Raw genomic sequence first — 72,089 nt, 5'->3', positions numbered from 1 at the left:
GTTTGTCCAAAACAATGGCCTCTATGTCATGAAAGTGTCTGTTGTGGATTTGACCTGAGTGGAAGGTAATAAAAATCTAAGTTGAACAAAGAAAAGAAATAAGCTACATTCAAGTGTGCGGGCACACACATAGACACACATACAGAGAGAGAGAGATGGGGGGAGGGAGAGAGAGAGGGAGAGAGAGAGAGAGAGAGAGAGAGAGAGAGAGAGAGAGAGAGAGAGAGAGAGAGAGAGAGAGAGAGAAATAGCACCCTTATCATCCCCGTTTCATTTAGAGTTGATTGCTGTCGGATTATAATGCAATCACCACACTGTGTGAGCCGTAACTATGGGAACTGGTTTTAACTGTTTATCTTGCCAGAGATCTTAATTTAAGTTTGAACACTCTGGATCACTTAGATGTGAGAGACATGGGAAATTGACAAAAAAAAAGAAAAGGGGGAGAGGGCGGGGGGCGAGGGGGGACAAAAAAGAGAGGGGAGGGAACGGGAACTGTGGAGGAAAATGGGGAAACAGACACGTTCTTGTTCTTGCCGTTGTATTTCATATGCAATTTAATTTGTCTTTCAGAGAGAAAATCAATTTATGATGACAATCGGCGGGGTCGTAATGAAAGCAGCAGAGTTGCCTTGCCATGGGAAAGTTTCTGCTGGAGAATGCCACTAATCTTGGCAAAATGAATCATTCACACTTTATTTGGACATCTGTGTTAACCCCCCCCCCCCCCTCCCCCCATCCTCCCTTCTTCTCCCAACTTTCATTCATTTGTGACAGTTTTATTACAAGTCGTGCAGGTGGCTGGAGGCTCTGGAGCCAGAAGGAATGCTGGATGGAGATGGTCCAAAATGCTCAGGAGTTGTAGAGTGTTATGGCAGTGTTTCTTTTGTACCGTATGACTGTCACCATACTTGGGGCACTCTCAACTTATCATCATACTGTTGATAATACAAATAATACACGTGGACATGGCGAACAAAAAAATATATACTTCTGTGTTCTACTCTACATCATCCATTCTGCTGTAATGCAGTCTATTCAATAAAGATGTTTGACTTTGAGGCGTGAGCAAACCTGGATTAAGGGCCTTGAGGCTACGACTTGATGTAAACCTCCCACCCTGCCACAGTGGCCTTAACTAACCCCATCCTAAATACAGGAAATTGCACATACTGTCACAGTATTCAGTGTGCAGTATGCACATACTGTCACAGTATTCAGTGTGCAGTATGCACATACTGTCACAGTATTCAGTGTGCAGTATGCACATACTGTCACAGTATTCAGTGTGCAGTATGCACATACTGTCACAGTATACATTGTGCAGTATGCACATACTGTCACAGTATTCATATGCACATACTGTCACAGTATTCAGTGTGCAGTGTGCACATACTGTCACAGTATTCATATGCACATACTGTCACAGTATTCAGTGTGCAGTATGCACATAGTGTCACAGTATTCAGTGTGCAGTATGCACATACTGTCACAGTATTCAGTGTGCAGTATGCACATAGTGTCACAGTATTCAGTGTGCAGTATGCACATACTGTCACAGTATTCAGTGTGCAGTATGCACATAGTGTCACAGTATTCAGTGTGCAGTATGCACATACTGTCACAGTATTCAGTGTGCAGTATGCACATACTGTCACAGTATTCAGTGTGCAGTATGCACATACTGTCACAGTATTCAGTGTGCAGTGTGCACATACTGTCACAGTATTCAGTGTGCAGTATGCACATACTGTCACAGTATACATTGTGCAGTATGCACATACTGTCACAGTATTCATTGTGCAGTATGCACATACTGTCACAGTATTCAGTGTGCAGTATGCACATAGTGTCACAGTATTCAGTGTGCAGTATGCACATACTGTCACAGTATTCAGTGTGCAGTATGCGGCCCACCGCAAGCAGTTTTGTCACTTTTTTGGCATTGCAAGAAAATGTTGCCAAGCCAAGGCTCTCTCATTTCAAACCTACCAAGACAAAAATGATACGCGGCATGCATTTTATTGAGTTCAATGTTTCATTTGAGTTATTATTTGTGAGATTGCGGTCTGACAGATAACAATGGGTGTGGCCATTGTCCAAGGGCTCTTGTGCTCTTGCATACCATTGCAACGATGCAAGTAGGCTCATTGGAAAGAGGAGAGTCATATTGAAGCATTTCCTTAGAGCTTAGAAAGAAGCCTTTATTAACCATACTGTAAAGGGTAAGCTTTAATTATTTCTGATATAACAACCATTACCTGTCGTCAGTATACACACCTTAGTTGTTCTCAAAACCATCACAAAGTTGAGCCTTATATTAGCCAGCATGATAAAGAAAATAACCTTCAGCTCGTTCTGATGCTGTGAGCATTAATTATTGCTATCACTATAATCCCTACCCATTAGTTATCGTAATCATTAATAGTGTGAGTCTGCTGTGCTAGTACTGTACTGCCGTTTACTCATGAAGTTAATTTTCTCTTGCTAAATTAGGTTAGGTAGTAGGTACATAGGACTATCTGTGAATCCACAAGAGTGCAACAACATACCACCCACAATACCACATACAATGTGCACAAGCGATGTTTTGCAAAATATATGACGGAAAATCATAATAATAATCATGACGAAAGTCATAAAAGCTTATAGGTTAAATATCTTCTCATTCTCCATTTTATCAGGTGGAAGCCTAGAGGGGATCATGCGTTCGGTCGCGTGTGTGTGTGTGTGTGTGTCTGTGTGTGTGTGTGTGTGTGTGTGTGTGTGTGTGTGTGTGTGTGTGTGTGTGCGTGTGCGTGCGTGAGTGAGTACCGGTATTTGTTTGTCTGTCCGTAGCTAATCTGGCATGCTCCACCAATCAGCCAAATCTTTCCTGTGCCCATTTTTATGCCTGTATGATCAACAACCTCTCATGGTTGCGGTGATTCACACTTTTTGAAAATCCTATTTGTTCGTCTGATGATTGCTGAAATCACTCCTCCGGCAGGTAGGAGCGCTAGTGATCTGCTACAACAACATGGCGGCGAAGAAACATTGAGTTAATCATTTCGTACATTATCGTGCCTAACTTTAGTGGATCATAACATTGTGTATGGAATTAATCTGCAGCTTGAATCTGGGAAAAAATGCCAACAAAAGAACCCGCCAACACTAGCGTTACGTTGACTGTAAGGGAGCCGGTGTTAACAGGTGTTGTGTCCAAGTCTGTTCCCCCATCAGATAGAATCACTTTTTTCAGAATCAGAATTACTTTTATTGCCACAGTAGGTAATCAGATTACATATGAGGAATTTGACTTAGTGTAAGTATGCAGTGTAGCGGTCACATCAAGTGCACATCAAGTGCAGCCATTCCCAACCTGTGGGCCCAGAATCATGCATTTCTCCATTGTTCTCACTTTTACTTTCTGATTTCTGTGTGGTGCTGACGGACAGCTCCTTTTATGGTTAAAATAAAGTGCTCTGAGAACATATTATTTGACCTCTGTAACTGTTTACGGTCGAATGTGGGCCGCGAACATTTGAGAGATTTTCAATTGGGCCATGAGTCGGAAAAGGTTGGAAACCACTGAGATAGTGAGGCCATTTACACCTTTCAATAACATGCGTTTTCTGTCATCAGATTGCAATCAGATTGTGCTTGACCACTTGAAAGTACAGGTGTAAACGCTCCCAAGACACATTGAAGACGGATTGCAATCTGATCTGGTCAATTTTCCAGTTTGTGTACACATTGAACACAAGTGTAAATGCAATGTGATCCTCTCAATTTGGATACAGCAACTGTATGCAGATTGAGAGGACACCCATTTTGGGTGATCAGATTGCAATCAGATTGCAATCTGATCACCCAAAATGCATGCTAACGCCAGGTGTAAATGAAATCAGGCTAATGTGGTCAAGCACTATCTGATTGCAATTTGATGACAGAAAACGCATGTTAGTGCCGTGTAAATGGCCTCAGTGTTTCCCATATCGATGTCCTTCGCAGTTGGGTTTAGGTGAGGTCATGATCAGGCGTAGTGGAGACTGGCAAAGATTTGCACTTTGTTATGTTTTAAACTTTCAGCTATTATTTTACCTTTTTTTCTTTTTTTGGGGGGGGGGGGGGGGGGGTGCTCAGGAGGTAAAGTTGGTTGTCCACTAATCAGAAGTGTATGTCGAAGTGTCCTTGTGCAAGATACTGAACCCCAGATTACTCAATGATTGCACCAGCACCCTGCGAGTTTGCCGCCATTGGTATGGTTGAATGTGAATTTGTTGTAAAGTGCTCTGAGTGGTCGGGATGACTACAAAAGCGCTATATAAATGCAGTTCATTTAACCATGTTTGGTGATATATCAATACTGAGAAACCATTTTATAATGACAATGATACCTGATATCATTTTTTTATGTTTTAGCAACATTCTATTCAAATCTATCTACATAGCATTAGTTATAGCGCCAGCAGTAGTAATGCTCTGAAGTAAGCCAGGTGCAGAAGTACTAATGCGCCGAAGTAAACCGGTTCGAACAAGCGTTCCTCTTCCAGAGTTATGCAGCAGTAGTAATGCTCCGCAGTAAGCCGGTCAAACAGGCATTCCTCTTCCAGTGCCGCATGCGCGTAAGTCACTGGAGCCGGTCTAGGTTGTGGTGAGTCGAAAAATGTTAATACAGCGCGCCGCAGTAAACCGGTGCGGCTCCATCCAGCGCCCGCTGTATCGCTGAGGCCAAGCCGGTCTTTGGTTTCTTAAGTCGCTAAAAGCCCGGAAGCCCAGAGTTGTCTCTAAAAGTGAGTCCTTCCTTTTGGGGGATTCTCTATCCTAGTCTGAGCAGATGCCCTCCTCTCTCACCACAAGAAGAGAGGCATCACATTACCACGGAGTCATTACGCCAAAGAATCAGTTGCCATGCTGCCATGCAATTAGTTGCCATGCCATTTGTGAATAAAGCTCGCTCGTTAAATTTCACCCACTGGTCTCTCATGATTGAAATGTTGGTCTCGACCTAGTTTCAAGATGAGAACCAGTCGTAATGACTCCGTGGTAAGATGCCTCTCTTCTTGTGGTGAGAGAGGAGGGCATCTGCTCAGACTAGGATAGAGAATCCCCTCCCGTAGGGAATTCTTCAGGAGTCAAGACGTTGGTGGTGGACTGGGGAGGTGGGTTGGGTGAAACGTAGCTTCAGAGGATGGGATACAATCAGCCCAGGTACAGCGACCATGAGGTGAAGGATCAGGGAAAGAGGATGATGACACGCTGACCATGGCTATATGTACTGCCACGTCATAGCCTCAGCAGTGACGTCATTACCAACGTCATATTGACATATTGACAGGGGCTGATTGGCTATTGAGGATGGGGTGATTCGTCAGGAGACACGCATGACTGGTTCTCACCCTTGAAACTAGGTCGAGACCAACATTACTTGTATAGCATTACTGTATTCGTTTTTATTTTTGTATTTTTAATTTTTTACTCTAACCTTCAATTCTTCCTTTAGTTTCAAAAAGGAGCAAGTCATGAGGTCCATTCCATTATCAATGAGATTAACCTATTCCTTTCTTTAGTGAAAATGAACATTTGTAATCTCGACATGGGAGATCCTGTAAGACAGACTCAAGGAATTGAACTGTAAGATGTATATTATTCCAAATATAGTGACATTAAACATACTTTCACTTGCCCTCACCATGTTCTCTTATTCCCATGTCCTATACACAAATGAAGCCAGTAGAAAGCTGATGTGTGAAATGGAAATAAGTTGAAGTGGCCCTGGCAGGGTCAGCGATCAATAGGAAGTTAATTAATGAAGAGTATGCAATGTTGTGAAGTATGGATTTCCGAATGCCTATGATTGTGTTGCAATCATTGAAATGTCACCAGTATTACATCTGGAAAAAGAAAAAAAAATCACCCTACAGTACCTTTAATTTACCCCCAGTTTCTAATCTATTAAGGGGAAATAATTTGTTTTGCCCATAACCAATAACTCACGCATCAAGGGGCTCCAGATTTGATCTGGCATAGCAAGCAAGCAATGAATGAATGAATGAATGAAGTGAAAGGTTAAAAGTGTGAGCACAAATTATACTTATTTTTAAGTCTCCACATCCATCATTGGATTTCTAACTTGAAACTGAAACATGAATCTTGGTTTCAACTATGAATCCTGACTTTTTAGAATTTTCAGTTAAGTTGCCACAATGTAGCTGAAACCGAACAAGTGATGAAATTAAGTGATTAATGAAGTGATGCGTTATGTCTTTACAGTACCCCAAAAAAGTTAAGCTTTTGCAAGTAGTAATTGCGTTTATTTCCGCATCTAACTATTTTAGCAGTCATTTTCATTTTCTATGATTTTTAAACAGCTTTGGCCATGATAATTTGGAAGGGCCAAGCAGAGGGAGATGAGCCAGCACAGTGAAAGTAATTTACTTTAAACAATATGTTTAAACAACAGCGAAGAAGCAAATTAATTAATTATGTTCCATGTTTAAAATAGAGCTATATGCAAGACTGAACCTAATGAGCACTATCATCTCATTGACCTATTTCCAGATGCAAAGTAGGTTCTTCTTCACAGAAAGACCACTCTGCAAATGATGGATGATTGAATTTTCTAAGTGCAAATCATCTTGACATTAAGCACTTTATAGCTTGAGGTATTCTTTGCATAGTCATAATATCCTATTGCATTCTATCACTGAGCTTAACAATTTGCCTTCATATAAAAAGTTAGGAATGACCTACACAGACTGTTTGACATGGCCTCTAGAGGGATAAAAATGTAGATTATGTGTATTGAAAATCTATTATTGGATATAGAATAAATATGTTGTATTGCTCAAGCTCGAAAGTTTGCCTCAAAAAACGTTGTGCTGTGAAAGAGAACAAGGCCAAAAAATTAAGTTCTGATTACAATTATGGGATGTAACACTTAGCTGATTTCAAATCAGTGAGGCCACATTTCACAAAGCCTGTCAATGGTGGCAGCAAGCTCGCCAGATCCCTCCCCAATCACAAGTTTGCTCTATATAATTTTGCGCAATCAGATTTCTCCACAGTCATCCAGTGCAATCAGGTAATCAGAGGGGAGCATTAACAAGACAAATGGGGGTTAAAAAGTGGGTGCATTCTGTTTGTGGGAACTTCCTATGGAGAAGCCCCCTCCCCTCCTTGATTACTTCTATCATACAGCGCAATATCCCACTCAACAGCTTCTGCTACAGTACATCTTATTGAGGTCTGTACCACTGTATCTAATATATTTGTCTGTAAATGCTATGTGCAGTTGGAATGTTATGTGAATGTGATTAACTTTACATGTGGAATTTGACAGGTAAATTGATACTTTTAAAGCTATTATGTGTTTCAAGTGATTAACAGTTCACAGCTGACAGTTCTCTTTATGTGCTTAAAGTAACGACATTATGGCCTCTTCTGCACCTTTTGTTCAAAGTGATATTCTGCTATCCAGATTGCACAGTCAGGAGGTATTTACACAAGCATGCATTTTCATATGCTGTATGCGTTGTTTTAAGTATGTGGACTGGATTTGTGCTGATGCTATGTGCCTTCATTTCACCTTGGATCCTTTTACACCATTTTACACAAATAAGCTCTATCTGGTTACAATGAGGAAACCCAAGACATGTTAATAGCAGATAAAGCAAGTCAATAAGTCACTTTGATCGACACCAAAGGTCCTCACTTGAACTAAGCAACTCAATACAATAATAAGCAAATCAAAGCACTTTATACTTTCCATGTGCCAGTTACCAAAGCACTGGGCTTGATATCATGTGTAGAATAATCTTATTGAGGTCTGTACTACTGTACTGTATCTAATATATTTGTCTGTAAATGCTATGGTTAGATGAGGCACACTACTATGGTTCAGCCATATTTTAGCATTTTGTTGATAAAACACATTATTTACCCCTGCAGCATCTCACATGAATGCGTGTCTTTTCTCTCTCTCTCTCTCTCTCTCTCTCTCTCTCTCTCTCTCTCTCTCTCTCTCTCTCTCTCTCTCTCTCTCTCTCTCTCTCTGAGTAATAATGATACACGTCTGGGTAATCTGAGAGATGATTGACCTCTTCAGACACTCACACAATCCTTAGAGCAGATTTTCTTGACTCTGAAATAATTAGGGAAGGCGACGTGAGGATGACAAAAGACAACAGGAAAATGAAATAGGCCCTCTCTCCGGCCCTCAGGGTCTTTGCTGGGATTCTAATTAAGCCCATCCAGAAAGCGAGGAGGTGGATTGAGGCAGTTTCTCATCAGGGTCCCTCCATCCATGAGCCTCTTTTGTCAGGAACACACAGCCAATTACAAAGCTCAACAATAGAGTGGGGAAGTCATATACCCTCCACAAAGACACGAGACTATGGAGAGTTTGAAATATCTATCAGCACCGAGTGACTTTGCAAAAACACTCTTTACCCTCGTGGAAAATTAAATCAAATATGGCTTCTTTTTGTTTTGGTGTGGCCCAGTTTGGTGGACATGGCACTTTAAGGGCAAGCTTGGGGGTTCAATTCCCTGTTGGATACGTGCCAAAGTCAGACTAGTCATGTGTCTCCAAGTGAACACTACAGATCCAGCAGTAAACAGTCTCCCAAACAAGCGAGAGCGTTCCTCTAATTAAAAAGAAATCTATTTCAGTGTCAAATTAATCTGAACAGCCCCCCCCACCCCAAAACACACACACTCTATATCAAGACAAAGTCAAAGATAACCTCACACTTGTTTATCATCTTTGCATATTGGTCTTGGCAAATAATATGTGAGTGGCTGTCTAATCTCCAAGCTTGCCAGACCTTAGATTATGGAGCTATCTTTCATTTTATTCATTGTGCACTGAGGGTAATTACCCAGAGATAAGTGTTCCCTCTCCCAGGCCCAGTCAGAGCTTTCCCAAAGCAATCTCCTCAGACACGGGTCTCGTCCCCGGCTATTTGGCCGACACAGAGTGGGAAGTGGGCAGTGGAGGACATTGGCTGAGTTTTGTGGTTGCCTGCGTTCGGATGAGGCCTCCTGACAGTCACGGCCAGGTGGCCCAATCTTTCAATCAGACACCCTATTTACCATTGCAAAGCTCTACTGCCCTGCCTCATTTACAGCCGCTTAGGTTGCTGGTGATGAAAAGCAGATACGGCGTGCATTCACCGTTCCACCGCTGCTTTCCTCAGATGGAGCGAAAGCATCCTCCAGGGGCCTTCGACCATTATTTGTTCTTTGGTCACATCAAAATGCGTTGAGATTTGTAGGCACATGAGGCAAAGACACGCCAAAGTGCAATTAGTTACTGACAGATCATTTGATTTGTTTGATGGTTTCTGATCACGATATGTGATGCGAGATTGGTGTTTCCAATCCAAATTGGTCAATGGAGGAAAAATATACTCCTTGTGTTTTGAATTTGTAAGGAGCATAAGATGTGTGAGTTGAGTGATCACGTCAGTCATAGAGAAATGCTGGTGCAAGGAAACAATGAGCCTTCCTCCACACAGCTGAATGGACAGGCTTGCATAGATTTCAGGGAAGGTGTGAAGTGGCCTATCACAAAAAACAATGTGTACTTTACGAGGCAAAGAACTAAAAAGGACAAAAAGCGCACCATACACCAGATAATGGCATATCAAACTGCTCCAAAAGGTAACTGCCATTCAATTCCTGATAATGCATCACTTAAGCATTTATGCAAATCACTTACCGGTAGTATGAATTCCTCTCAACTTTCGAAGCAAATAGGTCCGACACTGTTCTGAGGCAAGCGTCCTTGTGAATTCTGGATACTTCAAGCCATGTGTGTACTGTTTACCATTTCTGCTTCTTTTTTCTCTCAATCTTAGGTAACCCTTCCATAATTGCGTAACAGACATGAGGAGACCTTATGTCTACCAGGATAATAGTCTCACAAAATGACTTCTAGTCTGAGAGTCTTCATGGACTTCTAGCCTGAGAGTCTTCATGGATTAAAGGACTTCTAGCCTGAGAGTCTTTATGGACTTCTAGTCTGAGAGACTTTATGGACTTTTAGTCTGACAGTCTTCATGGACTTCTAGTCTGAGAGTCTTCATGGACTTCTAGTCTGAGAGTCTTCATGGACTTCTAGTCTGAGAGTCTTTATGGACTTCTAGTCTGAGAGTCTTTATGGACTTCTAGTCTGACAGTCTTCATGGACTTCTAGTCTGAGAGTCTTCATGGACTTCCAGTCTGAGAATCTTCAGGGATTATAGGACTTCTAGTCAGAAAGTCTTCATGGACTTCTAGTCAGAGAGTCTTCATGGGCTTCTAGTCTGAGATCTTCATGGACTTCTAGTCTGAGTCTTCATGGACTTCTAGTCTGAGAGTCTTCATGGACTTCTAGTCTGAGAGTCTTCATGGACTTCTAGTCTGAGAGTCTTCATGGATTATAGGACTTCTATTCAGAGAGTCTTCATGGACTTCTAGTCTGAGAGTCTTCATGGATTGCATTGAGGCTGTTGATTGTAGAAAATGGAGCTCTTACACCCCAAATAGAGCCATCCCATATCAGCCCACTCCCCTCCCCATAGCTTACTGTATGATTCACTGTGGCCATGGCTTTATGTAATATCACATTTTCACATGGGCATGTCTCCCCCCCTGATTTAAAATCTTTGTTTTGCATTTGCATATTATTTTGTGGGACAGTATATTCTGCTGTAGGTAGGTAGGCTACATGCTGTAATGTAATTTCCCTTATACTTCTCATTTCTACATTCTACATGTGAAAGTGTTGGTGGGTATGGCTATAGCCCCATTTGCTTTATTCTTGTTCATATTCTATCTTTTTTATATGTGCTGCAGTAATGGCCCAATTTCCCATGTGGATCATAAAATATTGATCCTATCTTATCTCTACACCCTGGGTTGTGTAGAGGTGAGATTTGTGTCAGCAGACAAATGATGTCTAATTATCTGTTGTGACTCACTCATTGACAAATCATTGATCTTTCTGCAGATTGTTGCTAGCAGCACAAACACCAGCAGCATGTTAGTACTAGCATTCCTCATTCAAACCAATGGGGCACTGCCAGCCACAACTGCTTGGCTTGTAACCCCCTTCCTCATCATACTCTATATGGATGTGCAGGAAGAAAATGGAAACAGGTGGATTGGAAATTAAATGGCGTGTGTTGCAAGAACTTCGGAAAAGCAGAAAGAAGACCATCTTGGCCCCATTGGAAATGTGGATTCAGACGATGTGCAATATGTGACGATAAAGAGTAGAGCTGACAGTAAGTGCCATTATAAGAATACAAGAAACAGAAGATCTGAAAGTGAGACTAACAATTCACATGCAGAAGCGCACACCAGAGAGAACAAGTCAACATGTCCAGTTGTGACACAACTTGGGTTTATCTTAGGCCGTCTTACTGTTTGCTACATGGTTTGCATGCAAAAGACCTGATGATAATTTTTTTTGCTAAACTTAACCACTGCCCTTCTGTCCACCAATGCCACCTTGAGCATGGGCATTTAAACAACTGCTAAAATAATCATTGTGGGCATCAGTGAGTCTCTGCTGAGTAAGTGAGAGCTGAGTAAATAACACATATGGGAGCCTTCTGGAGCAAGTTCCCTAAGCTAACATCCAAAAGGTTTACAATTCAAAGCCTTCTGGAGCAAGTTCCCTAAGCTAACATCCAAAAGGTTTACAATTCAAAGTGTGCCTCTGTGAGAGCCACTCACATTATTATATATCCTACAGGCCCACAAGTGGCTGGGCTGGGCTGGATTGGTCTCTCCAAGTTGTCCCTATAAAGTGTGTCCTTGAGCACCTCTTCAAAAAGTAGTGAAAACTAGCTTGGCACTATTTAGATTGTGAGTGTCTTGGCAAATAATGTGACAAGTCTAAGTTTTCTTCAGTGCCACTTAAGGATACAGACAACACATCTAATCTTTTAACAACACTAACATTAAGGCTTTTAGAGTGGGAAGATGTTATGTAGTTATAAATGTGTTATAAAAGTTATTTAGAGCCTTGGTCAAATGACTTGGATGACTATTTTTATACTTGGATGACTATTTTTATAGATTAGGGTATGTGAAAATAAAGTGTTCTTGAATAGTTGTATGAGTCAATCTCCATTATAAATTGTTCATATTGGGTGAGAATACTTAAACTGACATTGCCAGATGGGGGCGGTATTGTTTGTTTTCACAAACCAAACCATTGGCGGGGATTTTAGATCTTGCAAGAGAATCCAGCTTGCTTGCAAGGTTAGAGAATACTTGATGAGTTTGTAATGTTTGGGAAGTTTGTGATTGTCTGGATTGCATAATGGTGCATACTATTATTACTTATTATTTAATTGTAATAATAATAATTATATGTATTTACATAGAGGAGAGACAGTTGGAGGACGGAAATCTATAGAGTCACCAAGGGTCGCAAGCGACTTGATGGAACATGAAGAAGAATTATTATTACTATTACACTATGCATGCGCTATTTGATTAGGGTTTTAGTTGGAATTTGGAGTATTTTTCTTTTCAACTCTACGGGTTTAATGATAAATATGTAATCTAATGTAATTATGTTGATAGTCCATTAAGCACAATTTCACAATGTGTGAACAAATTCACAATGAACAAACCATTACAACATGTCAATTGCCACATTTATTTGACGTCACTTGCATTGGTTTATTTAGTTTAATTAGCCTGATACATGACACTTTGTTGAATAAATATATATTTATTATTATATATTTATTTAGTTGAATCAGGCTTTTGATATAGGCTACATTCCTTAATGATATTTACTTTAGAGATATCCGAGCATTGCCTAGTGACGTGCTTGCATGATTGTTTGAAACAAAGGCTTGACCATAGCTTAGTAGTGAAGGCTTTGGCTCTACCTTGCAGTGGCTCTACCTTGCAGTGGCTCTACCTTGCAGTGGCTCTGCCCGTAGCGTGCGTCCTCTGCGCTGAACCACGCCGCCTCTCAGTGTCGGATCATGATTGTGTTTGGTTTGTTCCCCAACGCACTGGAGGCCCCCTCGATAAGGCCCAGACACACACATAAACACATAAACATCTACTGGGTTCAGTTAAATCAAAACAGTCAATATCGGCAGTTCATGGTTTTGGCCAACAATGTCTCTTCAAAGTCCAACATTTAACGTTAATGCACATTCCACAGTGACAAACATTTCCTCAACGCACTTACACGGATGGCGCTTGCTCGGCTTGTGCGGTAAGGGCCGCCCTGAGGCGCCCTCTCCGCCAGGTCAACCAATCAACAGCCCAAACTCCTCTGACAGGCATGAATCCTTAGCCAATCACTCAAAATGGTGGCTATAGATTGACAGCCAAATTAACCAATGACTGCTCCTGAATTGACGTGATGGATCTGACAGATCCTAACAGCGGTTTCTAATTAGCAGTTAACTAACCAATGAGTGCTTATGACTGACATTTAATATTCTGACCAATGACAGCTCCACAAAAGTATCACTCAACACTTGGAGCTCTCCATCACCATGGCTCAGTAAAAGGGCTGGTGTGGTTGTTGTGGATATCCTCACCATAAATGGGAGCTCGGGCTCTGTGTGTCTGTCCCACCGGGCTCTGTGTGTCTGTCCCACCGGGCTCTGTGTGTCTGTCAGCTGCAGGTCCAGCTTGGCGAGCTGCAGGACGGGCGAGGCCACAAAGCGGCTGAGCCTAGGAATCGAGCGAGCTACGTGCGCTCGATTCCTAGTATATCATAATTTATTATGTCCACATGTTCTCTATTTGCCATATCTATTTATATCTGTTTATGCAGCTCAAGTGCATGCTAAATATATATATATATTGCAAACACAAAATGCCGTTGTATACACAAGTATATTCTTCAGTACAACAATATACATTCCCTACAGGGCGGCCGCCATCCCCAGGCTCCCTAGAACAGGCAATACTAGCACAAGCACTTCAACCATACACAGTTCAACAAGGACCTATGAAAAGCCTACATTCTCTTAGCAACACATGTAGATGCTTGCCTTCTGGAAAGCATAAAAGCAGTAGTTGTCCCCAAATGTGGACTTTAAAGCAGAGTTGAAATGTGTAAATGACTAAACGCCCTCTAGACTGGTCCTTTGATTTCCTCTGGGCTTTTGGTTCTGATGATCCCGCCCAAAATGTTTGCTGTGTCTGACAGGAACTCATGGGCACCCAGAACAAACCTGGGCGGGGCTACTGCCACGGAGACAGTAGTGGTTGTTTTACCTTTATTTATCAAGGGAATGGTTTTGCTAAGCATGCATGTTCTTTTTCAGAGCCACTTTGCTTTATACTGATTACAGTCCATACTTCACAGCTGGGAGCTGCCCGGGCGCAGCCGGCTAGTTTGGGCCTCTGAGCAGCATCACTGGAGCAATCGGGGGTAAAGTGGTAGTTGTCGTTGGAGGGGAGAACATTACTCATTCTTTTTCCCCACCTACATTTTCCCAGCTGGTCTGGGGATTCTAATGAACGACCTTCCAGGTACAAACCCCGCTTCTCTAACCTGTAGGCTACTGCTGCCCTGGTAGTACTGATCGTCTGCAAATTCTATTTATACACCAAGGTGATGGTACAGGTACACTTACAAAAGATAGGGGGTTTTAACATGTTTTGTGGAAACAAGGCCATTGATAAGTGAAGACTTATATTTGCGCTCTGTCTTCTCTGCTGATTCCCTGCTGCCCAACCTGTTTCTGAATAGTACAATCTGAGACTTGTTCTGTATCAGTATCGTGTGAATCATCTTTCAGTTTGCTACGAGTCAAGATCAAGTCAAAAGGATCAGTGTATTCGAGGTGTGGTGGTGTATCTTAAGGATCAGTGTATTCTAGGTGTGGTGGTGTATCTTTTGCCTGTCAGGTATCATTTCTTGAAGAACAAATGCAGATTTGTGAATGACTTATTTCAGTGCTGCTGTGTCCTCCTCGCTTAGCCCTCTTGCCAAAAAAAAGAAAAAAGCGGCCCGTCTCCCAGACAAGAGAGTAACGGCACCAAACCATTTCCTGGTGTCACATGCTTCAACTCCGCGAGGCTGAAACAATTCTTTCTTTCATCATAACGAAATATGAGCTGCCAGATAATCTCGTAAATATGTGTTGTATTTCTGTTTCTGCACTCATGCCGCTTGGGGAGAGAGGCGGCCTTTGTTTTGGGCTTCCTGGCTCACAGGAAGTGATTGCAGCCAGTGGGACAGTGAGGGACACTCATCTCTTGGGAAGGGGAATGCTGGAAGACGTATCCCTTTTTGATCACGGCCTGCTGACGGATCGCCCGGAGAAAGGCAAATGGGGATCATACCAGGGCCCGATGACAAGAGGGCAATTTTGATGTCCCTTTTCTCTCATTGCGGCGCTTCCCTTTCAAGCCCAAATCTGCCTGAGCAGCCTGGGAAAATGGCCTTTTACCCACCTTGCCACACAGTTGACAGGACACCTAAGAGCACGCTGGGATTTGAACGGGGGCCGAGAACAAACCGTTTCTTAAAACTTAAAGGCTATATGTTTCCTTGGCGGCTTGATGCCAGTCGCAGTGAAAAGGCTTCTGATTGCTTTGTAGATATATTTTTCTCCTTGTTACACGAGATAAAGCTTTCATCAAGATGAGAGCGGTCCTTTTGGCCACGGTCATGAAGCAAATTTTCTTGTTTGTCTTTATCAATGGCTTTGATTAATGCTGTATTTGTTCACAATTGGACAAAGCCTTCCGAGGCAGCGGGCAGAGAGAGAGACAGAGCACACATCCTGATAACGATTCCACTGAACAGCGCTGAAATAAAAGCTGTCTGCGAGCATAACAAGGGCACTGGTTGTTTCATCCCGGATTGTTTAATTCAAAAAATGTTGATCCATGTGCGAAACATTATATCCAAGCATCATCAAGCTCCATATTCAATGTAACTATAACCTCAAAGGCCACATGTTCGCCATGTTTATAATGCATTAGTGGAACAAACTCGACACTGTACTCTCTTTACACATCCCACCTGGCCATGTATTAGTTGCAGATGTGGCCCTCTAATTCATAATGAACTAATAATGGTTTTGTTAGTGTAAGATTGTTTTCCTTCTCTGCCTCGCACACACATACTTTCGACTAATCTGTATCGGAGGTGTGGCGAGCGGTCAGGAGGACATATTGCACCCTGCATGAAGCAGACACTTTGGAATGTGTTGTTGTAAGACAGCAGCCGGTTTTATTCTGTCTTTTTTAATGCATTGTGCTTGTAAGATTTGTCTTTAAGGAAATTACCTTATTGGATCTGCCAAGTCAGTAAGGACGTATTGTAAAGAAAAGATAAAAAAAATCCAAGCATGAACTCTGCTCACTAGAACATGATGGAGGACTTTTCATGCACGCATGCACACACACACACACACACACGTGCGCGCGCGCACACACACACACATGCACACGTGCACGTGCACACACACACACACACACACAGAAATTATTTTATAGCTCATTTCTGTTTACATGTGCATAGTTTGAACTATAAGCATGAAAACGGTATAATTGCAGAGCTTTGTAAGGGTTCTCCAACATCCCACGAGGCTCAGCTTTGGCACAAACAGGTAGGCTACAGCAGCTTGTTTTATTGTGGGTGTCTGACCATATTTGCAGCAAATGAAAGCAGATGGCATTTGATGCCACATTGATATAAAGGAGAGTTCAAGGACTAGAGGCATGGAAGGCAAAGTAAAACAAAAGACAACACTTCTGTTCTAATGGAGATCTGAATTCATCACTTAGCAGCACCAGCCAGCTTTCATGTCAAAGAGACAACTAGATTGCAGTGCTGATATAATGGACAGAGAGGGCTGTGTCTACGCTGTTCAAAACATGCTCTGAAGCTTTCAGCTATGTTAATATGGAGTCTTGGGTGCATTAATGAACATACATATCACCTTTAGAGTCTTATTAGAGGACTATTGATATGTTGTTGTTTTTTTATCTCAAAAGATATCCAAAATGAATGCGTTATTAATGCATTCTTAGAATAGAATGGAATAGAATGCTTACACTTGTGTAATGGCATGCTTATACATAATGAATGAATGCATCACAAGTGTCCACTCAAAGTTTAACATTACCAGTATATCATAGATAGCGTATTCAGAATTCAGTCAGCTGGACAATATTCAACAGAAGTAACATCTCCTGCAAGAAGACACACACAATTTAGCACACCTGATAAATTCATGTCAATTTCCAGGCAGGGTCAGCTACCAAAATGGAAATCCCTCCTATGCTGCAAAATGTTCAGATCAGCATATAACTCCTCTCTCTCTCTCTCAAAAAATAAAAAAATAAAAAAAATCTGCTTGTGATTTTGAAATACGACAGAGGTTGCCAAATACTCTTCTGGCCATAATGTATTATGTATTGAGCAGCTTATTCTTGTGTGATTTATTTGTATGGATTTGGCCAATCGCCACTACTCAAATCATGCTCTAAAGAGAAAGAGGGGAACGGAGACATTTGGGGGCAAAAGGTCTGACCATGGATCATATTTTGAATTTATATGCCTCTAGATAGAATGGCTTCTAGTGTTGGAATTTCAGTATGACAAAAGGCGGGCCAAACGCTATATAATATGAGAGTAATCCAGAGGACATATTTTTATTCTACAAACCTTAATCTGCAGAATTCTCAAAGTAAAGCCACTCTGAGACACCAAATACTTTAATAAGTAAGTTAGCTTTGTGAATAGTGCAAATGAAACACTGACTTCATAACTGACTTCCTCTCCATGTCCCAAGGGCAAACGGCACACAGAGCAACTTGCGGTTGAAGAGCGCAGCGCTAGTCACAGAAGCAGAGCCTGACACTCGGAGTTTTGTAAATCACATCTACAGTAAGAGTTCAACGTTAGCGCCAGGTCCTCAGGCCAGACGACACTCAGAGTTTTGTAAATCACATCTACAGTCAAAAAGTTCAACGTTAGCGCCAGGTCCTGCAGGCCAGAACCTCGCAACTCTTCTTTTGCAGCATACACTGCATACACTTGACTTCAGGCAAAGCCTACAGCTGTTTACATAGAACAGACAAACTTTCACAAAGAGAGACTATTGTGGAGTACGTCATCCAGCGTTCACTTTACAAAGCATTGGAATGTTTTTTGATTTGTTTTTTTGATTTACAGTAGAGGTTGCTATAGGGCCCGTTCTTACTGTAACTACACCTCGCCAGCCATTAACATGCAAAGAGTAGGAAAGAACAAAGCCATAGAAATAACACATGTAGCCTATATTGTATGAAGTTAGTGATAAGACTTCCTACTTCCCTCGTGCATTTCACCTCACCACTTGTGAGTGTGACTGGTGAGGAAGAACTGAGAGAGGCTGTCCTGTGCGCCCTCTCCAACATGTGTGTGTAGAAGTGTCTCATTAGGGAATTTTGCCCCTGTGAAAGATCTCTCAATAAAGAAAACAAGGATGAGAAAGAAAGCGAAAGAGGGAGAGAAAGCAAGAGGAAATCCAGAGGAAAGGAGGACTGGGGGACATTGTAATTAGTTGCACCTGTTTCCTTTAAGCCAGCTCCAGTTTCCCTCTACAAACGCATGCAGATTACCCATCAAAGCCCCGAGTCGCCGCCTCTCCTCAATGGATTCTTTGTTGCCAGTTGTCAGGGAGGCGGCCCACGAAACTATGTAACACAAGCAGGCCACATTGCTCTGGAACTTACAGTACATGCAAGCCTCCCCTGGCCGCAGAAAGAATAATAGGCAGAGTTTGTAGACAGGGAGTCTGCATCACCCCGGTCTCCATCCCAGACACTGGTGGCACTTTTTTGGATGTGACCACAACAGTTGCAGCATCTGTCAACAGACTAAAATAGGCCTGCTATTAGGGAATGCCATCGAAACAGGCTCAACCTCCGCGTGGCTTCCCTCCCATGAAGGCCTGATGCAAACTCCTATCTTACACAGTCTAATGAGGCTGATCCCCAGGGACACACGCATACATGCAACGATGATATGCATATGTATGTCACCAGAGAATTCACAACATGACGCACTGTGTATATAATAAGAATAATAAGCAAGGGCAAAGTCACCTGTGGACTCACTGAGCTTCCATTTTATTGTCAAAAAAACATTCACCCAAATACCAAAAAAACTAAAACAAAACTTTTTTGGAAACAAAAAACACAAAATCATCTTCTGAAACATTAATGGACATTTGTTGAAATTAAATTAAATTCCATTTGGTTATGCCCCCCCCCCATGAAGGGAAAGTGTATAAATGTCTGCTCTTCTCCTCTCATCTCTCTTGCCCCATTGCTGCTCTCACACTCACACAGTGCATATCCCTTCCTTGTGCACAGAGATTTTTTTTTTTACTTCCAAAACTTTGAGTAGGTCTATTCCAGCTAATATGGATATAAAAAAGGGAAATAAAAAAAACTAACTAAAACTAATGATTTATTTTAATTGAATTGCAAAAATATGACTGAATACATATTCAATGTTTTATTCAAAGGACTGAGACCAAAACAATGTCTTCTAGATTGTTGCTAATATTAGCACTGCAATTACATGAACTGGTTGTTTTCTGCAAGGTGAAGCCAGGGGCAGTACATTGCAGAGAATAGGATGTTCTCATCTAGTGTATATGAATGTACATTATCAAAGACCTCAAAGTCATTCATTGAGCTCCTGGCTGATAGCCTCGTTCATAATCAATAACATGCATTGGCCTGTTGTTTGTGTTTGTTGATGATGTGGATTCTGAAATGTTCCAATGACACACTATTCAACCATTTCATCCGCTCATACTGTATAGTCGCCACATAGACACACTATTCAACCATTTCATCCGCTCATACTGTATAGTCTCCACATAGTGGAAATCATTGAGAGCTGTTAATGCTCCTGACATCTTTGTCACATTGTTCATAATCCCAGACTGGTCCTCTGCAAAACTATGATGAGCCAGGCATTCACTGGTGCATACAGTAGCAATGCCACTGCATTGCTACTGCAGTTGTTTGGGTCTAAGCGGGTCTAGCGTTCGTTTAAAGAAATTGTCCTTGATTAGGTTATTATAAAGACCGTTTAGCAACTCAATAAGAGAAATGGGGGTTTTTCTTGCAGAGAATAAGTGCAGGGAGGAGTGACAGTGGTGTGGCGGTACAGTGGTATATTCTTTGTCATTGAAGTGGACTCAAGATAGGTTCACATGCTCACCTCATGGAATGTATCTGACAATGAACACTATGGCGGAGGCAGGGGGTAAAGGGGGAGAGACAGTTCTGCATTCAGGCGCTAATTAGAAAAATTAGATCTATGAAAGGCAGCGAGTGATCTAGGCCTTCAACCTACGTCTGTGTACCGCTGTAGCCGCACAAAGACGAGGCAACAATGAGCGCCGAGGAGGGGGGGATAAATAATTTAATCCATTATCTACTCTGCAAAGCTCATCAGCACTGCTACACAATGGCCACGATTGAATTGCTGATTGCATTTCTCTCCTACCCTCCAGGAGAAAATGCCCATGCTCCACTATGTGCACTCAGCCTGCCAGCAGAACCCAGAGCAAGAGAGACAGACAGAGGGAGAGAGAGAGAGAGCAGTGTAGAGTGTCTTCCACCAAGGTCAAACTACAATACAGCAATCTAATTAAGAGTATCAGAGAGTTTCCTGTTCGGGGGTCAACCTTCTTGTTGTGCTCACAGGCTTGCGTTGTCCATTAGGGTTTGAGCCATGATTCTCTCCGTTTTCTTTTTAAGTTTATCTCCCCTTCCATGTTCTTTTTTAATTTCCAAGACAGTGTATCAAAAAAGCCGGGTGGCATTGTTCGTGCAGGCAATCGGCAAATCTGCATGTGTGGATTACTGCTCATTAAGTGTTTTCTGTGACTGGTGATTTGTAGTTTGTAACTGTGCCTCTCTCCCCATCGCCAAATATCAATGAATAGCAGGCTACTAGGCAACCAAGCATTAATGGATGAGTCTGGCAGTGCTTGCTGATGGCTTCCATCGTTTCTTTGCCCTATCAATTGCACTCCATCATCTGCGGCAGGCTTAAGTGTAGTAAGAATGTCAGGAACACTTGGTTTTCTTGGCCCAGTGCCTCTGACATGCTGGCTTAATTTGACCTTCCTCTTCAGTGCAGTGCATCTACATAAAACACAGAGAAAAGTAGTACACATGACGCTCCCCTTTGGCCAACCGCTTTAAGGTCCTGCCCACAGTCCCAGTGAGGGGCAGTCAAGCTGCCTCTGCTCTGCTCTGTTTGTTTTATGGAGCAGTAGTGAAATCACTCAGAGGTCAGCTAGCTTCAGAAACGGTGCTGGGTCTATTATGGTCCATTGAAAAAGGGCCCCGAAAAGAATCCAGAGGGCCATTTCTAGAAGTGCAGCCAACTTTCATTGACAAAATGAGGTCATTATTTTGTGAGCAATTTCAGCAATAACAGGATCACATTGCTCTGGATGGTTATGATGGAGTCGTACTTAATGTTGGGGTTACTGAAAATGTGGTGGTGCAGCAATATGCACATCATTAAAAAAAGCCCAAAATGTCCCCTTTCACAACAGCTGCAATATGGGCCCTCCATTTATATACCCAGCATTAATTTGAGTGGTGTCATTATGCAAGTGCAGCACAAATCGTCCAAGACCAAGTGAAACTATTTATAGCGATCACACGGCCTGAGAGCCAAGTGTGCCTAATGCTGTAATCTGTATTCTTAATGGTAATGCACTATTAGTTTGTTCCATTTGGCTTTGCACAGGTGCATTAGAGGCTTGGTGAGCAGTTTCGCTCCAAGCACACATGGAGGCATTCAGCAGGGCCAGGGCGCCCTCTAGTGGGACACGGTATGCAACAGTGGCACAGAGAACCCAAAGACAAAACGCAACTGCTACATTTCAAACGCAAGCTTGATCCAAGATTGAGATATAAGAAAGTTAGTTTTGCTAAATGATAAGACATAAACACTCTGCAAAATAAATTGAATCAATTTCTCGTATTGTGGCAGGAAGAACTGGGGAATCCTATAATAATCAAAAAGCGGCACAAAACAAAAATGTCAGTCAGAACCGTGACAAAAAAACTGCCAAATAAAGCAGGATACACTTTTGAAATATTCTGTTCCTAATTAACCTTCAAGCTCATCAGCCACAATCAATACAGAGTGTAGGCTTTTTTAATTGAGAAGAAGTAATTATCAGACTGTATTCATCTCGTTAATGAAACAATGTTCCAATATGCCTGCAGCAAAACTGTTAATTGAGTTCTACTTTGTGAGACGGGCAGGCTCTCCTTGTGTAGATGGCCACAATGCGTCAGATGGGTTGGGGCCTTTGTGCTGTCTCTGTGTAGACACAGGAACAGGCTGTGGACTGCTGGAGCGTGCTCGGCTTCTCCCTGCTGACACACTCCTCCCTCCTGTCTACTCAGCCATCAGAGAGACAGGAGCTGGTAATAATGCTGACTTCAGCAGATCAGATCATCCCAGTCTGTTATTTCACGCGTTCAGTGGTTAAGTACTCCCTGTTGAGTAAGATATAGCGAGGCAATTATTCTGTAATTATGGAGTCAGAAGGAGAGGAATGGATTCAAGTGTCTGTTACTGGGCTCATGCAAATTATGAACTCAAAAGGTTTCTCAACCAATAGTACGTAACAGATTTCTGCTGCGCACGCAACAGCGGGGAATCCTCTTTGGGCTTCAGACAAGCTTGACTGTCCTCATACTTGAGTAGGCTCTCTACCCAACATTTAACTTTAAAATCTGTCAGTAAAACACTGTCCAGCCCTGAGATAACCAAGGAGCCCACTTTCACTGGGGGAACAAAGGCTGCCAACATTTCAATATTGGACTGCAAAATTGTAAAATTCAAGGCGCTAAATACATTTTGACTTGGTGGTGACACCACTGAAAACCAAAAACAATCTAATGGGGGGATGGGGGGGGAGTAACAAGCTGCGACCACATATGCAAATTTCCAGAATGCAGGATGACGGGGGCAGCCCACCCATACTCTGCCACTCTGCATTTCAAAATTGCCCCCCCCCCCTTTAACCAAATTGCATGAACACAAACACACAAACACACACACACACGACCTCCATGCCACATTTCAGCCTCCTAAGGAGAAAACTGTGGCCGCCAAAGGTTGGTGAGCCTTTTGTGGACCAACCAACCGACCATCCAAGCGAGCGATCTATAGAGCTGCTGGTCGCAGCTAAAAATCAACAAGGCTGGTGAAATCTGTCTTGTGGTGATAAGTAAAACATTATTGTTGCCACATCCTGCTTGTTGGTCGAGGCACAAATACACAAATCAAATGGACTCAACAATTGTTGGTACTGGACAAAAAGCCAAAAATAATTATATAGATGAGCCATGTCACTTTCAGTTAAGTATTTATATTCAGACTGTTCAAGTGATTAATATGAAAACATCATCAGAAAACAAACAGGACCCGCAGTTTAAAATAATTAGCCTGGTAAAACCATCCTGTTATCAGGATGTTGTTTTTTAACCAGGCTACAAAAGAATGCACAAATAAAACAAATCTCAAACAGTAACATGAAGGTGCAATCACTTGAAATTGGATATAGAAAATGTCTTAAACGTTTCCTGTATGTTGTGATAAAGGCACTATCATCTTCCATCACCCCGTCTCTCTCAGTTGTGACCAAGAGCAGAACAAAGTCCAAACTCTGCTAAAGTGTCATGTCTGGTAAACCCTGCTTTCAAACATTCCATTTGTTTTTGCTCCCTAAACTAGTACAACATAATCCTGCTGCAACTGACTTTCTCTCACAGGATCAAAACAGTATGTAGTATGTATGTAGACAGCCTATCTGTCAGCTATATCAAAGGTGCCTGCGGAGACATGCACATCTCTATTTTTGTGTGATAAAATACTGACACGATGCATTAGATGTAAATTGAGAAGATCTCAGTGAGATATAAAATGACTATTTTACAAGTCACGCACCAAAGGATGCACTGGTCCATTTTCTTTACTACCATTTGGTCCAAAAACATAATATATTTACTGCATGTAAATACAGCAGCTTTGATGTATTTTTTTTATACATTTGGTCTTCTCTTCTGTAGCTTGTAAACAATTATTGCTGCACCTAAAATGTACACAGTGCAGAAAACAATAATACAACACGGTACACTTTACCATAAGGGTCACTAAATTAAGGGTTAGTTAATTAATAGTTATTGATGTGTCTAGTAATCACTTACTAAAGGTGTTCATGTTAAAGGGATACACCAACATTTTGGGAGATTTGCCTATTTGCCATATTCCCGACTAGAATGTAGCCCTGTGCATGCATGCATTAAAGTGTGTTTCACCCCTCCTGCTAGTGAGCTTAGCAGCTGAATGGCAATAAACGGTACAGCAGCCTACCCCCGTTCAGTCATGAAAAATATACATTCAAACAGCACCAGAAACACTCACATGTACATGTTGTGACCAGTGGCCAACCCCCCTTTCCTCTGATGACACGGAAATGAAGTGAAAAGCTGTAGTTCCTCCAATGGCCACTTGGGGATCGGGGACAGTAGGCATTCCCCCATGTTTAATGCCCGGCTTTGTAACAGGATTAAACATCTTTCCAGTCGGGGGCAAAACACGGTTTTGGTCTATATACTGTAGCTAATTTCACCTTTTCACCTTAACTGTAGGGGGCGTCATTTTTTATATAACTCACCCGTTTGGAGTAAAATAGATGATAGAAAAGGGGGTGATTGACAGATCGCCTGTCCAGTGATGGCGCAGCTTGCCAATCACGGACCAAGAGCAGGCGGAGCTGCGGCGGTCATTTTCTAAGTAAATACATACCAGGAATTACTGATGACTGCACACAGCGCATGCGCCTCAGGCAAATGCGGAAGTAGTCTCTCCCCAGACTCAAACATTACGTTGAATCACTGCGCTCTGCATACTACAGCATGCAGTAACGTAGTGTACCAGCGTAAGAACTCTCATGGGTCTGGCGTTGAGACTAACGCGGAAGTAACTTTGGTTACGCCATGTTAGTTCTGGCTATGGATTTACTTTGTTTCCCGTAACTTTGGATTATTATTCCATTGTGTGGTGAGTACACGAGTTACAACATATATTACAACATACATAAGAGTGTTTCTGGTGCTGTTGGAATGTGTATTTTTGGTGGCTGAATGGGGTAGGCAGCTGTACCATTTACTGCCATTGTAGTGCTAAGCTCACTAGCAGGAGGGGCGCGCAGGGAAGAGAAAGGCATCTACATTCTAGTTTTACTATTGAGAATATGGCAAATAGGCAAATCTCCCAAAATGTTGGCGTATCCCTTTAGCTAGGTATTGATTTATGCATTAATAGTTTAGAATTAGTGGTTAGGGTTAGAGTTAATAAACATTAACTAAGGATTAGTTAATGCTTATTAAGCATTAACTAACTGATAATTTAGTGCCCCTTATTGTGTTACCGACAACACTGACCATTTCTCCACCAGCAGAGCTTTTTTCCCTTTTAAACGTAACGGGGAACAGACATGGGTAAACGCGTTTAAATATGGTTTTAAACTATTTGAACTGGTTGAGGTTTGCCCACCTGCAAATCAAACACATTATTTGTGAGACAGGATAAATTAAAGGCTGCTTGTGTTTTGGTTTTAAGATGTATTCAACTACTATTTCAGCCTGGTCTGAGAGAGAATTCCTTCTCACGCAGGCCAGATTGGCAGTTGATCCTTGAAGTGTTCCTAGCAGCTGCACCAGCAATAAAATATCAAGATTGTAGACTCATTTCCTGTAGAAATTCCAAATGGTCTTATGCAATTTCTTTGTTGTAAAAATGCATTATCATGTCACTGTGTCTTCATAATAAACTATTTAGTGTTGAATCCAAAAGGCAACAGTGCAATTTTTCAGTACAGATCATTGTCCGGCCCGAAATGAGGCTTTTCTGCACCATAACAGCATTGTTCATCTTAGAATCCCAGCTAAAGCTGAAGTACAGGAGCAATGGACCAAGCAGAACTTTCTCCAAAATTACGGTTCCTTGGTATCCTTTCCCGCTCATGTTTCTCTCCTCTTCCCAGTGTATACGACTTCCAATGGAGATCTTCCAAGGTCCCTGTGCAGCTGGGGCCACGTCAGCGCCTGCTCTGGCTCGGCCTCTAGTTGACTTTGGGGTAGATTTTCTCATAGAAGAAGCTCTGGGCCAGGACGTAAAGTTCTCCATCCTTCTCCCTGACAGCATGGGCACGTACAAACTGAAACTGTTCCAGTGCAAACTCATAAAACTCATTTTCAATTTTCCAGATGTCGGCCTTCTGCAGCTTGGCTATAGTGTCTTTGGTGGGGGGCTTCTTTTCAGTGGTCTTCCGCAGGTGGGACTTCTTCCCTGGAAAAACACAAGACAGCACATTGTTGTCTGAACAGCAGGCAGGATTGGGAAGACTAGCCAGTTAGCAGTGAAGTCTAATAGGCATTAGGCATCATTTTATTAAGAGCAGACAGTATTAGGGAAAAGTGCGTTTAGATCAGGAGACATACCGTAAAACTTCAAATAAACGCTGAGTCCCAAATAGACACTGGTCCCTTATAGACGCCAGGTCTGGCTACATGTTTTAAATGCCGGTCCCAAATAGACGCCGGGTAGTTTTTCATGACGGTATGTTTTTGTGTTGCGCTCAGACTGAATTCACAGTCACTTACGGTAATGACGTGTGTGTTTTTGGCAGAAGTCAGTCAGTCTGGTTTGGCAAGATGAGAGATTGTACTTTCTCGACGTCAGACAGTTTTACGCTTTGTTTATACGAAAACCGACATGTTTCAAGTATGCATACCGCATTGTTTGATGCTACGGAGTGTACGGACGGAGTCAACGTGATCTTTGCAGAGCAAGAATTCTGTGCAAAAATAATTGAACACTGGACCCAAATAGACGCTGGTCCCTTACGCCGGGTCTGATTTTTTTCCCGTTAAATAAACGCCCGGGCGTTTATTTGAAGTTTTACGGTATATACGTATTTAAAATACAAACTTTGCAAACCGGAGTCAAAATTCCTTGTATGTGTACATCCTTGGCCAATAAAGCTGATTCTGATAAATATTGAGAAAATATTTATATGAATTCACTCACAAAGTAAAAATATGCTAATACTTTTGCACTGTGACCTTTTGGATCTTGTATTTTGTTTTACTTTGTAATACTTTTTTTCTTATTCTTTTTATTTCTCTATGCTCTTTTCTTTGTATCCATTTGATATAAAGTACTTTGAATTGCCTCTGTGTATGAAATGTGCTATACTAATAAACATGCCTTGCTTTGCCAGCCTAATGAGTATCAGTCTAGGCAACACAGCACAGTTTGGCAGGTTGTTGGTGATTGCGTTGTATCAAAGTGCAAAATCAAGAATGGCACAAAAACAAAAGAAGCTCAGTTACATAATGGTTGAACGTGATGGTGATTTCTGGAGTAGCATGGTGAGGTTTGTAGGAGGACTGGGTTGTGCTGGTTGGTAATGTAATGTAATGGTACCTGTTCGGTAGAGATCTGTAGCGCCCTTGAAGAAGCGTGGAAGTGCGGCCTCCAGGATCATGACAAAGTCCTCCAGCTCCTCAGTTACTCCAACCAACAGGTATTCATTCACCAGGTTATATTTGGCCTGCTCCAGAGCCCATCTACTACCCGCATTCCTTAATAATAAACAGAATTTAACAGAATACATTTTGGGAGATTCGCCTATTTGCTATATTCTCCATAGTGTGTTCTCTTCTCTGTGTGTGCAGTAAAAAAGTAATTAGGCGCCCTCTTTTTTTTAACCTTTATTTATACAGGGGGAGTCTCACTGAGAGCAATGCTCTCTTTTTCAGGAGCGCCCTGTTCACATTCATACACACACATTCATACCTGGAAGCTGACTAGTACAATGACAGTCTGATCTGCTGGCCACTGACCAGCTCCACTGGAGCAGTTGGGGTTAAGAGCCTTGCTCAAGGGCACCTCAGTGGTGGTAATGAGGGGGTGGCAAGCTAATTACAAATGACTGGTAGTCTGCAGTACCGGGCTAGCCTACCCTTGTTAACTCAACAAAAACACATTCCAACAGCCCCAAAATGCTTTCATGTACATGATGCTCTTTTTGAGACCCCTTTGACGAGAATTGATCATTTTATTTATTTATTTTATTGGGTGATAAGAAAATATATCTCCCGTCAACTACTTTCTGGGAGTAGTTGATGACTACTACAATGCAGTAGTTGTGAATTCCCTCGTGGGAGCAGGTGCAGCAAACTCACCAGCACTCTGAATGGTGGCCACAGAAGAAGGGGATCTGAAGCCAGAGTTTCTCAGGGGCGCAGTCAGAACCCCCTGATGACACACACTCATCAAAGGTCTAAAAGACAAACAAATGCCTAGTAACACATCATACATCGCTCTAAGCTAAGAGGTGAACAGACAATTAAGCAGACAAAACTTCTGAGGGTTTAAAAGTAATTAAAGATTACATCATTATATATATATATATATATATATATATATATATATATATATATATATATATATATATATATATATATATATATATATATATATTAAAAAAAGACAAGCACAGAATAAAGACCTTTTTGTCGCCTTGCTTCCTTCGTCGAAGGCCTGGCCTGTAGTCATCTCCAAAACGCAAGAAGTAGTAGTACGACACCAGGCGCTCTATAGGGTCCCGCACCACATTTATGTACATTGGCTTTCCCTTCACCCCATATCTAAACAAAGAAAAGGAAATTGCACTTGAATTTGTAATGGTGGCTATTTGCTATGGAAACAAGGCACACAAAGATGATGGCCTCATGATTTGACATCACTGTCCATTCCAAAGGTCAACACCTGCTTGATGACTTTCGCTGCATTTAACAAAGACAGTGTTGCGTTACACTGGGGGCCGGCCTGGCAGGACCGCATGAAATCAGAACAGGAGGCAGCCATCTTTATGCACCTAGTCCACTGAGTGTTTATTGTGCTAGCTAGAGAATCAGTTTTTCCATCAGCAACAGGGAAGCATCTGGGAAGAATGAGACTGCAAGTGAACAGGACATCTCTCACAGAAGAAGGAAGAACACATACACCATTAGGATAATTACCTCTGATCAGGAAATGATCATGTCAGTGGAGATAAGGACAACAATGCTATTAATCAACACTAAGGCACACATTAGCAATCAATACAACAGCTCCTCTATCTGATTTGCTGACTGTTTGTAACTAATCTGGATATTAATGGCATTACAAGAAAGTGAAGGGCCTTACTTTGAGAAGTCCAGATAAGCGACATGTCCATGGTAGAAGGCGGGCTTCATCTCTCTCCAGGAGGTGACGTTCCTGACAAAGCGCACCTGTAGCCAAAGATAATGGAAACTAATTATGGAGCAGCAGGGAAAGTCTCTCCAGTCAATGGAAAAAAACACAGAAGAGAACATTGAAGGGACAGAGAAGTAAAAATGGCTTTTTGCTGGGAACGGATACACTTGTAGTTCTGCTCAGAAGATGTACGAGATGACATTACTGACTGCCTGCTATTAATTCACCATTTAAGCCTATTTGTGCGTATGCTACAATGCATTACAAAACATCAGTTGTGGTCAGTTGCAAATCTCTGGACATTGATTACCTCCGCCACAGACTTGGGAGGGCCAAGGCCTGGCCAATAGTTGGCTGGAGGTTATTTGTCTGTCAGCAGGACATCACAAAAAGTTATGAGCGGACTTGCACGAAACTTGACAGAAAAGCAGGTCAACTTATAAGTGAATAACTGTCCACACCCAATGGCCAAAGGGGGTGTGGAAATGGCCGTGGCCAATCCCAAAAAGGCACTTAGCATCCACATGGACTCACGTAACACCACAAACTTTGTAGAGAAGCAGGTCATGGGCCAACTAAGAACCAGAGCCGTGTATATAGAAGAGTCGCTTCATCTCCATTCACTCCAATGGACAATTTTTTTACTCTCAAGAGTTCCAGGAAGTAAGGTTCTGGATTAAGCAGCACTGTCGAGTTGCAGCAAAATGGACAGTTTGTGTTGTACTTTGAAAGTGTGTGTTTTTTTTTAATCAAATTGTAAATTATCAGCTTTATTTTAGCATTCAAAAGTAGCGCGAGACCCCTTCCTGGTTGTTCATTGGCTAATGAGTCACGCATTTTGGTCCTCCGCTGATGCCACTCTCTCTCTAAATTGCTCTGCTAAGAACCAATGAACTTTCTACGCCCACTGGCCAAAAGGAGGCGTGGCAATAGGGGTAGCCAATCACAAAAAGGAGCCTAAGTTCCAAACGGATTCAGGTAACACCATGCCATGGTGGAGGTATGCACTCTACTGAGTGCCCTCTAGTTTATCCATGTATTCAACTTGTGTCAAAACACTAAGTCAGACTCCAAAGTTATTGCATCTCAAGTGTACAGGACAACATTCACAGGACTTCTAGTTAGAATAAGTTGCTGTGTTGTAATACTTTATGAAATGAAACTAGGAGACAGGTTGCAACAACTGAATGTTGACTTGCCTCACATACATGTGACTGGAAATACAAATTACAGAACCAATTTCACCCCACATGACCCTAATACTTTTGACGCTGAATAATATAGTGTTTTATACCAAAGCAGACCTCCTTTTGACAAGCATTCTACGCTTCCAGAGAGAAAAATATGATGGTACTCATACTCATACACATTCGCCAATTTGGGCTTAGGTAGACAATATAGTTGGATACAAATGTGGATTTTTCCTGTAGTGAAATGAGTTCAGCTTTGGTGTTCCAGGCTGCGGACTAATTCTCCCCCCTTGTCCAACTGCTCTATCATCTGCAAAGGAAACAGACTGTTTCCAAGATGGAGGGGGCAGCCTGTTGTGAGATGGCAGACAGGATATTACCTTGGCACTAGCAGCCAAAAATAACACCAGCATAGCTACGGGGCATTTACACTATGTGTCCTCCTAAGCTTCACTGACAGGAATACAAATGCACCCAGTATAACAGTTCAGCAATGTGTGCCAATGCCATGCATATTATTATCTGTGGCTTTAAAAAGATGCACAGGGAGTGGGCAATGAGCTACTAAGTCCAAACTCAACTGAAATTATTCTGCTTTGGTTTCCAAAATCCCCACCAAAGGTGCTGTTCCTTGTAGTCTGAAATCATTTCCATTAGTTTACCCAAAGACAAGAATGAGCTGCCAAACATTTCTCCAACACACAGATTGATTACATAGTTTTTCCACAGTGCTAAGCTAACTCACACATTAACATATAAGGGTTGTTAGAGCAACATGTGGAAAAAGCCGATGCCCTTCAGAAGGCTAGAGAATGAGAGGTCAAGGTGAGGGACTGCTCTTGCAAGTGTTGCATTGTATAGTTTTAAGTTAAAGGAACACTCCGCCAATTTTCAACCAGCTTTGTATCATTACAAAATCAGTAGTATATCAGAAAACTGTAAACAGTTTTGGAGGCATTCATTTAGTTTGACAGTTATTGAGAATTGATTTGAGTGATGTTGTGGACCAGTGATGTCATTCATGCACAAATGACATCACTGGTCCACAACTTAACTCAAATCAACTCTCAATAACTGTCAAACTAAATGAATGTGTTATACTGTAAATCTCCAGTTTGCACCACTGCATGTAAATATCATGATGGGACATGATCTCACCTGGTCTTGTAAAGAGAGGACCGGGTTGTTTTTGGTGGTATTAATGTGCAGGACATGGAAGTGATTCTTCCCACACAGGTCATAGGCAATGTTTGTGAAGGAGGTGCTGGCTGTCTTAGGCACCCTGTTGTAGATTATGACCGTATCGTCTTCTTCAGCCACTGGTGAGAACTCACTGTGACGCTGCTCTACCTCGGCCACCTCATGTCTGGCAATGGTGCGCTCTGCAAAGGGAGATAACATGACTTAGCAAAACTTGAAGTGGACATATAACATCATGAAAAAAGTGTGAATATTACTCGTGAGTGAGTCAATTCAGCAACTCTGTATGACCCAGTATGACTTGGCTGTTAATAGTGTTGTATACACTGCAGCACCTTAATGGGCCAGTAGGAGGAGGTGCAATACTACCTATTCATAGTATTCCGATGTTACAAGCCTTTTTCCTACCAATATGGCGCTACAATACACACAGCTCATTGGCTGTAAGTGTCACTTGATTGTAATCACCTGTTAATTGATCACAATCACCTTGTTTTCCTACCAAAATGGCCGTGGTGATGTAACAGAATACTATCAATAGTACAAAACTTGTTTTGTGGGTGATATTTCAAGGGGGACAACTGACAATAGTGGCACATACATTCCATCCAGATTAGTTATAGATGCCAAATGTAGCAAATGTAATTTAGGCCTAGGTACCAGTGTTGGGCAGTAGCTTGCTACAAGTAGTGAAGCTACATAGCTTAACTACATTTCTCAGTAGCTTGGTGGTAGCTTCACTACTTTTGAACCAAGTAGCTTTTTCAGTAGCTAAGCTATTTATAGACCCAAGTAGCTTGTAGCTTCCCGCAAAAGCTACAAGCTACTCGTCAGAGAAAATCCATGAGCAAAGCACGCAGTGGAGATTTCTGCTGCGGTTTGGATTAAACAGGAGACATTGCATATGTCAAGTGTGCCTGTGTAGCCAATAAAGCACTTCCAGTTCCATTATGACGGACAACAAGACAGTGTTGTTGTTTCATCCTTGCTTTTTAGCATCCTTGCCTCTCTTGCAGCAAGACCCGGCACTACTCTGCCTCTGACTGGGTTGGGTTTAGGCAATGAAGACTGACGATTGGTTAAGGGTAGGGCAAAATATGTCATGTGCTGGCGAAGTCACATCAGCAACGAACTTTGAAAGATGGCAGAGCCAGAGGGAGCCACTGGCAGTGATGAAGAAGACTTTCAGGTTTTATTGTCTGTTTTTGAATATTGTGCCAGTGAGAGTTTCAGTGTGTTTTATAATATAATAAACAATCAAAATTATATTCTTTTACCTGCCTATTTGTTTGGTTGAAAGTTGTTCCACATGAAGTTAATTCAATGTGAGAAAAAAGTAGCTTTGATGTAGCAAGCTGCTTTTGCCATGTTGCTCGTAGCTTAGCTTGCTACATTTCTCTGGGGGTAGCTTCAATGTAGTTTAGCTATATTTAATTGAGAGTAACTGATAGCTTAGCTTACTACATTTTCCAAGTAGCTTGCCCATCACTGCTAGGTACATACATTCCAATGATGAACAATTAATTCTACAAGCATGAGTAGCCCTACAGTAATGTACCCTTTTCTTTTGCTCATTCAATAGTTATTTTAGAGGTGGGTGTGGAAGGAGAAAACAGAGGATGCAGGGTTTAATGTCTGCTGGTGAAAAAGACCCATTATGTTACTTATGATTGGAATTCATAGTGGCAAATTATTACCCTTTTTGCTGGGGACCCACTGGAACCCCCTCAAGGACCCCTAGGGGTCCCCAGAGTGACCCCACTTTGTAAACCACTGGTGGCAAAATTATGACTCAGCAGACGAGCATTAATGCTCTATTATACACAATCGAATCTGTCAGACTCATAATGTCGACAAAATGCTGAACATGACTACTTAATAGACATAATGGTGAAAAGCAATGCTAGTATCTGTAGAATGTCACAGAACCAGGGAAGCTGGACTGGTTAAACAACCACTAAACAGATCGGGTGTCCTATAACTTGTCAACGTGCTCAGGTCAGGCAGGCACGCAGAGAAGAGAAGCATGCAATGATGTGGTGGTGACAACTTCTGCATCAACTTCAACGTACCGGTAATTAATTTGTTGCTAGTTAAGTAAGTTATCTCTATTTTCCTCTTACCTAGTTTGGCTCTTGACTCCTCCAATTTCTGGATTTGATTCTCAATAAAGAGCATCGCCACTCCAAATGCCAAAACAGCCAAAAGCTGAAACTTGGGCGGCATGATAATCCTTAAAAGCCCCATCAAACAACCAAACAGTAGTCTCTGGTCCACTGCTGGCTAGCAAGCGAAGTTAGCTCACGTTAACCGTGGCTAGCTAGCTAACTTAATGCTGTTAGCTAAGCAGATTCACAATTTTGATCGAGTTTGCAAATGTAACTAAAACTCGTTGGCTATTTAAACCTGCTAGTTTCCCACCAAGCTCAACATCGGACAGGGTAAACTTAGGTTAGCGCTTAGCTAGCGAGTGTTTACAAAACAGTGTTTCATGTTGCTTCCTGCTAACTAACATGAGTTGATGCTGACGTTATCTTTAAAACTCAAGACATCAATCTGCATTTTTATTCGGGCTTGTTTTGTATATCAGACACGCCGCCTACAGTCCATTAAAGTCCCATCCATTAAAACGCTAATCGAGCCTGGCAGTCCCATGGGCAGTCCCAACGAGACAAATATGTACGGTGGCCAGGAGCGTCCAGTAGCAGCGTAGCGTCTGTGAGTGTGAGCGGAGGTGTGTGACCCATAAACGATTCAGTCGTTTTGAAATAATCTTGTTGATGTGAGATCCGGAAATGACTCCTTTAAAGAGCACAAGCTATACAATCTCAGATCGTCCCTTGCTCACCATAATGCACTTTCGTTCATTTGTGCACTGATATGGAGCATTATAAACGTATTGCATTTACAATAGGCTACTTTGTTGAGGTTATATAGCCCCACATGCATGGCCAGGGGCGGACTGGGATCATAATTCAGGCCGGGCATTAGATACCAAGCAGGCCAGGCCGATACGGGCCGACGCGCGTGCCGGCGTCCGAAGGGCGCCGGCGAAAAATTTGGGGCGTTTGAAGCTCAATTTGGGCCGTTTGAAGCCCAATTTGGGCCGTTTGAAGCCAGATTTGGGTCGTTTAAAGCCAGATTTGGGCTGTTTGAAACCCGATTTGGGTCGTTTGAAGCCAGATTTGGGCTGTTTGAAGCCCGATTTGGGCCGTTTGAAGCCCAATTTGGGCCGTTTGAAGCCCAATTTGGGCCAAGTCCAATTTTACAATGAGATGCACCCACTTTAAACCTGAATAAAGTAATAAAACCACTAGTAAACCAGTAGGCGGCGCCTGGCCTGCTGTTCAGTGAGTGGCTTGGCCTGGCCTGGCCTGGCCAGGCCAGGCCAGGCCAGGCCACCGGGCATTTGCCCGACGTGCCCGATTATGCAGTCCGCCACTGTGCATGGCTCAAAGGACTTCACAGAGAATGAGCCTGCCTAACCATATTTAACTGGTGATCAACAATTGCACATTTGTTCAGGATCCACGATGAACCTCATCCTCTCTTCAGCCCAGGGTTGCTCCTCCCCGCCGCTCCAGGTCCACAGCCTGTACGGCAGCTGGGAGTGGGACCAGAGCATGGGGTTTGGAAGAGGAAGCCGCGGCCCACGGAAGTAATACTTCATAGCTGTAGTTTCTCAAATGGTCACTTGAGGCTGGACCCAAAAGGGAACTGTTCCCCTTCATCCCCAATGTTAAATACTTTCAGACTCTATTTGCCATAGTCAGTCAAACACCACCTTCCTCTGCAACACCACTCCCAAGGGTGTGCCTACTCTGAAGAGGGTGGGCTCCCTCCTCCAGTAACTGATACCTCATTTACATCTGCTATTAAATATGACCTGCCTGTGTATTTGGATAATGTACAATCTGATCACATACTTCACAATCTGATCACATCCCTCCTATTTATTAGTTATTGTTGTGACAGTTTTACAGTCTGATCCCACCAAGATGCATGAATTCTGTCACAATCATTTTACATACCATTATCAGCAAGGCCAGCCCATGAATAAAATCAGACATCCAATATTCTCTCAGTCCTTGGGTCGAGTTAACCTTTAACCTGGCAAGGCAGCTAGATTCGCGCAAGATCATGAGATCAGATCACATGACAAACAAAACCATCTAGCAGCGTCAGGTTAGGGTCGAGTGGGATTTGGCTGAGATCCTGTGCTGTTAAAACGCTGCCTGGCAGGAGGCCTTACTTTCACAAACACCTGCAGACTTTTCATTTAAACAACTGAGGGAAAATGTGCTCAGGCTGTTTGAAAGGTCAAGGTTGGCTATTGCACAGAGCAGCTCTCTTCTTGTAGGTTTATATCCAAAAGGTTTAGAAGAATATAAAGTCTCCTCCTCCCTTTGTGGATATTGTTACTCAAATTATTATTATTATTTTTTTCACACCAGGCTTTCTGATCAATTCAACTCACCCTCTCAGTCCATCTAATACCATCTGCACCAGCCCTACTGCCCCAGGCAGCTCCTGTGCATACAGCAGTTTCACCCTTAAGGCCACCATAGAGGAGAAAGTGCTGATGAGCTGCCTTAGGTCTATTAGCCTTTTTCACTTCCCCACCCAATTCACCCATGTTGTGTCTAAAAGGCAGGAAGTAACACAGGTGCAACCAAAACATTAACAAGGGCCCCGGCACTGGATCAGCAAATGGATTGGAAGTTGGAAACCCTCATTAATGTTTTGTTGCACCTGTGGCACTTACTGCCCTTTAGACACAAAATGGGTGAATTGGGTGGGAAGTGAAAAAGGCGAATGATTGTGTCTGAGCTGGGTCCATTTTATTTTAAAGTGGCAGCAGCACCTATCCCTATAGCTCCCATGTCATCCTGTATCTCTTTAACTTGTCCCTCCTTCCTGCTAAGACCAAGAGCTACAAGAGAAACACAGCTACAAGAGATTGAGGCAGTTAATGAACTGCAACAGTCTTCAGCTAATATTTAGAGGTCAGCTTCCTGAGATTTACTGTGAGAGTCTGCGCCACAAGGGGAGTGAGGCAAACGTCAGCACTAGCTACAAATGTACACCAGAGGGCATTTACAGAAGGTGACCCAATTCTCCATAACGAGCAATACAAGTCGATTGTAGAGTTGTAGTTGGTATGGAATAGAATTGAGTACTGCATGCAGAAGCTTTTTGGGGGCAGGAGCACTAAATGAAAGTTTATTTATTATTTTCTATATATTCTGCCCCCCCCCAGCATTTGCATTGGTTTGCAGTCATGATAGGCCATTTTGATGTTGAACGTAGGACGTAAATGTTGTTTTATTTGGAGACTGCTGGATGGCACAGTGCTAGGCTTAATAATGTATTCTAGGAAAATAAAGTGATGTCCGCACACTGGATATGCTTCCGCTCAATAATAAACTACTGAACTACTGACTGACCGGGAGCATATTCAGTGTGCGGACATCACTTTATTTTTCAATTTTATCGTTTATTTGTCCTGCACCTGACCCACTGAGCTGATGTGCACGCTCTACCTCCTTCTTTAATAATTTATTCTAAACATGGTTGTTGATTTATTTTTCTCTGACCACATTATTACCAGCCATGACACTGTGTGGCTGGTATTGTTTTCACCTTGAGAGTCTGTCTGTGTGTGTGTGTGTGTGTGTGTGTGTGTGTGTGTGTGTGTGTGTGTGTGTGTGTGTGTGTGTGTGTGTGTGTGTGTGTGTGTGTGTGTGTGTGTGTGTATGTGTGTGTGTATATGTCGGTGGACAGATCTTGTCAACGCGACAGCGTCTCAACTCTCAACCATGCAAGATGCAGTCACAAAACTTTACAGGTGTGTAGTTCACATCACAATGAAGGCAGAGTTAGGAGATAGGTGTGGTCCAAGCAATAGGATGAATCAGCATGACGTCATTTGCCACCCAGACATGCGGAACCCTGGGGCAGTTGAGTTGTGCCAAACAAACGTTAATATCTCAGTAACTATACATCACATTGCTTAGATTTTGACATTCTGAGTGAGAGCAGAAGTAGCTCAAGAGTTTGATGTATAATATTTGCATGTCGTGTTAAAGTTGTGTGAACTGTCGCAGTTTTTAAAATGTAAACAGAGTTAGACGGCTAGAGCAGACACACACCTCGCGCCACTTGGGCTCCATAGGGTTCCATTGCTGTTGCCACCCAGTGACGCGGTTTGTTTACAAAAATGCTGCTCGGCTGATCCCTCGTATGGGGCCGGAAGTAGAGAATATCATAAATCAGAGAATATTATCTTCCCCAGTTACAATCAAGATAATAAAATAAAACATACCAAAATAAAGTAAACATATTATATTACTTAGCAATGTCAGTCTTTTGTTATCGCATGCAAATCTCAAACAGCTGGAGAAGCAGCAGAAGGTCAAGGTCAGAACGACAGAAATGGATAAACTGGAAAAAGGAGGAAGGAGGAACGCTCCATCAAGAAACTGATCTGAAGCAGCTCTTCTTATGAGTTAAAAAAAAAAACACAAAAACAAATACATGAACAGTAAGTAACTGAATCTTAATGTCCAAAAGCCATTCATGCATGGAGCAATCTCAACCAGTAGGTGGGGCCAGAGTTTTAAGGATAAAATTGTCCATTGTAAAAAATAAAAAAATAAAAAAAAAGAAGAACAAGCTTAAAACAAGCTTACCAAGTAACAATATTTTTCAACTCAGTGCTAATGTGTGTATGAATTAATATGATCCAAAAATCAGCACCAAACTGAATTTGACAGAGACTCCCTGAGTTCCAGATCTGAGAAGTGACAAGACCAATTTTTGAACCTGTGAGATGCTGGGACCAAAATGCAAGAAGATGTCTTCAAGAGTAATCCATGGTTATCCTCAATACATGTTTATGCGTCTGACTGCAGGTATGGCTACTGTCTTTGTAGTTCTACAACTTGGAGCACGGAGTCCATACTAATTTACAGGCATTTACTTTTTCTGCCTCCGCCGGCGATAGCCAGGCCGGAGGCATTATGGATCCGGGTTGTCCGTCCGATGTTTGTTAACGCGATATCTGAGGAACGCCTTGACGGAATTTAATCAAATTTGCCTCAAACAGCGACTTAAGACTCAAGGATGATCTGATTAGATTTTGGTGGTCAAAAGTCAAGGTCACTGTGATCTCTCGAACGCCATTTTCAAGCTTGTTAACACGAGATCTCAGGAATGCCTGGACGGAATTTCATCAAATTTGCCTCAAACATTGACTTGACTCAAGGATGATCTGATTAGATTTTGGTGGTCAAAGGTCAAAGGTCAAGGTCACTGTGATCTCTTGAATGCCATTTTCAAGCTTGTTAACACGAGATCTCAGGAATGCCTGGACGGAATTTCATCAAATTTGCCTAAAACATCGACTTGGACTCAAGGATGAACTGATTACATTTTGGTGTTCAAAGGTCAAAGGCCAAGGTCACTGTGACCTCTCAAACGCCATTTTCAAGCTTGTTAACGTAATATCTCAGGAATGCCTTGACGGAATTTCATCAAATTTGCCTCAAACATGAACTTGGCCTCAAGGATGAACTGATTACATTTTGGTGGTCAAAGTTCAAGGTCACTGTCACCTCACGAACGCCATTCCCAAGTTCGTTAACGTGATATCTCAAGAACGGCTTGATGGAATTTCTTCTGATTTGGCTCAAACATCGACTTGCACTCAAGGATAAACTGATTAGACTTTGATAGTTCAAGGTCAAAGTTCAAGGTCACTGTGACCTCACACACCCAATTTCCAAGCTCTGTAACGCAACATCTCAGGAGCGCCTTGATGGAATTTCTTCCAATTTGCCTCAAATGGCGATTTGGACTCAAGAATGAACTAATGGCGGAGGCATAAATCCGCGGTGCGGTCGTTCTAGTTCACACTTTTATTTCCCAAAGCATAATTTCCAAAAAGGCCCTGACCAAGTATAAGGTTATCCTCTCATTTACAGGATCTCATCTGGACAATATATGCAAATATGCATTGATTTGTCTCTTTCTTTTTTCAGTGCTTCATAGAAATATAGCGGACACTAAGGTGATTGAAACACAGCTCTGTGTGCAACAGTGAGAATTTTACACACAAAAAACATATTTTGAGATATACAATTGAAATATTTTGAGATAACGTTTCTGATTAAGTTTATATTACGGATAGCACTCTTTGTAGGTAAAATGGTTTAACTTGAATAACATCAATCAGTAGTCTCTGTAGTTCATTTAGATCACTGGTTTAGATGCAATGGCCACCATGGAGATAGTTGTAAAAATGTAAAAATTGAAAAACATATGACCAAAATTGGAATTTTAGTTAATGTATGGCTTTCAGTGTGAACATTATTTGAGCAAATGTTTCTATTGTTACATCCATAATCTTACAACTCACCCCAGTTGCAGTGAAACCAAACTCTTTACTTTTATTTGTACAGTAGTCAAATAGGGGTGTATTGTACCCAAGTGTTACAACCATCCCCGGTTTCCCCTTCCCTAAACTCTCCTCTTGCAATGGAAGACCCCTGAGGCCGGCCAGAGGGTATTAGAGTCTGCTCACTGGAGGCCGAGTCTGGTGAGAGAACAAAGATCCATCCTGGCCGAGACCTTGGAAAAGAAGCTGGAGAAAATGGGTTTAACAAAGGTTTGTCGCCATTATCTGGATGTAGAGCCATTACTTTTATACAATGTAATTAAAGCAATTAATGAATTATACAGCGTCAGCGTGATAAATGTTCCTACCTACTCATTACTTTCATTAATTGTATTATCATCAAGAAATGTGATTTCATGGCAATCATCTAAAGCCGTTTCTGTCTTTTCTTTGTTAACTAAAGGCAGATCCCAGAGGAGTAATGTAAGCCTGGCCGATCCTTGGTATCAAAGACAGTAGAAGCCCAGATAGGTACAGAACAGCGCATCTGACCAATGAACAAGGCATGCAGTGTCTATCTAAGGGGAACCATTTGCTTTAATTAATTACCCAGAAACAATGTGGCAATTATTTGTTTTATCATAGTGCTGGAAAGCTGTAGATAACAGGTAACTACCATGGATAAATTGATGACCACTGTATTTGGCTATTGATTATAGCAATAACATAACATCGTAACAGTAGCCTATTAACACATTTTTTGAGACGTTTTGATCATCACTTGTATGATTTATACATACAAATCTGGTTAGATTTTCCAGTTAAGGGTGGACTGTAGAGTACTCAGGCACTGTTTTGGAATATATTATTACAGTATTGGATGTGTTGTTTTTGTGTGATGGGAGGAGAGAGATGAGCATAGTTCACCCTGAAAACCCATTAAGAATTATTAAAATGACCTGACTTGCTAACAACAAAGGTAAAAATAGATTTACCTTAATGATAAAATGTAGTCAACAACTATGACCTTAACACGAAAAACTTGAGCTCACGATATGAAGTCGGGCAACTTTTTGCCAATGAACCTATTTTGTTCAAATGAGATAAAAGGATCAAGACTATACACATCTTAGTATATAATCACGAAATGTCTGTCTGTCTGTCTGTCTGACGCATTTATCTCCCCAGCCGTTGCTCCGATCGCCTCCAAAATTTGCCAAAACACTTTTCAGGGGTCTAGAATGAATCTGGTGCAACAAAAAACAAAAAAATCCACCCGGGGGCACTACAGCGATATTTTACGTTTTTAGCCCTTCACACTCACAGAGCCATTGTGACATTGTATAGCATCCCATCCCTGCTTCACACTGATGATGTCACTGATGATGTCATCAGTGATGTCACTCACGCAATTGTGATGTCATTGTCTTCTGATATCACTCAATGAATTGTGTGAGTGATGTCATCAGTGATGTCACTCAAGCAAGTTCGCTGCTGAGTTTCACCTGTCTGATTTGGAGAGGCAAATGTGGCAAGGGAGGTGGGAGAGGGAGGAGAAAGGGAGGCACTTGTACCAAATTCAAAAGAATGTTAAAGTAGGCAGTGGACGCAGGAGATAGGAAGTTGTATTGACAAGAGGTTGGGACATTGTGCACTAAACAAAGTTTAGTAGGGTATGAAGTAGTTTAGGTGTGTGTGTGTGTGTGTGTGTGTGTGTGTGTGTGTGTGTGTGTGTGTGTAGGTATGTGTGTGTGTGTGTGTGTGTGTGTGTGTGTGTGTGGGTGTGTGTGTGAGAGTGTGTGTTAGGGATTTAGATTGCTTTGGTCCACATTTTTGTGCTTCCCCAGGGAGTTAGATTGTAAATACTGGGAGCAGAATGTGGCGGTAATGCACCAATAAGCTGGATGCTACTGCCATAAGACAATGAGAAGAAGAGACCCAAGAGGACCAGAGGAACAGAGTGGGGGGAAGCAGTGGATGGATGAATCCAGAGGGAGGTGGTAATGCAACATAAAGGATGCCAACTGCCATAAAACACCGAAGAAGAAGAAGAAGCATGTCTGATTTTGGGGGCAGATCTCTCTCTGCTTTGTCCAGCTCAACAGTCATGGTCAACCCAGAGACTAGTCAAGTCAAGTCAAGTTTATTTGTATAGCTTTAATTCACAAGCATGTCTCAGAGGGCTTCACAGAGAATATATCTAGCTACTGTAGATCTAGCTGACACAACAATAACAAATTACAGTGATAACTAGTCAATAGGTGAAATGCACACCTGTAGTGGTGAGGTGTCCGGTCGATGAAAAACACTTAAAAGTAGACGCACACTCCCAGCTCTGATGCAAGAGTTTAAAGGAACACTCCACCCATTTTCAACCAGCTTTGTATCATTAGAACATCAGTAGTATATCAGAAAACTGTCAACGGTTTTGAAGTCTGTCATTTAATTTGACAGTTATTGAGTGTTAAAGTGTGGACCAGTGAGATCACTGGTCCACACTAACTCAAATTAATAACTCATTAACTCAAATCAACTCTCAATAACTGTCAAACTAGATGAATGATGAATAGTTTGACAGTTATTTTGAGTTGATTTGAGTTAATGAGTTATTAATTTGAGTTAGTGTGGACCAGTGATGTCACTGGTCCACACTTTAACACTCAATAACTGTCAAATTAAATGACAGACTTCAAAACCGTTTACAGTTTTCTGATATACTACTAAGAATTTCTCTTTGACAACATCTTTGCTTTTTCCGAATATATCTCTCATGCGTGGGATAGGAGGAAAAAGATGACATATGATAGATAATTCATATATTTTACTTAATATACATTGTAGTTAAATCTGTGTTTTGCTGCTGATGCCGCGTGTGCTGTGTGTGTGTTTGTACGGTTTTGTATTGTTCATGCACCGTAATAGATATGGAAATAACTGTATGTTGATGTGTCTGATAATCCCATGTGGGATGGGTCATGTAAATTGTCCTGACACGTAAATAAAATTTTCATTCATTCATTTCATTCATTCATTCATTCATTTCATTCATTCATTCATACTACTGATGTTCTAATGATACAAAGCTGGTTGAAAATGGGCGGAGTGTTCCTTTAATGAGACACTAACAGCCAATGTTTCAGCAGCAAAACTGCCTTCATCAGGGTTGATCTGCCAGCACACAGGTTTGACTGGAGTTAAAAGTACTAGTAGGTACACACAGGTTTGACTGGAGTTAAAAGTACTAGTAGGTACACACAGGTTTGACTGGAGTTAAAAGTACTAGTAGGTACACACAGGTTTGACTGGAGTTAAAAGTACTAGTAGGTACACACAGGTTTGACTGGAGTTAAAAGTACTAGTAGGTACACACAGGTTTGACTGGAGTTAAAAGTACTAGTAGGTACACACAGGTTTGACTGGAGTTAAAAGTACTAGTAGGTACACACAGGTTTGACTGGAGTTAAAAGTACTAGTAGGTACACACAGGTTTGACTGGAGTTAAAAGTACTAGTAGGTACACACAGGTTTGACTGGAGTTAAAAGTACTAGTAGGTACACACAGGTTTGACTGGAGTTAAAAGTACTAGGTACACACAGGTGCAGGTAATCAATGTGACCTGACCAAGATGTCAACATTTACATTATCATTCCATGTTGTCACACATAAATCACAAGTCATGGTATGAACCACATGATTAGAAAATACATATTGGAGAACATATAACATAGCAAATAAATATAATATAATACATACTGTAGAATACAGAAAAAAGAAAAGTAGCACAAATAAGTCCATATATCATGGGGATGTCTTTTTCAATAGGCCCAGACATACCTGAGGCCTTCCGACTGAGGGCCTGGTATGACCAGGAGGGCTACGCTCTAAACAGCCAATCCCTGAGAGAGACGAGGGCAGCGGAGCAAGGGTCGACTGGAAAACACTGAGCGACATTAAGGATGTCATAACCACTGATGATTGAAAATGATGAAACCACACCTGGTGGCCTTTGTATAATGTCAAGTCATGTCATGACTTGACAAAGGCCACCAGGCTGAAACATTGTCCGTCTATTAAATCTTTGCATCTGAGCCAGAGTGTGCTCTTTCATCTTTTTCAATGGATTTCTGCCCGTGACCACCAGCATCTCACTGATACTTTACGGTGTGCGTTTTCTTCACTTTGATACCCACTGGATGATGTCATGTAATGCTCCACAATTGTCAAGTGATGTCATACCCACTGATGATGTGGATGACGTGGCATGAGTTTACATGAGTTTGGTCACAACCAAAAAAAAAAGTGCACCCATGGCGCATCGTCTCCAGATTCTCCACCCTAGAAATCGAGTGTGTGCAGCGCGCGGGATTTCTAGTATTTGATTGTTTTGGGAATTTCTCATAAATAAATTATCTGCATTACCCTTCCACTTGAAACTTCTCCACTCTTGAAAATGTGCAGAATGTTCAATAGCAGTAAATTAAGGGATTACTTGTTTGAATACCACTCATTTGAAACTTAATATAATGCTTACACATTCTCATGGTGCCTGCATATTTTCAGGTTTTTAATTAGCTGCAAATCTTTATTTGACACACACACACGCACACGCACACACACACACACACACACACACACACACACTAAATTAAAAAACAGTAATAACAATCATGAAACATTGTTTGACAATTAGTCTAATATGAGACACAAAAAACAAAAAATATTTGCAAATAAGAACTTAAAGTCATATCAGTCTGTCAACTTGCAGCACAGAGCATTAAAAAACAATCACTGTTCCCATGACTGTGGGCGAAAAACAAAGGTAGAATACAGATCATCAGAGTTATATAGATAAGAGTACAAAAGAGGTAATTGTAAAAAAGCAAATTAGATAGATTCTTGTATGGCTGTGTGCTATTGCTACACATTAAATTGGGTTAGATTCCCTCTGCACCTTGTAAAATTCATTGAATTGCCAGGGTCTGGAGTCAGACTTGTATTGTGTGGTGAGAGGGGTGACAGGCAGCTTTGTAGACCATCCTGTCATACCTGAGGAATATAAAAAACAACCAATATAAAGTGGTCAGAGTATACTGTAGGTGTACTTGTGAGCGCAGTATATTCATAAACAACATTATACTAAGTTAATTACATCTTAAAATAAGAAAAGACAGAAAGGCACATATGAGAGAGGTAAGAAAGAACAAAGGTATTTGGAACTATTTATTATTGGGGCTCCTAGAGTGAATTATGACATACTTTCACATATCACTTCCACACTTCTAATATAGTCTCAAGCCTGACTAAATGGCCAGTCACACAGGGATGGTTATTCTGCTAGCACAGGGAGAGACGGTTGAAGCACAGCCTTTTGCCTTTTTTGGTGTTTTGCTGGCTGACCATGGTGACGACTAGACATTACAAAATATGATAAGAAATGTATGTTTAAATGAAGATAAAATATTGATTAACCAGTAAAATAGTTAGATGCTAGGTTCAATTCTATATGTTTGTAGCAGATAACATAATACATATTATTTTCATAATACCTACCCTTACTTAGATGGCTAATTGATGAAGTAATGAGACTTATATGCCAGAAAAATGTGTTACCTGACTGTTTTGGGGCCACTTTGATGACCCGTTTCAATCGTCCCCCCGTATGTGCTTCAAGTGTCAGCTCAGTAGAGGTAATAGATTTCTGAATGCCCCTTAGGCATGGGAACGTACCGTTGCTGTTCCTTAGGAACCATTCCACGACAGGCCAGACACATCAGAACCCCTGCAATGACCAAGATCGCTGCACCTATCCAACCCACAAAAAGGGCAGGGCCAAAAGTGTACCTAAAAGAATATAGTTACACTTATAGGAGAAAAACAGTTTTGGCAAATTAAAAATTACATTATGAATCTATTAAATGTAGCTGTATGTTTAGCCTAAATTAGTAGAATTTTTCTTTAATTATAAGAAGCGTAAGAAGAAGGGTCCAGGTGTAACCTGAGGTGCCACAAGAGAGGAGACCAGGGTCGACCAGGATCAGCAACCCTCCTGAGCCCACCATCTGCATATGTGCTGAACTGAAAACTTTGCACAATCAAGTTGGCAAAGGCTGACACTCCGGCGATGCCACAGACACCTGAAAATTACGAATATTGTTGAAATTGGTGCAATGGAATAAACTTCCATACTATATACAATGTGAACAAATCATTATTGCACCTGCAAAAAGAAATGTGATCCCAGTTGTAAGAGTGATAGCAGCCTTGATGTTGTCCTCCAGGTTCCCGATTGTCACAAAGATGGCGATCAAACAGCCGATTGCTCCAAGAAAAATACCAGTGATCATCAAGCCCCTCACGGCTTGAAACACGGCTGGAAGTCAAAGTTGTACAATTTAGATGAGTTTTCTTCTCATATTCTGCTCAGGTTGATTTGTCAAATACTGTGAATAATAGATACTGACTGACTTATCTGAAACATTAAAAAAGAGGTTCAAAAGAAGCCTTTGTTCCTATAGATGAGATCCTCGTAAAAAAAAAAAGACACTGGTGAAATTATATCTGATATGAAACTAAAATTCATTATTAACAATCCTCCAATCTTCTACAGTAAGTGAGTTGGCTCTCAGGAACCTGAGTCTCTCCATCTGTATAACAGATATCATGTCCATCAGCCACACCTGAAAAGAAGGTGAAGAGGAGGACTTCAATTCCTTCAGAATGAGTCTTTTGGCGACAGTTGTCCCCTGTGTTAGATTGTTGCACGGCTGTAGGGAAGTTCAGAGAGGACTCCGAGCAGCCGAAGATGGCGAGTTCTGCCTCTGGCTGAATGGCTATTTTATGGGCCTTAGAGTACCAGTCAAAATGTATTTTGGCCCAGAATCCCATTAGTGAAGGGACCAGAAGGCATGAGATAGTCTGCCCTCTGGTCCACACCATTGTTCAAGGCTGCAGAGAACCTGTGGCGCTGTCCCACACAGCACCTCCGTTCTCTCAAGGTGCTGCATATTCCAGGCCTGGAGAACATGGGGGGCAGCTCTCATGTTGAGGGGAGGACGCATGGAGATTACTAGTGCTGTATAGTAGTTAGTGTTCAGCACCGATAAACAGTATTAGCACAAAGCTGCATTGTCTGCTAACTTTTCTGAGGGCCGTGAACATAACACCGCTTGCTCCAATTTTTCTCTGCTCAAACAGCACAGATTAAAAAAATGTCAACACATTTATACCCTTCTACAAGGAACAAGCCTTATCAGATGTTTACCTAACATTTTCATGAGTCTTTGTCCCAGTTTCAGGAAATGGTAGCGTTTCAATAAGCATTTCCACCCTTTAGAGACAAAGAGTGTGGTGGACCTTTCATCATTACTTTTCCATCATTCTCAGGAAAGGCAAAACAGAAATCAATATACTGTATTTATCACAGTCCATTATTTGTACTGTACGTACAACTAACCATCATGACTGCTCACTACTGTATAATCCAATACATAAAAATGCAGCCTGATTCATCAGTTTGACTTTATATTCCCTAATACAAGATTGGCAATATATTCACATTTTATCAATCAAACAACATTACTGCTTAACAAAATTTAGTTTTTTGTTCCATGTTGTATTTTGTTTGTGAGAAAGAAACGTACCTGGCAGTCCCAGGATGCTGAAGTATCGAAGGCACTCTGTGAAGCCTGAGCTCTGCCTGACACAGGACCTCCAGAGGCCAGAGTACGATACAATGACAGATGAACAAACGTTGCCGTCGATGTGGCCCTCTGTGGCCCACTGGTCCATCCCCGTGGCCACGATGATCCCAGCTACCCCGAGCAAACCCAGCATGAAGCCCATCACCTGACAGAGAGTCGCTGCCATGGTGCTACAGTACAGTATCTGTTCTCTGTTTGGAAAAGTAAAAGCTCTCAAAAAACCTCACCAGCTGTCTTCACCTCTGCGCCTTTGAGTCACCCTGAGTGCTGTGGTGCTCGACTGTGTTTGATTATGATACCGGCTGGCTTGAAGTCAAGTAAGGCTTTTCTTTTCCATTGGCACTTTAAGGCCACACCGAGTCAAACCACAGCGTTGATTTGCGTTTCCATTACTAGTTTAAATGCACTGAGCTGTGCTGGGCCGCACCCGAGATGGACCTTCTCTGGAGTCGGGCCAGAGCTCGCCCGCCCAGCCTCTAAGCGGGCTGCAGTGAAGAGCTGATGTCAATGCTGGAGGACCGAAATGTCCATATTTAAGATTTTCATGGAAGGAAATGTAAAATATGAACATTTCCATGGTACAATGCTGACATTTTATCCTGGTGATTGGGCTGAGTGGAGAAAACACGATACAGTGTTAAGGTGCCCTTACAATCATCATCATCATCATCATAACTAAAAGGAAGCAAGTGGGCTCTGCGATTTTTGTCCCGGAAGTGATGTCACTCAACTGGAAGTGATGTCATCAGTGATGTCCTTCCAATGGGAAATGGTGCCGTTATGAAGTGCCTTATGCTGCCCCTACATGACATGTGTCCCAAAGAATGCCCTTTCCAGTAGAGAAAATGGGATGTAGTGCTGTATAGGATAGCCTACCCCTGCAGATGAGAAAACATGATTAAGTGCCCCTCCCTCCTTAGAAGTGGCCCATATGAAAATGACACAATTCTACCACTAGGAGGTGTTGGTGGGTACAACTGCTTTCTGTGTGCTCAGATAATATCACACAATAAAAGTTGATACATCATGTTAAAGAGGAGAATGTGTACTTAGTATAAATTATATTATACTTGGACTACTTGTAGTCAATTGTTAACAGAAAACCTCTAACATGTTAATGAAAAAGAGTTTTAAAGTCAGTTCTCTCAGAAAGACCTGCTGCCTTTTCCATCATTTTCTGTTCAGAGACACTAGACTAGAGTGTATGAACTGCTCAACATGTGGGTAATACAAAACAGAAATCAGAATGTATTTCTCTTTCTCCATTCAAAAGATACAAATACATTTGTGGTGGGAAAAAAGGTTACGCTTTAATAAGAATTCTAACTTCAATGACATTTCACTAGTCACCTCTAAAGAAGGTTATGGTTAATGTTCATCTTAATCAGGCAGGAAGACTATTTTATCATACATGATGCATCATAGCTTTTTATGCCCTTCAAACTGCCACTGCTGTCTTTGGATATCTATTCTGAACGTCTTAAATCTGCCGCTGATAAATACCTCCCACATATTTGATTGTTATTGTAATTTCCTTTCCACTTGAAACCTTTAAAAAATGTGCAGAATGTTCAATATATGGGGGGGGTTTGCTGTTTTTAATTATTCACAACAAAACCCAAGTGTAACTCACACAATTTATTAGTCATAATAAACACAGAGAAATTATCCTAACATTACATTTTGTTTTACAAAGTAATAATTCTGTTAGCAATAGCTTCATATCCTAAGAAGGGTAAGTGTATAAATGTAATTTTGACCACCCCTTTGAAAACCTACTATGTAATGATCACACTTTCTCATGATGCCTGCATATTATCAGGTTTTTAATGAGCTGCCATTATCCAATTCCCACTGATTCTGTAATGCTAATATGTACACTTTATTTTTTATTTGACACAGCCTAAATAACTGTAATAATGACCGTGAACCATTATTTGTTAGTCTGAGATACAAAAAAGAACAAATATTTTCAAATAACAACTTAAAGTCCTACAGTATCAGTCTGTCAACTTACAATACAGAGCATTAGAAAACAACACTGTTCCCATGACTGTGGGCTAAAAACAAAAGCAGAACACAGATGATCAGATTTATAGAGTACAAAAGAGGTATTTGTAAAAAGGAAATTTGAGTTTGACTTAAAACTGCTTTTTAAGAGATAGATTCTTGTATGGCTCCGTGCAATTCTACACATAGTCAAATTTCTGGGTCGAATGCCTTCCATCTGCACTCTGCGCCATGTAAGATTCATTGAATTGCCGGGGTCTGGATTCAGTCTTGTAGATGGTGTTTTGGTGAGAGGCAGCTTTGTAGGCCATCCCATCATACCTGAGGGAATACCAAAAACAACCAGAGTGCACTTGTGAGCAGCACAGTAGAGTTACATTGATACAGTAAGTAACATTATGCTAAGTTTGACGTCCTAAAAAGTAACACAGGAGGGAGGAAATAATGACAGCTAAGGCAAAAAAGAACACAGGTTTGGAACTCTTTGGGGCTCTAGAGTGAATAAGGACATCATTTCACATTCCACTTCCACTCTTCTATAGTGTCAACCTCCCATTCAAGTCAAGGGGAAAGTAGACAATATAGATGGTCAAGAGAGAAGAGTAAGTAGGAAGTGTTTGTTTTGGAAGCACACTAATTATTCTACAATGTGCGTCAAGCTATTATCCAACACCGAGTTGTTTAAGACATTATTGCAAAAATGAGACAAGCACTGAGATTCTGTTGGCCCCCCAATAAATTGTGTAATACTAATATTTGTTTAGAGATTGACTTTTTTTAGATGCCGACTTTCACAAATGTAAGAAAAGTGAATTTACTATCGTAATCTGTTAGTTGAAATGCAAATCAAGTTGTAAGAAAACAACAAATTTATATTAAACTTAAGAGTAAATGTAGCCTGTCTGCTAATATATTTAACAATTTTGTGGTTGCTGCTTCTTGCCTATCATGATGCCTCCATCACTGTCTTCTTATTCTAAAAGGTGCCTGTGTACCAGCTTGTATCAACTATCAGGTAGGTCTCATCTCGTCAGTCCAAATAACTTGACTAAAGTCAGTTTTAAGGTACTTTCGAAGCTACAAGTGCTCAAAGAAAAGTGCTACAGGTGCTTTTGTTGATGTTTCTGGTGTAGTGGACGTCTTGTGCACACGTTTTGCACATTTCCAATTCTGTGCAGAATATGTGAAACTGGGTAAAGCAGCTTTGAATATAGAACTCACTGGATTTCTGTCCATTTCTCGCTTGACTGCAGCAACACCTTGTTGAGCCAGGTTCTAGTTGAAGCTTGTAAACATTGTTTTCTCTACCAGTCAAAAATGTTTGAATAATAATTTGGCACACCTAAAGTGACAGTTTTAGATGTCACCATGTGACACAAAATTAAGGGAGACTTAATGACTCTTTTCAATTGGAAACTTAATTGGGGGTGGAGAGTATAGAGACTTGTATAGAGGATATAACTTGTTGCAATCCCTGCAGCAATAGAGCTCAGTAAAGGTAATAGATGAATTCTGAATTCCCCTTTAGGCGTTGGAACGTACCGTTGCTGTTTCTCACGAGGAACCATTCCACAACAGGCCAGACACATCATAATCCCTGCAATGACCAAGATCGCTGCACCTATCCAACCCACAAAAAGGGCAGGGCCAAAAGTGTACCTAAAAGAAAACCATATAGTTACACACTTATATGATAAAAATTGCTTTGGCAAATGAAAAACCACAATATGCATCTATTAAATGTTGTGGTTACCTTGGAGTTAGACCTCCTGTGAGTCCACCGATGCCTCCTCCGAGGCCTCCTCCATATGAACTGAATCCACCTTCTGCATATGTGGTGAACCGAAAACTTTGCACAATCAAGTTGGCAAAGGCTGACACCCCGGCGATGCCACAGACACCTGGAAATTACAAAATATTGCTGAGATTGGTGCAAATGGATTTAGCTGGGATAATATACCGTCTACAATGTGAAGAAATAATCACTCACCTGCCAGAATAATCATGATCCCAGCTGCAAGAGTCATAATACCCTTGATCCTGTCCTCCATGTTCCCCATTTTCAAGCACTTCAGAGCAAAGATGGAGATCAAACAGCCGATTCCTCCAAGAAGAATACCAACAATCATCAAGGCCCTCACGGCTTGAAGCAGAGCTAGAAGTCAAAGTTGTACAATTTAGATTAGTTTTCTTCTCAAAATACTGTAACCCCTTAGAAATAAGTTTTATTCTGAAAAATGTTGAAGAAAAAAATAAAATTTTAGCAAAAATAAAGAACCCAGTCATATACCTCTGTGTGTGTGTGTGTGTGTGTGTGTGTGTGTGTGTGTGTATATATATATATATATAGTATATATATATTTATATATATATATATATATATTATATACTGTATATATACTGCCAGATTCCAAAGGCCTGAGCTATTGTAACTGTATGGAGACCTGAGCCTTTTAAGACTATATGCAAATATACTATATTGAACTAGTACAGAGTGTGAAAAAATACATCACATTGTGTCGCACCCTGGAAAAGCGTGTGCTTAGTCAGCTTTTTGTTTTTGAAGTTTCATAACATTTTAGGCTCATTCCTGAGAGACAGCATCCTGACTGCATTGTATGCAGGGGAAATGGACAGAAATTGTCCTAAAACCTTCCAAATATTAAAAAGTCCTTCAAGATCCAATAGAAAATATTTTGTCAATCAAAACTTGTCCATAAATACACAATAAATGTCTTTTGTCTATAACTGTAATTCTCTTACCTGGCAGTCCTAGTATGGTAAAATATGGCCTGCACTGTGTTGTACCATACACTGTCCCTACACATGTGTTCCATAGACCAGAATAGGTATAGATATTTGTGACAACTGAGCGAGAACGGTCTTGTAAACTCCACATATCCATCGCTGTTGCAGCTGATATCAAAAATTGCCCCAACGCCGACAGCATGAATCCTAATAGCTGAATCATTGAGGCCGCCATTTTAGTTCTCTTGGCTAAAGAGTTACCTGGAGTCATGAAATGGCAGTGTCGCTGCCTGTGCTTATCATTATGTACCCTTCTACAAGGAACAAGCCTTATCAGATGTTTACCGAAAATTTTCATCAGTCTTTGTCCCAGTTTCAGGGAATGGTAGCTTTTGAATCTGCATTTCCACCCTTTAGCAACAAAGGGTGTGGTTTGACCTTTCATCATTATCATTACTTTTCCATCATTCTCAGGCAAAGCAAAACAGAAATCATTTAATATACTATATTCATCAGTCTTTTTTTTTCTTCTTACATATACGTACAACTAACCATCATAATGACTGCTCACTAGTAACTGCATAATCCAACACATATAAATGTAGTTTTATTCATCAGTTTGACTTTATATTCTATAATTCAAGAATGGCAAGACATTTACACTTTATGAGTCAAACAACATTACTGCTAAAGCAAACAGTTGTTTTGTCCCTTGGGAGTATTTTGTTGGTGGGAAAGAAAGCATACCTGGCAGTCCCAGGATGGTGAAGTAGGGACGGCATTCTGTGAAGCCTGAGCTCTGCCTGACACAGGACCTCCAGAGGCCGGAGTACGAGTACACAGCCGTCACAGGGTTGTCGAAGAGGTCCTCTGTGGCCCACGGGTCCATCCCTGTGGCCGCGATGATCCCAGCTAGCCCGAGCAAAGCCAGCAGGAGGCCCATCACCTGACAGAGAGTTGCTGCCATGGTGCTACTACAGTATATTTTCTCTGTTCGGAAAAGCCAAATCTCTCAAAATCAAAAGCTCACCAGCCCGCGCGTCACCCTGAGTGCTGTGTTTTTTTGTCTGTTTGAATACGATACTGGCCGGTTTGAAGTCGAGGAGGACTTCACCAATGACCCTCAGTGTTTGCACACAGCCCAATCATGTACAGTAGGAGCTGGGTGGAGCATTTTAGTATCAGATATGATTAATTTTGCTTACTAATACTGGTTGGTTGAGAGTGCACTTGATTTGCTGCTCCACTTGTTTTCTTTTTGCCTAACCTTTTTTCTTAGTATGACTTATTCCATACAGCCCTATATGAAAATGTGGCTTAAATGGGGAACACCACTACATAAGCACTTGTATTTGCTTTTCATGAACTTTTGCCACTGAACCCTGTGAACAGAATAGAGAAGTTACAGTTTACCCCTTCCCCATTCCTGACTCTGTGATATTCCATCTGATGTCCAAACCCAAAGAGTGAACTGAAAAATAAGACGATTATAAGAGCATTCAATGGGGGCTTCCGATTCAGACTAGTTAACATATTGGCACATTTCGACCGCATAGTATCGTCTCTACTCTACTCGCTTTTGGTAGTACCTGTTGGTTTTCCATGGCAAATGGTAGCCCCTCAATGTGTCTTTCCCCCAACTGATGATCATCTTGTCCATACATGTACAATTAAAGCCCCTAGATCAGGGGTGGGCAAAAAAAAATCCCCAGAGGGCCATACTGACTTACATCTAAGTGAAGGGCCACACATTGGAGATCATACCTGCCAAGTGCCAACACTCCTGATTTTCATGGGAGTCTCCATATTTTTAATCCTCTTTCCCATTGTGATTGGTAATTTCTCATGAATCTCCCGATATAATACTAGTGATACAAATCCAAAGGCTGTCTGTAGCAGATGAGATTTATTAACATAATACTGCCTTTTATTGAGTTTTTGGGGGTTGTTTTGTTATTAGACGTTGGGGGCCGGATTGAGATGGTCCAGGAACCCGGGCCGGCCCTGGGGCCGCATTTTGCCCATGTGTGCCCTAGATGGAAGTTTTAACTGGTTATGAAATACTGATGCCTCTATATATAACTTACATGGGAAAATGAGACCATCAGCGAGAATATTGTCTATTTCCATATAGTTATTCTAACCGCGGACATAGCGGGAGGTGACAGCCTGGCTCAGTGAAGCCCTGCCCGGCTGGCCGCCAAGGAAATGCTGCTGCTCAACGGCCGGCCTAGCAAGAGGAGGCTCGGTGTTCAGGTCGAGCCTTTCATTTCTCTCAAGAATAACTGAAAAGTCCGTCTGTTGACGCTAAACAAGCAGACCCATTTTATTTCAGAAGAGGCTGAAGGCAGCAAGATAAAATACTTTTTATCTTCCGACATGATTTGATACTATTTATTTGTTTAATAGGATACTGAGGAATGTAAATATCTACTTTGACCATTGTTTTTTTGCAGCCTGTGTATGTTTTTATTCGATATTCAGAATGCTATGTTTATTTTATACAGGATGGAATATTCTTGGTCAGGATATAGAAGCAGCTTACCTGAAATAAGAAACTGGGATATGTGCTAGCATTCAGAATAGTTTAAGCACTTATCAACTTGTTCAGTTGGATTAGTGAAAACATTTATTATCTTTCTATTTCATGTCTTGATACTTCAAACAGAAGCAATCACAAAGTTTCTTCAGACTTTCAAGATATTTCTAGTTTTTATGTAGAAAAGTACAGCTTAAACTATAGTTAAAACATTTGGATTAAAACAGAACATTTATGGATTGAATATTGTTTTATATCTTGGCTTGGTTGTGCTAAACGATACTAGATGACATTATTGACAGAGTGGACACACTGAATCTTTGTGCCACCATCAGCCAACCAAGCAAAGGTAAATACTGATATGATTGTAGTGAACTGAAACCAATTTGGCTGTGGCTGATACGTTGGGTGCAGACACCTGTACTGAGTCAAAAGTCGGTTGAGGCCTTGTTAGCTGTAAAATACAGCCTATATATATGAACAATAGAAATAGCAATTAAACTAATTTCTCTCTACTACCGAATGAGAACCTTCTGTTGACCACTGTTGGTGACCTAGAAAGAAACTGACAGACATAAATGAACTCTCTCCAACTTTCCCATTGGACAAATAGGGTCATTTCCACAGCATGATGAGAAAGTTATTGTGACACACTTGACAGTAAAATTGTTTGTTTTATGGAATTACTAAAGTGCACCAATAAAACATCACCTAAAATGTGTACATGCATCAATTTTAAAGTTCATAGGGCAGTTTTACCAAGATTACAATACAAAATGTACTCTCAATGCAGTTGATTAATAAATAACCATTAAAAATAAATCAGTAAATGTGTTTAATGAGAGCCTGGATTGTATCATAGTTCTTTTCAGGTCTCTCTACAGTAGGTCACTGATAACAGGATTGTGAAATTAGAAAAATGTAACTAACATTTTGACAGCAAACAGTCGCACCCAGTGAAGCATACAATATCCAGTCTCTCTCTCGCTCTCTCTCTCACACACACTCACACACACACACACACACACACACACACACACACACACACACACACACACACATGCTCGCACGCACACACACACACAGTCAGACTTCCTGATTTCGTCAACAAAAATAACAGTAGCATGCTACATGCTGAGCTCGTGTTTATCGTCTAGTGTGCAGAGCTAGTCAGTCGGCCAAACCTTAAGCAAATAACTTTTCTGGCGTCTCAGGGTGCCACTGTGTGCTTATGAGTTATAGGTTACATACTTGAAAAGAGAATGGTGCTTTGCAAAGACGTTTAGCCATTTAGGCTGTTAATGTATTTGCCAAGTGACTACCATTCACCAAGGCCTGAAACATTTTTGTTTTGATTGTAGTCTTACTGCGATAAAAAAAAGGGTGAAGGATTAGGAAAAGCAAATAATAATGGACTAAAAATACACAAAAGTGTGGCAGAGTATATCTATATGTTTATAGTTGATGGTAGGGCTGGGTGGTATGGTTGAAATTAATATTATAATCGCAAAGATTTTTTTCTGTATCGATATATCACAATATGGCTGAGGTATGCAAAATCTTGTTAAATCCAGTTGACCTGAATGGTAATGTAGGTGTGATGTCAAAACAAAATAGAAATATTCTAATATTATTCCTTGAAAAACGTTTCACATTTCATTTAGCCAAGTAAAGTGAGTAAGATTTGCTCGTTCTAAGCATTTTTAAACAGCAGAATTGTGTCTTGATATCCCAAAATCACCATATCATCACGATATGATGCCAATCAAAGATGATAAACAATAATATTGAATTATCGCCCAGCCCTAGTTGGTGACCAGTCTTTCATGATGTACTCCTGGAAACGATCCGTCATGCAGTGCAGCATAATCTGCTGTTGTTTTTCACCTAAGTTTCACTGACTTTTGTAAAGATGCAGAAAAGAAAAAAAGTCCAAGGGCGATAGACCTTGAAGGTAATCTTCACACCAGCTCCTATTTTGAATTCCTGTCAAGAGTCCCATTACTCAGCCGACAATAAGAAAACACTCAAAAGAGCTGTGCTGAACTGATGAAAGGAGAAAATGGTAGAAAAATGGGCCATTTACTATCTTCAACCTTCTGGACGTCTAAATGGCTTTTATTCAGTAATCAGTGTGCTGCCACCCAATTTACACTAGAGGGCAGAGTCAGTGCAGAGAACACCACCAGCCGGCACAGCAGGGAACAAATTTGCTGAGAGTGTGATAAGGAGGCTTTTCACTGTAACAAGGCCTGGAGTGAATGTGCTATTTCTCTGAGGGCGTCCGGAACTTCTACAAAATATGAGCAGGTCAGGAGGATTTCAGCACACACTTCCTCCTCTGCACAACTACTGACCACGAAGACTGCATGTGACTATAATCACTATAAATTAACAGCATTTTGAAGGCACAATCCCTTGTGCTTCAACCGTACAAGCCCAAAGCTTCTGTGTAAATGAGTCGTATACTTCACTTTATGCGGACACAGTCTCTCAAATTCCTGCCATGCTGTTATTCTGCTTCCACTCTCACACACTTCAAACCATCAAACAATGAATATTGGCATGCTGCTACCTGGGCAGCCAGGGAGAGAGGGTATAGCCCTCACAAATCTGTTACATTTGAAGAATGAGCGAAAACTTCAAAAATCCCTGAGCAATTAACCAATCAGAGTCCAGCAGGACAGTGTGACAGAGTGCACACATCATTGGTCGACAGGCCCGCATCCGTTATGCTTTCAGTGGGGCGAGATCTAAATTAGAGAGCCAATTAACTCTGCTAATAGCCCTCTCCTATTTAATCTGGAAGACAATGGGGATTGAAGAAGAAGCTTTTACAATATCCTCTTTCTGCCACGATTCTGAGGGTCTGCGTTTGCCTCCTTGTTTTCACTTCAATTAGCCCAGTGCTTTCTATGATTAAGTACCTATAATTATTTTTCAATTAAGGCTTTGATCTGGTGTGTACTGTATACAGCTCCTTAGCGTGCCTGAAAGAATGAGGATGAAACAGTAAATTTGTTCCCTTCTGTTTTGTGTTGATGAGGGTGCAAGTGAGATTAAGCTTGCAGAACTGCTGGGAGAGCTGCTACAAACACAAAACTTGATCAAACTCTGACTAGATTTTTGTTTGTTCCTGCCTCAAAGTTTAGATGTTCTTGGGTTCATCTACAGCGGGTATTGATTTTCAGTTAAATGCTTCCATCAATAATTGATGTGGATGAGACTCTTTATTGGAACTGTTTGACCACATGTCATGAGCTGGCTTGACATCATCCATAATTTCATAAAACACTGAAGAAAAGCTGTGCATAGGGTACACTTGGTGTTCCAATTGGCAGTACCATGCCAGAAACAGTTCTCAAGCTCAAGTTGAAGTTGCTACCACATGCCGTCAGCGTTTCTGTATACACTACTAAATGCTAAATCGGTGGTTTAGTATGCAGCGTCCACTACGTTACACAGCTGCTGTAGTTTGCTTGTATCCATATTGTGACTTTTGAATTAACTCTCAAAATATGCTTTCGGTTATATAGGTCCTATAGGCAGAGGTAAAGATCAATACAAACAGCGTCAAGTAAAACAAAGTAGCAACGCATGTCGGGCAGCAACATTTTACAAAATATGCAAGAGTGCTTGATCCTTTCATGCACAACAAGGTACTTTATCACTTACAGGCTATTATAACTCTGTTATTCACTTAGCTACCTGACCTGGAAGGTAGATCAAGAGACTGGTGATGTGTTGGCTAAAATGACAGTCTAGGTTAATTATCTGCAGGGATTAGAGGAATTCACAATAAAATGCAAGCCCTCGGGGCGGTGGAGAAGTAAAACATAGAGGGAGGGCCTAGGATGTGCCTCTGCCCTATAACAATAACAACGACACTCCCAAACATAGAATAGCTGTGTTACAACTCAACACCAAATCTAGTATAAGTGTTTTTTCTGAGTCAATTCATTACTGTGAATCTAGGTGTAACAGTGATGCTGTTTGTGTCACCAAAGTATCCATTATGGCTATTATATACACATTAGTGCTGTTAGTTGCCAATGTATGTGTAGTGTCTGGAAAGTTTTCTTTAAAACTGTATATAAGAAACCATTCTTGAAAATGACAGATTGAGCCAATGAATTGTGGCCTTTTGTATAGCAGACACAGAATATACATTTATAGCAAATCAAAGTGCAAAATATCATGACAAATTTGGAACCAGCTGTGTTCATGTGTTCAGATCTTTTAAATATAATAATTATTTCGAGTTTTTGGAGTCTGTTGCTATATAAATTACATGTACAGTATAATGTATACGTAAATTAAATGTACAGTCAGATACAGATATGTGCATTCAAACAATGTAAAAGTGAAAGAATGTCAATGTCTCCTTACATTTGATTTAGGCCTACGTCATGTATTTGAAGCTTGGATTCCGCTAGCTTGCAGAGGGTGAGAAACAGAACTCCAGTGAGAGGCCAGTAATTAACTCCTTTCCTGTAATTAAAACACTGGAGTCTCTTAAGGGTGTCAGGCTCCTAATGAGTTGTGACATTTTAGAGGCTCTGTGTACCCAAAACTGTACTGTCACTGTGCTAAGACCCAGCTACCTACAGGCAGGCAATGCTGCACAGTGCAAAGAAGGGGGTGTTCATCATTGGGGAAGAAAGAAAAAAATGAAAGGAGAGGGGAAGAAAGAGGGAGATCTGACTCTTTCATTGCCTTAGAAGGGTAGAGAGAGGAGGAAATAATGAAATATAAGGGCTTTATGAAATAAATATATATAGAATGGAAAATAAAAATGGGAGGTGCAGGTAGTGGTGTGGTTGGGGGGGGGTTAGGAATTGTGTCTGAAACATTTTGTATGACCTCCTCCCTCGCCCATCCATCAGGCAGGCTGGCTCATTATTCTAACTAGCCAGTTCTTTTCTTCTGTTGCGGGACGCCATCAGCTGCAATCTGCATGCCAATTATGGGCCAGACCCCCTGATACCCCTGCATGGAAAATGATCTGTCAAGGAAAAAAAGGAAAGGAAAAAGCGAGAAGGCTTGTGCAATGTAGCCCCAATCTCTCCACCCCCCCCCCCCCACATCCCCCTTTACACTCTATTCCTCTCCGTGCTGCTTTCCTGTACAGCAGTGACAGGGCTTCCTCGAAAATTAATCTATGGAAAGAGAAGAAAAAAATTATAAATGTAGCTATTCTCCCACTCCGGCCGCTCAGCTCTCTGGGCTCCGGAGGGCAGGGGAAGTGGAGTTTGTGATAATTGCCAGGGAGAGGGGGGGCCGATAACAAAGGGACACTCTTCGCCTGAATGTTACACTAAGGGCAAGAGGAGCGGTCATGAAGCAACCATCGTGCTCCTCTGCTTGCAGGTATATGCTCGCTCCTCCTTTCACTCCCATCTATTTCATCATCAAATTACACATGAGATGAGCGGCCATTTCTGATCACTCTCTTGATCTCTTAACTGTGCCGGAGAGGCAGACCCGGGAAGAGAGAAATTTGATGTCAGTGGGCCATCTGGGAATCATTACAGCCACACGCTGAGCTGTGCCCAGTGATAAACAAAACCTGCATGCATTTAAAAATCGCAATTTAAGTTGGTATTAGTTTTATAAAGATTTCCATTTTTATCCAGCCACTCTTTGGTACATCATTTTTATGGACTCATCCTAAAATAGTGGGTCGCTACGCGGGGTCCGGGGACCACCAGGAGTCCTTGAGGGAGTTCCAGGTGGTCCCCATGCAAGCGCAAATTGATGAATTGTTAAACGTCACTGTTATTTAAGGCAGTGGTTCTCAAACCTTTTCACATCAACTCCCCTAAACTGTTGCAAATTAGACTATGGACCCCCATTTGGTGAGATTTGGTCCCAGGCTCCCTCCATATGATAAGACTTTTGCTAAATGGCCTGCATTCATATAGCACTTTCATCCAAAGCGCTTTACAGTCAGTAGGTACATTCACACATTCACACACCGATGGCGGCAGGTTACCACGCAGGGTGCTGGCACACCAACGGGAGCAATTTGGGGTTCAGTGTCTTGCCCAAGGACACTTCGACATGCAGACTGGAGGAGCCGGGAATCGAACCACCGACCTCTTTTATCCAAAGCGATTAGTGGACGACCTGCTCTACCTCCTGAGCTACAGCCGCCCCACGATGATAGATGTTATATTACAGAAAGTGTATAAAAGCCATGACCGAAATAGTCATACATTCTGTCATTGTGTTACTTATGGATGGAATTCTAGTGAAAATAAATGATCCTCCTTTTTGCTGGGGACCCCCTGGAACCCCCTCACGGACCCCTGGACCCCACTTTGAGAACCACTGATTTAAGGAGTTAAACAATTAGAGAATGTGGAACAATGTTTGGTCACAGTTTCACTGTTATCTCTCTACCTGCAAATTAATGCAGATAGTCATGGAATACTGGACACATTTTCAGATTTGGGTCTGAGACACAGAATGTCATTAAATGTGGGGTCTGTGGCCCCAATACGGACCAAATTAGGGGTCCATATGAAAAAGGTTGAGAATCACTCCTAGAATATGTGGCTGGCAAATGATGACTTCTGAGTGGATCAAGAGGTCAAACAATGGGGTATATAATCATGAGAACACAACAGAGAAACAAAGTTACACTTTCTTAAAGCAACATCCCTGTTGTCCCTTCGTAGATGTTGTCCCTTCATAGATGAGGTAGCCAATCTGCAGGAATGACAGTTGAGAGGAAAAAACAACAAAAACAAAGCCAACCTAATCCTGATTTTCAGCAAAGAGAGAAGAGCACTGCAGCCAGGAAACAAACAGTCACTCCACAGAAGCAGGCGGAGAATTGCGTTTGCTCCGTCTCCCTTTGTGGTGCATGTGTGTGAGCTTTGATTCAACACACAAGATTCTTTAAGCACATTAGGGCCATTTTCTCCAATTGTTTCATGCCCTCTTCCATATCCACCCTCACAAAAGGATATAGACTGCAGCACAAAGCAATGCTCGCCCTCTCTACTGCACTCTATCACACTGAGCAGGCCCAATGGAAGCATAAACAGGCCCCAGGAGTTATGGTCCTGCTGTGTTGTACTGGTAGCTACAGAGGACTCCGCGTATTGTCTTATCACTGCAAAGGCAGATGAAGTATTGACACATACAGTAGAGGCAAGGGAAACCAAAGGCATCCGAAGAATTATACACACATATTTTTAAGAAATAACCACTAATCATATATCAGATTAAGAATGAATTCTCACAAAGGACAACTTTAATATCTTGTTAATGCACTGGGTCATGGCTGCACTGATAGGTCAGTAATGGATAGAGGGCTGAGACCCGCTGCTATAGCCCGCAGCGTACCCGTTTCAAATCTGTACAGCATTAGACTGTAGTGTGCATGCGTTCCATTTGCAATTATTCCCCCAAATTCAAATTCTCAAGGTCTGACGCGAAAATGTGATGAACAAAAACCAGACTCCAATATTCACAGAGAAGAGGAAATGACTCAGTTAGCATACTCAGTAGCTGAGCTGAACCCAGGCCAGCCAGCCACCATACCCTAGAGTAATAATTAAGAATCCTGTCGCAGAGTTGTCAGTAGTCAATTACACCTCCCGTTCACTCGGGCACACCATCTGACTGCAAGCAATGCCAAGACAGTGAAGTTGCCATCAGAGATGGAGAAAGACGGAAAATGACTGAAATGAAGATTACTGTGGAGTGGGGATTTTGAGCAGGGTTTAACAGTCTCTGTCAGAAGGTGAGTGCTGAATGCGAGTGACCAAATGCCCCCCCAAACATGAAACCATTATTGCCGATTACACAGAACATGGACTTTGCTGGTGCGTTAATTGAAGGTTTGGCTCGCATCCATTTCCAATTACTTTTATGCTAGCCTACGGTTAGCGCTGTGACAATGGCTGCTAGGAACACATTCCACAGACAGAGGGCTGTGGGAGAGATGAGGGAGGCTCTTGTTGTCAGTGTGAGAATAGTGAGAATGTGGGAGGCAGAAAGGCTGCGGTGCTGCTCTTCTGAGCAAAGCTATGGAAATATTCGACACACAGAACTGCTTTAAAAAGGACAAATGCAGACAGTTTAAGACGTTGTCTATTTCAGAGATTGTAAACTCCAAAAGAATGACAACTTCAAAGTGCAACTCCTGTGCCACTGGCATAATTCATCATTCTTCTAGCCTATGGATTATCAATAGCATGACTAATATCAGGCTGTTCTCATCCACTGTTCGTACAAAAATATCATTACTCTCCACGTAATGTCAACCCGTTCTCAACATCTGAAATCGACGCCACACATTCAAATAAGCTGGAGCGCCACATACTGTAGGTGGTGGCGTTAAACACCTGTCTTTAAAGTTTTCCTTATTTAACCCTAACCCCAAACAACCCTAACCTTAGCCAAGTTGTTTTACTTGCCTAAAACCAAACAAGTTGTTTTACTTGCCTAAAACCAAACAAGTTGTTTTACTTGCTTAACCCCAACCAAGTTGTTTTGCTTGATTAACCCCAACCAAGTTGTTTTACTTGATCAACCCCAACCAAGTTGTTTTACTTGCTTAACCCCAACCAAGTTGTTTTACTTGATTAACCCCAACCAAGTTGTTTTACTTGATTAACCCCAACCAAGTTGTTTTACTTGATTAACCCCAACCAAGTTGTTTTACTTGATTAACCCCAACCAAGTTGTTTTACTTGATTAACCCCAACCAAGTTGTTTTACTTGATTAACCCCAACCAAGTTGTTTTACTTGCCTAAAACCAAACAAGTTGTTTTACTTGCTTAACCCCAACCAAGTTGTTTTGCTTGATTAACCCCAACCAAGTTGTTTTACTTGATCAACCCCAACCAAGTTGTTTTACTTGATCAACCCCAACCAAGTTGTTTTACTTGCTTAACCCCAACCAAGTTGTTTTACTTGCTTAACCCCAACCAAGTTGTTTTACTTGCTTAACCCCAACCAAGTTGTTTTACTTGCTTAACCCCAACCAAGTTGTTTTACTTGCTTAACCCCAACCAAGTTGTTTTACTTGATCAACCCCAACCAAGTTGTTTTACTTGATTAACTCCAACCAAGTTGTTTTACTTGATCAACCCCAACCAAGTTGTTTTACTTGATCAACCCCAACCAAGTTGTTTTACTTGATTAACCCCAACCAAGTTGTTTTACTTGCTTAACCCCAACCAAGTTGTTTTGCTTGATTAACCCCAACCAAGTTGTTTTACTTGATTAACCCCAACCAAGTTGTTTTGCTTGATTAACCCCAACCAAGTTGTTTTGCTTGATTAACCCCAACCAAGTTGTTTTACTTGATTAACCCCAACCAAGTTGTTTTACTTGATTAACCCCAACCAAGTTGTTTTACTTGATCAACCCCAACCAAGTTGTTTTACTTGATTAACCCCAACCAAGTTGTTTTGCTTGATTAACCCCAACCAAGTTGTTTTACTTGATCAACCCCAACCAAGTTGTTTTACTTGCTTAACCCCAACCAAGTTGTTTTACTTGATCAACCCCAACCAAGTTGTTTTACTTGCTTAACCCCAACCAAGTTGTTTTACTTGATCAACCCCAACCAAGTTGTTTTACTTGATCAACCCCAACCAAGTTGTTTTACTTGCTTAACCCCAACCAAGTTGTTTTACTTGATTAACCCCAACCAAGTTGTTTTACTTGATTAACCCCTTTCCCGCTAGGGAAAAGGGGCCATAGCTAGGGACAGGAAGATCGTAGAGAGTTGGGATTCAAGGGGTGGGTAGAGGGAGTGGCTAGGGGTATGTGGGTGGTGGGAGGGTCAAGGAAGGGGGCAGGCCTGGAGAAAAGGGGTGCTAGCTAGGGATAGGAACGTCCTGGAGAGTCGGGTTTGAGGGGTGGGTTGGGGGAATGGCTAGGGGGATGTGGGTGGTGGGAGGGGGCATGATCAGTCAGGGGGCGGGGCTATGGAAAATGGGCTGTAGCTAGGGATAGGAAGGTCATAGAGAGTCAGGGTTCGAGGTGTGGGTAGGGGGAGTGGGTAAGGGCATGTGGGTGCTTTAGGGGTAGGACCATTTTCCATGTTGAAAACGATTAGCCGTGTTGTTGCCTAAATTGCCATAAGGCTGAATGTCCACACCACTGCGCTGTGGGCTTCAAGGTATTTGTGCTTGTATGAGTCTGGACATACATGGATGTAGACTGCAACTTGTTTGGTGGAGCGGAGGCAGACGAGGTGGTATTTCTAGTTTTAAGGCTTTTGCACACCAAGTCCGTATTTTTCATCCAAAATTGTTGCACCAATACCCCATACCACTGGTCATTCCGATTTAAAGGTGGCTGCTTGCTAGGTTGATTTCATTTAAAGATGTAAAGTACAATATCATCATTTTGTGTCTGACGAGTGCGTCAGACATAAATCAATCATATCTAGTGCAATGTAAGTAAATTGATGTTATACTCCAGCAGAGGTTTCACATTAACCGATCTTTTTATTCTGCGTGTTCATTTTGAAAACTAAAGAGACTATAATTTTTACCTACTGTATATATAGAGGGCCACATTTCATACTCTATCATCTTTTCCCATTAATGTATTATTAGATTTGCTACAAACAGATTAAACAGGGGCAAGAAAGGCTTAGGTAATTTCATAATTGCTTTTGGCACCTGCATTTTGTTCCCTCGCTCCTCTCCCCCTATAGAGCAGAAAGCATTCCTCAGCAGAGTTTGTACATTAGTGCCTGGCTTTATGTGAAGAGCACCCTGCAGTGTGACTGATGCCCTGACGTCTGCTCTACATTGCCCCTGCTCAGCATGTCTTAGATTCAACCACATCCTGATTTTTATCACAATTTGAATTAAACCTTGATTTCTGTCCACTCAGCAAGAGAGCTCTACCAGTGATATTGGGCTACATCGTTTCACACTTTGGACAGGCAATCCGCAAAGGTATGCAAAGGTACATAAACTCACTTTCCTTTTTTGGTGATGGCCTCAAAATTGCAATAAAGGTTCTTGACACTGATTTGTATTTATTTATTTATTTAATTTTCCACCTATCCTCGTATTCAAACCCTTTATGTTTCGGCCCGGTCTCTGTGGATTCTCGCTTGCACGAGAGGGGGGGAAAAAAAGAAAATTAAAATCCATCAGCTAATGTGTCGCCTGGTAATGAAATAAGAATCTGACACTCTCTCGCATTGAAATGCAAAAGAGGTGTCCTGGCGTTACCCTGGCAATTTATCATAAAAGCCAGTGAATTTCTACTTAATATACATGAGGTACAGTGAATTATTACAGGGCTTGCCATTATAACAAACTTCTCAAAGTGCACAGACAAAAGGGTCAAGTATATTATTTTCCCTTACGTCACTCGGATGGATGATCTAAATGGCTTTCTGAAGTTGGAGAATTTCATACTTTCTTTGAATATGTTTTATACTTTGTACCATTTCACACAATGCAGTCCTTTTTACCCTCTGTTCGGCTTTTTTGGTGGACAGAAAATGGAAGCGAGTGGAGAGAGAGGCAAATAGTAAATGTCACCAGCTAGTATCTGAGTGCTTTTCCACACCTCTAATTCATCTCTGCCAGCAGCAAGGCTCTACTTTCCTTTTCTTCCCGACTGCTCCAAGATGATGCTTACGCCTCCTGAAAGTCATCATCTCAGCTACTTTATGCAAAAGCCACATTTACCACAACAACAAAACTACAGCACACTAATGAAACAACAACTCCGACAAGTATGATGATATCCTGGGAACTGATTCATGATTGATTGCGACTACTTTATCTTGTGATTCCGCCTGGTTAAAAAATAATCAATACTGAACAATACATGTGATTGATTTGTAGGCCTGCTACATTCAAAAAGTGTAGTCACTGAGGGACAATGGTAAATAATGTCCAATAATATCAAGTATGCTGTGTACTGTATCGCTTGATTGATGGGTTTAGTCGAGCAACAGCCTAAAACAGTTTATGCATCTGTCAAATGAGTGATTTATGAAAAGGAGGCTAATGTTTCAAGATATATCACTTCAAACAGGATGCATGTGTAAAACTCAATACATCTCTGTCATCAAACAAATACACCACATAACGCTGAAATGATGATGGTATGGTACTTATGGGGCAAGAGCAAATGAGAGCGATCTAGTAAAGTGCTTTCTAAAATGAAACTTTGTCATTGACATTAGGAGGGTACGTTATTAGTCCCCCTGTCATTGCACTGTAGATACTGGAGACATACATGCTTGATCTAATCAAAGACCCCACTTGAGCTTTGATAGGAAGACCTCTAATGAAACAGGAGCCTGGGCATCAATGGAAATGCATTACAAATGACAGTACACATCCATGTGTTTGGCAGTAGACTGAGGACTGTCATAATCATATCAAGCCGTGATGCATGTAGTCACTCATGATGTATAATTTATATGACACATTTCAGCGAGGCAGGCATAATGCCATTATCATATTGGAGAATGTCTTTAGTTCTCCCAAGAGACGTCCCAACAAATCACCATGTCTCACGCAAACCAGGGCCAAAGATTAATGATAAACATGACAAGGACAAATTGGAATGTGCAGAAGTTAGCATGTGCCAGCCACACCAAATATCCTGCAGCTAAATAGATAAAGACATGCATTCTGATCACTTCCCTGTTTTCCACTTTTAGAAAGATGTGTCAGCCCTTTTATGAAACAGGAGAATATGTGTTTCATATAGACAACAGCTACTTTTGCCATGCATAATAATGGATTGTACAGACATTGACTGAATGATGAGTGTCTGGACATCCAGCGGTCAGCCACACGACGCCAAATAGAGGTAGCAACAGTAGCTCACCTTGCAATTTTTGCCACTTCCTACAATTTTACAGCAAAAAAAAAATCACATCAAACTTTTTTTTGCGTTTGTTTGGTGGGGGGGTGGTTTAGGCGGGGTGGGGGGTGGCATGCGCCGGGGGACCATGGGTCGGGTTCGAACCCGGGTCGTCCGTGCAAAGGGTACATGCTCTGCCAGGTGAGCCACCGGGATGCCCCCTGCATTGCAATTTTTTTGAAAAGTTGCCATGCCACGTTAGAAAAAAATGCATGAATTTTTTTCCTCAACTTGCAAATTTTTGCCAGTTCCCACAATTTTACCAGAAAAAAATCTGATAAAACGTCACAAATTCCATTGTTATTTTTGAGTAAAGCCGCTGCAAAATCAAGCATCTTTAATCGCAACAATCTCACACACACACACACACACACACACAACTCGGCGAGATGCTGGAGACCCTCTTCCAGTGCTGCCTGCGCTGCTTCAGTGCGGTAACTTTATTGTTTGTGATAGGAAGCATAAATCCCAATAAGCATCAGTAGTGAGTGCTGAGCCATTACCCCCTCTGAGTGACTGTCACATCCAATGGAGAAGCCACTCCCCCATCTATCTCCACCTGGGGCTCTGGAGATGGATGGCCTAACCGCTCCATGGTGTGTGCTGGCTCATTTCTGCCCCGGTGCACAAGTCACTGCTGATTAAAATATCCACACTGGCTCCTTATTTCTATTACCAATTCACTCAGCCAGCCCAGACCCTCTCAATTAAAGTGCTCGGGCCCGGATGAATGGCGATGAGGGGGTGAAGAGATGAGGGGGTGAATGGTAGCTGACAGAATTACAAATGCTCACAGTCACAATTTATCCTCCTGACAATTAGGAGCAATTTGTTTCATGCTAACTCATCCTTAAGGTTTCAGAAGGTCTTATTTGATATCAACAGGAGTGGATCCAGCTGTCATGATCCCCAAAGTGCCACTCTCTATTTTGATTATGCACAGTTGGGTGCACTTTACAGTACAATGTAATGGTTTCCTCCACCCTCCTCTCACAGCTGAATGAAATAGATGGTTTATATGGGCTGTACTAAGATATATTAAGTCCAATTATGAGGCTTTAAGACAACGGATCCTTCAACGCTCTCCCGGACACTTATTATCCACAATGAGTGCATAATATCCTGAATGAAGATGTTGTGCAATGAAGTCCTTTACTTACTTAAAATCAATGTTTCTTTGCCTCTTCTTCATATTGTAACTGTGATCCTGCCACACAGTAATTTACAACGCAACAATAATTATTATAACAGGTTATACCACAATAAAGACATTTGTAAGCTTTTCGGCAACCTTTTAACTCCTGCTACTGCGCGGCAATGGTAACGGAAAAATGATGGTGACTTTTCAGTGAGAATGTCTTAGGCTACAGCACAATAGGGTACAGCTCTCAATGGCTGAGCCACTTCCTTTAGCGGAACCGCTAAACTTCTATGGTGATATTCTATTGTGCTTTGAAAAGGGGGCTTTTGAAATGCATTAGCACGACACTCCTTCTGAAGAAAGACCAACCATGGATTTGAAACATAGCAATGGAAAAAGATAATAAAAAAGGGGCACTTCTTTTAAAGATTCTGCCAACCCCTTGAGATTTTTCCTTTATTGTTTGTTGACGACTTGATGCCACAAAGTTCCATCTATTTTCTTCTTCTTCTTTTTTAAAACCACTCTTTTTTCTTCTGCCGTAGCAAATTTGTTTTCAGGCTGCATAAAATAGCCTTTTCTTATTTCAAGCAGCAGTGTATGCAGCGGAAAATCTTTCACATAATATATCCTTAAAAGCACATTACTGTGTCCCATACACCGTTAAGAGTTAAGAACACAGTTAATATTTACAGTTCGGGGGAAAATGGGAGAAAAGGAATGGATTTTTGCCAGGGAATAAAACACCCCCACCCACATATACAGACTCACTCTCACTGCAGCATTTGAACAATTGCTATTCACAATCCTATCCTTAATGCCTAAGACCAACATAAAAGAGGGGAGTTTAAGAATATAGGGATAAGCCCTTTCAGCTTTTCTAAGTCTTAAGGCTGGTTTATGCTCCATGAATACTGAGCATCGGCAGCCAGCGCTGTCGCCACTCTAAATAGATATTACAATGATTTGGGAACAATGCATTCGACTGATTCCCTCAGACACAAAAATACATATATGTGTATATATAGTGAATAGGAGGCAAACATTAGTGCTCCCTGACAATACAAGCATTTTTGATGTAGAAGGCTATACAAGATTAATGTCTGAGCGATAGAAAAGGCGCCATAGCACTTTGGGTGTTTGCTAGGAAAGCTGCAGCGGGAAGATGCTTTGAGAGTCTAAATCCCCCCCTGAGTACAATGCAGGGCTGCTGATACAACCAACAGACACGAGGTCACCACCTCCCCTCAGGGAGACAATGAACCACAACAACAAACTGCAGTTTGGAACCACCGGGGACCGTGCGGGCACAAGCATATCGAGTAAGGAAAGAAATAAAGTTAAAGTACGGAAAACGCATTTCGCCTGTTTTCCCATCCTGATTATTATTGCTAATACGTTTCAGGGGCTGTTCACTGTTGGCAGTAGCATAAAACTCATAAAACGTAGTAAATTTACTAAAAAGAAAGTGATCATACTCCAAAATGACTAGCCAATGTGGGAATAGAATAGTTAAACCACTAATTTCAGACTAAGGTCATCCATTCACTTGCTTGAGCACGATTGACGATGCTGGAAGTGAAAACGGTGACACTTCTGCGCAAGTCCATTGACATCATTCATCATCATGGGTATAAACGATAACATAGGGATGCACGAAAATATGCTAAAAGATGGTTGCGTTACGTGCTTTAGAAGAGGGTCTTTCTGCTGTACAAGAGAGGTGTGGATAAGAAGCCTTTTTTTGTGTGCCACTTAAGCTTTCCAAACGGCCTCAGGGCTCCAGAACAACTCCGACCCTTGTGTCTCCTTCTCCCAATCCAAGATTAGCCTGTCTTCTTGTCTTAATCCAGCAGAAACGCTGCATCCTGACTCCAACACCTCTCCACAATTACTGCACTCCATAATCCCTCGCCTGCCTCCATTTTCCCTACTGCTTTAAGAGGGGTAAAGATCAGGGGTGAGCACTCATCCCCCTCCAGCCCTCCCCCTGCCTCTCTCCCCATGGCAGTTAAGTGTCTGTGGAAATCACAGAATGAGTAAAGCCTTGTGACAGCCTTATTAACACTGCTCTCTTCTCTCGGGTTTACCAATGGTCAGTCCTTAAGTATACTGTACTAGATTAAAGGGATTTGCTTGTAGCTCAGGTTGACTTCTGCAAAGAGGTATTTCAGTGCAATTCTCCTGCTCGGGTTCATACTAAGATGTCACTCGAAGGGGCTTGAGTTCCATTGTGCACAAGGCCGATGGTCCGCGAGATATATTGTAGAGAGAGCCTGGCGAGGCGAGGGACTTCTTCATGGTCAGTATGATTTGAAGTGACACTTGATCCTCTCAGGGAGCACAAGCCCTCAAGCCTTTAGTTCTAAAATAGTGTCGCTAGATGAACTGATTCACTTCTTTATTTGCCAAACTTTGATGGTTTTTACTGTTGTTCCAAAGAATGACCAGCGCCGTCCTTTCCACTGAACGCTGCTGTTCACTGCAGTGTACACACACAGCGGAGCCACAATGAGTGTGGCGCTTACAGAGACGAGAGATGTGCTTAAATGAATCATCCTGCTGGCTTAGCATAGCTTGGCTGCCTCTGTGCTCTGGATGGCTTTAATGCGTTTGTTTGCCTGCAGGCCCTCCGATTCTTCCCCCCCTGCATTCTCTGCTTTCTAGCGCGGATAGATTATACGTTTTTATATTTATTTCAAAACCTAAATGGACTTGAATCGATCAATACCTCATTGTGTGTGTGACGAAAGCTGCACGGAGGGGGAGGGCACCCAATATGACAGATGTTACAATTCCGATTTTCTTTTCATTCTTTTTCAAGCAAATACAATGGCATATCGAAAGGAATTTCAAAAGCCGTTTTAAATTGATTTAAGTTCGCTCCTTGTCATAATGCTGTGTGTTCACAAGTATCACAAAGATGACTGGGATGGGAGAAAGAGGGTAAAAGAAA

General features: G+C 41.6%; 3 protein-coding genes across 3 annotated transcripts; all 3 read right to left on the bottom strand.

Annotated features, from left to right (window-relative positions):
• Positions 1–23,509: 23,509 nt before the first annotated feature.
• hs2st1b (heparan sulfate 2-O-sulfotransferase 1b) lies at positions 23,510–33,969 on the bottom strand. The gene is made up of 7 exons (XM_083647543.1): positions 33,843–33,969; positions 31,678–31,901; positions 29,279–29,364; positions 28,599–28,737; positions 28,273–28,370; positions 27,512–27,669; positions 23,510–26,371 (listed from the first exon to the last, which is right to left on the bottom strand). Exons 1-7 carry the CDS (start codon positions 33,964–33,966, stop codon positions 26,145–26,147), a joined length of 1,056 nt encoding a protein of 351 aa, XP_083503669.1. The 5' UTR covers positions 33,967–33,969; the 3' UTR covers positions 23,510–26,144.
• Positions 33,970–45,103: 11,134 nt separating this feature from the next.
• LOC310786108 (claudin-18-like) lies at positions 45,104–47,984 on the bottom strand (the record flags this gene model as incomplete). The annotated part of the gene is made up of 5 exons (XM_083647288.1): positions 45,104–45,164; positions 45,846–45,959; positions 46,114–46,252; positions 46,336–46,488; positions 47,759–47,984. The coding sequence occupies 5 exons, from the start codon at positions 47,982–47,984 to the stop codon at positions 45,104–45,106; spliced, it is 693 nt and encodes a 230-aa protein (XP_083503414.1).
• Positions 47,985–50,007: 2,023 nt separating this feature from the next.
• LOC310786744 (claudin-18-like) lies at positions 50,008–53,543 on the bottom strand (the record flags this gene model as incomplete). The annotated part of the gene is made up of 5 exons (XM_083648019.1): positions 50,008–50,149; positions 51,371–51,487; positions 51,582–51,729; positions 51,819–51,983; positions 53,324–53,543. The coding sequence occupies 5 exons, from the start codon at positions 53,541–53,543 to the stop codon at positions 50,008–50,010; spliced, it is 792 nt and encodes a 263-aa protein (XP_083504145.1).
• Between the last annotated feature and the right edge of the window lie 18,546 nt (positions 53,544–72,089).

The sequence above is a fragment of the Poromitra crassiceps genome (assembly GCF_964638095.1).
Source record: "Poromitra crassiceps genome assembly, chromosome: 12".
NCBI classification, from domain to species: domain Eukaryota; kingdom Metazoa; phylum Chordata; class Actinopteri; order Beryciformes; family Melamphaidae; genus Poromitra; species Poromitra crassiceps.
This window is presented reverse-complemented; position numbering and strand designations above follow the sequence as displayed.

Coding starts and splice junctions, on each gene's coding strand:
- hs2st1b (XM_083647543.1), bottom strand. CDS start 33,966: ATGGGGCTTTTAAGGATTATCATGCCGCCCAAGTTTCAGCTTTTGGCT. Junction 28,738..29,278: donor GCTTATCTGGACTTCTCAAA/GTAAGGCCCTTC, acceptor TTCTTTGTTTAG/ATATGGGGTGAAGGGAAAGC. Junction 27,670..28,272: donor GGCCACCATTCAGAGTGCTG/GTGAGTTTGCTG, acceptor TTTATTATTAAG/GAATGCGGGTAGTAGATGGG.